The sequence below is a fragment of the Phaethon lepturus genome, unplaced genomic scaffold (assembly GCF_000687285.1).
Source record: "Phaethon lepturus isolate BGI_N335 unplaced genomic scaffold, ASM68728v1 scaffold46782, whole genome shotgun sequence".
In the NCBI taxonomy this organism is placed as follows: Eukaryota; Metazoa; Chordata; class Aves; order Phaethontiformes; family Phaethontidae; genus Phaethon; species Phaethon lepturus.
The window spans coordinates 9,114-72,775 of record NW_010522123.1 but is presented as its reverse complement, the minus strand read 5'-3'; the positions used below and the strand labels follow the sequence as shown (position 1 = coordinate 72,775).

The following is a 63,662-nucleotide window of genomic DNA, read 5'->3' as shown; positions in this document are numbered from 1 at the left end:
CTAGGTGAGGGGCCGCATAAAACGCCATGGTCAGAGCGAAGGCTATGAGGCAGAAGAGGATGAACACGGATAATCTTACGCCCCTGCAGAAGGTGGGAACCCCAGGCAGTATCGGACGGTGTGCAGCATGCTGTGCAGGTCCCATCAGTGGAGAAGTTACCCAACCCAGTGCTCTTTTGAGCTTTTATAGGCTTTTCCTACATGAAAACATTCCTATTCATCATTTCTACAGCCAAACAAAAAGGATGTTCACATGAGAACTCGTTGCTGCGCTCTCAGATAAAGGCAAGGCCACGCAGGTGGTGTAATCGCCGGCACCGAGTGGGAGCTGACGAGAGGCTCCCGGACCGCAGTTAGCTGGCTGAAGTTCGTCCTGTGGCCAAGGGCTGCGTGCCGCACAGCACGGCCCTGAAGGAAGGCCAGGCTGTACCCGCCCCGCAGTGCACGCCTGCGCCTGCCGTGCCAGCAGAGCTGCCCTGGGGAACCGCTAACTCCTTCGTGGACAAGGCTCTTCAGGCCAGCATCACCAGCTGGCTTGGAAACGCCTTTATAGGTTGCTTATATGCTTATGCATTCTATTGTCATTTCAGTGCATTCAAGCCCAGTAAGTTCTTAGCTGATTTTGGTGTGTTCTCTAACAAGATCTCCAGAGATTAATATGTTTTCTTTATTTCTGAAATTATTACTACTAGGGTTTTCTCTCAAGAAAAGTTTTCGTGCCAATTTTGACACATTGGTCTTAGAAATTAATAAATTAACGGATAATTAAATGTAAGATTAATGAATGTTTTGTGTTGTCATAATATTTGTATTAGTTGAAAGTACAGCAATTAGGAAAAAACATTCATAATCTTGCCAGTGAAAACATGTTGACTGGGTTCTGCTTTCATTTCTGTGAGTATGAGTAAACATTATTACCAGGGATCTCTGAGAGGTTTATTTTGATACGGCTGTTACTGGAACATTAATCTTTATGTTTTCCTTTGTTAGATGAAAGCAGAAAAGATGTGGGCCTCTACAGAGCACTTCAGTCATGAGTCATTAGCCACATCGGCTAACATGCCCTTCCAGGAGCCGGCCCAGTGTCACTGGCAGCGGTTACAGCATGGTGGGAAACGTGCTCAGCTGCTCAGCAGCAAGTACCGCACATGGGGTGTGCGTGATTACAGCTTGCTGCGCTGTGCACTGTGTGTGCAGGGCTAAAGGCAAACCCAGTGGGTGGGATTCTTCTGCTGAGCTGTGGGCTGGGTACAGATGCCAGTCAAGGTGTAAATGGATAGCTGCTCATTAATTCCTTAATTATGTACTATTTACATAATTTAGGAGGAGTTCTTGTCTCTGCTTGGCTCAGAGCATAACTAGAACTAGCTGGTGAGTTGGAGGTGTGTTGATAGCTGTGCTACACTCACGAGTGCCTGTGGGCCAAAGAAAACAGTGGAAAATACAGTGACTGCAAAGTGTTGACACTGCAGTGAGGGGCATGAGCTGGGAGAGCAGGAGCCTAAGTCCTTCACTTTTCATGAGTCTTGACGTGGCTGTGAGAACCTGTGATTCTGATGGTCTCTTTAGTTAATTCAGTCAGAAAATGCTTCAATTAGCCGTAACACCCTGGGGTTCGGAGAGAAGGGAAATTAGTAATGCCCTGAATATGTGTGCCATGTGAAGTGCTTTTAATGAATTGTTTATTTGTAAGGCACTTAGTATGTGAGTAGTTAATTTGGAGAAACACCATGCAAGTTGTTGTACCATTCTGCAACGCTTTCTCTTACAAGGGGACAATGTACTTATTTTTAACCCCCTGGTGTGAAGGCAATGCTAATCTGCATGGGCAATATTTTACCTCATTAATAGTATGATTTGTTCTGAGGTTGATGTATTTGCCAAATAAAATATTAATGTATGTGTATGACCAGGTTATTATTTCATTGGCTTGTGTAGGTGCTAGCTTTTAAAACCGAAATCTTGTCAGCTTCCCATTTCTTTGGGATGGGCTGGATAACAGAAAATACCTAAGCAAACTCAGAATTTATAGGCATGTGAGAATAGGCATATGAACAGTATAATTGGACCTACTGACTTCTAAAAGAAGCCAGCATACTTTCTTATAGTCTATCAAACATTCTGGAAACTTGCAATCTGTATAATGAAAATATATTAGGCTTGCTGCTGTATCATTTGTTGTCTTACCCCCTTATTGCCTTTTCTTGTACTTGTGATATGACACAATGGTTAAATCTTTGTCCCCCACAGTTTCTGGGTTGCCTGGTTCAAAGGAGTTCATCAGTTCTTAGACAGTGTGTGAATTCTGACAATGGAGGCTGGCATCCCCTAATTTCTGTCACTGCTTAATGAGGATAAAGAAGAGTTGCAAGAGATGTGTGAATATGCGTCTGCCTATATGTAGGCACCCTCACCTGTGCTTGGTCGAGTCTATGCTGTCTTGGGCCCTCTCCCCAGGGAGCAATTGTAACTCCTTAACAGGACATAAGCCCCGCTAGACATGTAATTTACCTTTCAATTGTGGGGCCTAACACATACCCTTTAGTTGTCACCAGTAGTTCATACATTTGGCTGTCCAGTCACCTGCAGAAAAGAAACATTCTTGGCTTGGCAGAGCAGGGAGGAGCTGCAGGTCTAGAAGCTTTGCTGATAGTCTGGATTGATCTGTTAAGCTACAAAATGGATATATAAATTGCTGTCCTTGCCTGGGGAATAGAAAGCAGACAGGAAACTGTGTACTAGAGACTTGAAAAACCCAGAAATGGGGAATTCCATGAATAACATTTGACTACCTGAGTCTTGTAGCTCCTAGCCACCCTGTAACGCACCCATTGTGAATCAGCTATGTGGAGAGCAAAATAATAGTTGGGATGGATATGTACCTAGATGCTGAGCAAAGCTTGTGGGCTCAGCCAGGATCCACCCAGGGAAATGAGTACAGAGATTTTCAGTGTGCACGATGAGGTGGTGTATAGGACGAATGCAAGCCCAAACATCTGCAATATAATGGTAACCTAATTACCTGATTTTTTTGTTGTTGTTGTTATGCTTGGGTATAATACCTTTTCATTCTCATTCCTTAATTTGTGTGTGAAAGCTTGCTTTTTACCTGAAACATCCTGAAGTAGAGATGACATCATTTGTCATTGCCCCGGGAAGCACTCTGACAGTTCTATTCTGCTACCTCATTATCAGATCACAGTTGTGTCACTTCCCATTAATTATGCCTGCCTGTGCCAGTCTGGATTAGTTCCGCCAGGGAAATTTACAGTATCTGGGGCCGTGACACGGCTCCCCAACCAGCCACCCGCTTCCCTTTGTCACCTGCACTGCCCCTGGACAGAGCGCCATTGATGAGGAGAAGCCTGGGTCCGGCTAGGTCAAGCACAGAGCCACCTCAGCAAATTGTCTGCCTCGTGATTCAGCTTTAGGAATTGATTTGCTTTCAGGATATAAAATTTATTTCTCTCCATAGCTTTATTTTTATATGTGTGTTAGTCCCTGCCTCCCCCGCTTTCTAGCATCGTCTAGGTGGCAAGCATCATTTTGTCTGGTTGTTTCCTGCTGTCCTGAACACTTAGAAATTATATTCTTGGAACAATACTTTCTCTGAACTATTAGAAAAAATACCTAGCCCTTTCAAAGCTGATAGAAACACTTTATTGGCAGAGCAGGAGTGAAGCATTGAACGAGACCTTGTGGGGAGAGCAGTCTTGCTTGCAGGGCAGCGGAGGACGCATGGTGTTTGGCAGGACTCAGCCCTGTGGCAGCCCGTGCTGTGAAGATACTTGAGCTAAATTACCAACAAAAGGATTTTTTTGTTCTCCTAACATTTCAAAATTTATAGATACTGTTTAAGAGACGTTTTACTGAACGTTGTGGAAATCAGGGTTGCTTTCCATGAAACTAACAGCAGAAATAGCTGCAGTTCATCTTTTCCTAAGTAAACCTGCCTTTGATTCTGAGCCTGGGTTTGGGATGAACTCACATTTCAAAAGCCTTTAAGAGCCAGATGAGTCAAAACCCCATTGTCCTGTAAGAAGCTTTGGTATTTCAACGCACATTAGGATCCTGAGCCACAGGCCTAAGGAGGATGCCTTACCCCCACAGCTGTAGCTGGAGGCAGGGAGAGCCTGGCCATCCGGGGCGTGGCGGGCAGGGAGCTGCCCCAGCACAGACCCCAGCAGCTTGGCAGGCCCCACGGGGCAGCCCTGAGCAGGGGACGGGCCCATCCAGGGAGGCTGCTGGGGAGCAGCAGGAGGCGGAATGATGGCGTAGGTCTGCAGTGTGTCCAGGAGGCAAGACAGAGATTAGGCTGGGCACAGGCACACCTACAGCATGGCGCAGGCAAGGCTGGAGGCCCCAGCCTGAGGTGAAGTGGGGCATCAGGACCCATGGGCCATTGAGGCCTCCTGGCACCCTCCCCAGCCTCCCCAGCCCTTGGGATGTGCTGGATCAGAGCCATGGAGCCAGGCCAAGGTCCCTGAAACCAGGCAGGGGGAGGCAACCGAGCCTTCCCTGAGGAGCCCTGGGGGGATACGTGGAACAGGAAAGCTGACCAAGGAGTCCGGGGTCCCTGAGAGCCAGGCCCATGGCCCTTGGGCTCTGGGGCAGGTCCTGCGCAGCCTGAGGGCCAGACACTCAGCTCCACCAGCTGGAGCGACCCATGAGGGAGCTGTGGGAGCAGAGCTGCCGCAGGGCGGGGACAAGCCTGGAGTCAGGGTGACGCACACGCAGGCTGTGCCCCTCACTCACCAGTACAGCCCCACAGGACTGAGCATGGAGGGCTGGTATGGCGTGTGATGAGCCAGGGTATGGCGTGTGATGAGCCAGGTCCATCCAGGGAATCCCACCAGGAAACACAATTACAGGGGAGCCCCTAGACCCACCCAGAGACAGGTGCGTGCACACCAAAGTCCAGCCAGAGCTTCAGCAGGGCTCCCAGCCAGAGGGAGTGCGATGTCCCAGGTAAGGCCAGTCGGGGAATTAAGGCCTGTTAATGCTTGACAGAAATGTTTTTATCTGCATGTTTTTGTTTGTTTCAGTTCTTTGCACCTTTTATCCATTTCCTGGTCCTCTGGTCGTACTTATTGTGTAGAAGTTAAGTTTGCTTCTGCGCTGCCTCCTGGAATTAGGCAACAAGTTCATGCTGAGTTCAAGCCCAGGTGCAATTCTGGGGGTAGTTTGCTGCAGGGACTGCTGCCAAAAGCCACCCTCCAAATGGTTTTGCTGCCTTCTCCAATGCAAGTTCTACTAGCATCAACCCAGGAGGCAACTGGTAGTTTAGATGTAGTCAGAGTTGTTGCTTGTCGCTCTGCTGGTGGACCAAGATTTTTACCCACTGCAGTCTGGAAGAAATGATAAATAACATGTAAGTTAATTTTGTGGGTAATACTAAACCAGGTGTTTCAAATATCTGATGTCTGCAGATCAGTTTTAGCTATCTGTCCTAGCAATATCTCCCCAGCTGCTCCTAGCAGTGGCCCTATGTTGATGTGGCCAGGCAGCTCAGCATATCCACAGATATATAGAAGATGTTCACTGGTGATTTGATGATGTACATGTAATTCTCCCCAGGGTCATTTTCATCTGCAATAAAGATTTAACCTTTAAATTTTTTTGAGGTTTTGTTTTGTTTCCTTGCTTGTCATGGTAGTACAAGCAAAGGGAAAAAACTTCTGTCCATGCTGTGTGTTAACTGTGTTTTTAAAAGAATAGTTCAAAACAATCAGCTTTTTGAGTCCCTCTTTCCAAGTCTGTGATGTTGGCAATGGTTCTGACAGTAATAAGTTTTGATAGGTAAAACAAATAACATTTGGTCACATTTAGCTTAATAGTTCCCTTAATGTAGTCTTGTCATGGAGCTAAATTTGTTTGTTGATAAATGAAACCATCAGAACCGAGACAGAAACTTCTTTTGTGAACTGCTTTGTATTTCTGTCATTTCTCCAGGGGCTTATGAGCAACTGTAGGGCACATTATACATTAAATTTATTTCCTGCTTTGCTGTCACAGATGCCTTGCCATTAAGAATTTCATTCAGTGCATGATTTCTATGTAGTATTTTAAAACTCTAAAATCTGAAGTTTGTTACATTACATGGCTTCTTACTACAATATAGAACACTATGCTCTGTGATGGTATCTGTAATGTATGTCAAAGTAGGATATATACAGATAATTCTATAAATGGTTAGAAAACTGACTGCAGTTTTTTTCCATAAAATAAAAAACTACAGTGCAACAGAAATTAAATACAGTATACTACTTCCATGTGTGCATAAGAACAGTCATACAGGGTTGGATCAAAGGCTCTTCCAGACTGCCATTTAGTTTCTGATGATTACATGAACTTAGAGAAAGGACGTGGAGTGACCTTCCTCTGGAATATTCTTGCAGGCTCTCACAGTCTTTGGTTAAGAAACTTCCAGAGTAACAGGTTGCAGTCTAAACCAGGGTTTTTAATAGCATCATGACTATAAAATAGATTTACCTTAAATGAATTTACTTAACCCATTTATTCTTCTGTTTTTTATAGTGTTCTGTGTCAGTTATTTCTATGGTGTGTTGAGGCCGCTTTCATCTCAGGGTCTCAAAATGCTTTACATGTTTTACAGGTAGGCAAGTGTTGGCAAGAAGTCGTACTATGATTTGTAGTTCTGGAAATGGAGCTTGATCATCCTTGATCATTCAGACTAAGGTGTGGAACAAAGACAATATCCTGTTATTTTTGTGTGTGACTTTCTTCTGTACAGAGGTGGTAAGCCTATCTCAACTTCCTGTAACTGAGGGCTTCATGAAATTGGTACCAGATGCTTCTGGCTGGTTGCAGAGATGATGGGGATGTTCTGTAGTGACTTCAGTTTTCTCAAAAGATTGTTATAGGCCAAATTATTCTTTACTTTATGGGCTCACCTCTTGAAGTCCACAAACCAAAATTATTGCTGGAATATTATCAAGTTTTGCATGGTCTGAGAGCTCTGCATGTCTTTATCAAACATATCTGTTTGCCAACATGTATCTCTGGATAAATACAAAGCTTGCACCTGAAAAAGCAGCACTGGCTGATGTGGAATTCAAAGAGGACCGAGTGAATGTTGCTAGGAACAGGAAAGTGCTGTTGTGCTCCTAAGTAGATACATAAGACTTTATTTTAATATCCAAAACTTCAATGACATTTGTTCTTCTCACCTGAAGGTTGATCTTTATCCTCTGACCATGATTTCCTACAGCAATGACAGTGTAAATACTGAGCAATAGAGAACTATTTTAACATAGAATATGAGAATTCTGTAAGTGATATGTGCAGCTCAAATCTTGTTCTTGCAGGACAACAGAATAATGCCAGAAGTAACTCCTCATGGAAATAAATCAAATAAGGTATATAATTACTGGGTTTTTTTTTACACGTGTAGACACAGAGATTACTCAGTAGACCTACTGAGCAAGAGAACTTTGCAGCTAGAGATAATTTCTGGTACAGCCATTACTTCTTTGGAACAGAGGGCTTAGAACATCTAGTGGTCTAACTACCAGTTATAGGAAATACCTGGTGGCTTACACGGTTTTGGAAGGGCTGTAAATTACTTCTGTCATCTTTGTCCTTAGAATAGAGATCCCAATAGACAAATTGTGTACTCTCACACACAAAGTGGGAAAAACAAAAAACAAGAAAACCCCACAACATTTATAGCTATTCTTTTAAAAATGTTTTAGTAAGTCTGACAGATTATAATTCCAACAAGACTGAGGCTGAAAGGAAAATTACACTTAACTTCATAAAAACCTATAGAAGTAATGTGTTTCATTTATTTACTAAAATGAGGCAGTTTCAGAATTTTGTACCCTAGAGTTGTCCGAGACTAGTGCATATTTCACTCAGCAAGTCAAGTATGTCCTCTTTCTGGTATTTTGCAGTTTCTGCTTTGAACTCTGAGATTCATTAAAAGTTAGACCTTGATGGCCAGATTCTGCTTCCCTTGCTCTTACTAGTTATTGTGTTATTGTAGGAGTGCCTTATTAATTCTGATATGAATAATGGCAGAGGAATGGTGATCGTTAACTGACACATTGAGGGCTGAATATTGCATGTCTTAAATCAGTCATTAAGCCAGCCTGATACAAAGGAAAATGGCAAGTGTTTCTTTGGTGTTTGTTTGTAGGAAGACTGTTTTAGAGGTCTGGCATCTTCGATGAGTTCTGCTTAGACTGACCTGTCAATAGTATTGAAGTGGAGGAAAAAATGGTGCATGACAAATGAATTTATCATAAAGCTCTGCAATAATCACCATAGTAAGCAATATTTCATTTTCTGAGCAGGCATAGCCAGTATACAGCTACCCATCAAAAAGTTAACAAACAGTGGTACTCAAAGGTAAACATACTTCTTGTCTTCTGGCCTCTTACTTTCCAACTGCACAACTTCCTACCTTTATTCTTTTTTTTTCTTTTCTTTCTTTCTTCCCTAAAATTAGATTCGTGAATCATTTGCAGAGGGAGAAACTCTTCTGCAATTTTTTTTTCATTAGTCCCTTTTGATGATTCATTTTAACACAGATGCTGTCATTTAACTCTGCTAGTGCATCAGAGGCTCAACTTGATTGGAAGTTTTTGGAACGTTAATTTTTTTTCTAATAGCAAGAAGCTATCAGAATTGGTTTCTCCTTTGTCATATAATTTCTCTGAAAAGGTCAGCATGGCCCTATCTTCTGGGCAGAATTCATAAAATTATAAATATGTCGGTCAACATTTAAAATCAAAACATTTTTTGACAGAATAACCATGACCTTAACAATCACCTTATTGGGATCAGAAAATGTGGCCTTGCGTAATTATGAATAATAAGGACATTACCTTTGAAAATCCACATTTTGAAAACATCTTTCAAGTTACAGCCTTTTTCCCGTTTGTTTTTAACAGTTTTGGAAAATATTCTTAAGTAAATACAGAATCCCTGTGAATTTACTGGTGACAAAAATAAGGACTAAGCCAGGAGTGTAAATCAGCACTGTTCTTTTGGCTGCAGTTTGCAAAGACAAGGAGCAGATTTTTTGTTTAAAATTATCTGTAGTTTTTCTTTTTTTTAATATATGATTTAAAAAATGCAAGAACATTAAATAACACATCTTTTGCAGCCTGATTCTGACAGTGTTTACCTACTTTAGGTACAGTACCCTTTAAAGTTACCACAAATAAAGCAGTGAGAAACTGGAGACTGTTCCTTGATCTTTTCTCTTCTTGTCCATAAACAAACCTTTCTCCTTAAAGGTATTTTTAGAAATAAATATGCTATTTCATATACTCCAGTATTTCCTGTTGGATGTTTGCTATGTTGACACAGAAAGCAGTGTCCTTTTTACTGTAGAGAATGATGAGAGAATTGTGTGCTTTAAATCAAGAGAAAGACTCTTGTTGACTTTGTTGGGCACCCTAAGACCCTTGCTAATATACACATTTTTCTGAAGAGGAATTAATCACATTTAGTAAAAGATATGTCACATTATACAAATATGTTAAATCTAGGTCAATTTAGAAATGTAATTTACCACAGCATACATTCATAGAAATATTTTTTAAACTAGTTTGTCTTAGAAAATAAGACATATAGGCAGATAATACTGTTGATAAATGAATAAATGAAAGATACTGATATTAGTTCTGAACATCTGAAGAGTATCAGAAAAAGCATACGAATCCAATGATTGTTTATTGCTGCCTGTATGGACTTGAGGGTTACAATTCCAGGTCTATCTCTGTGAAGAGAGGCCACTTAAAAATAACTGATCACCAAACAAACGGTATAATAAATTCAGTGATGGAAATTTGTTTCTTACTGTCCTGCAGCCTGTTTGGCCATATGAATCCTGCTAAAAATCTCAGGCAGGAAAGAGTATTTCTAGCCATAAGTGACACTAGAATGTCAGAATGACGGTTTGCGGGAGTGCTGATGTATCATGTAGCTCTCAGTTTTGTCAGGAGAAAAAGAGGAGGGAACACCTACTAAAGCAGAATTTACTGTCATTGACAGGAAGGGTTGAAGCAAAATGTCCTTAATTTTTTGTTGCTTTTAACTTTCCTTCATATTCTGTTCTTGTGTACCAAGAAAGCCCTCAGCCCTAATTTTTAAAGAAGCACTGTGAAGTTCATACCGATAACAATCATGTAGAGAGAAATCCATAGCAGGGGCAAAATTCAGCTGGATCTGCTGATATTTAGATGTGGTTAATAAGAGGGCAGGTATGTATTTATGTGAATGTTACACATCTTGGTTACTCAACTTACATTTCTCCAGCTTTCTTCAATTATAAGTATAAACCTCACTGTTGAAAGGATTCCCCAGGAATGATAGAATCGAGAATTGTTTAGGTGGGAAAAGACCTTTAAGCTCATTGAGTCCAACCATTAACCTAGCACTGCCAAGTCCACCACTAAACCACGTCTCTAAGCACCGCATCTACGCATCTTTTAAATACCTCCGGGATGGTGACTCCACCACTTCTCTGGGCAGCCTGTTCCAATGCTTGACAACCCTTTTGGTGAAGAAATTTTTCCTAATTCCCCATCTAAACCTCCCCTGGCACAACTTGAGGCCTATCGCTCGTTACTTGGGAGAAGAGACCGACACCCACACAGATAGGAAGAAAGCTTAGACATTCAGCTTAGCCCGGAACTATTGTAAGTACAAACAGAGAGGAATGAGCCTTTCGCTTCAGTGAATCGGGCCTCAGGTTTTGCTAGGTGGTTTAAGGGCTAGCTAATGCTGATGGTATTATTGCTAGATTTGTTTGGAGGTTGTATTAATATTCGTTGCATGGCTGTTCAGTTCCAGAATTTTGTTCTGACTAATATTTTCTTGTCTTTTCCAGCAAATTCAGTTAGTTAATGAGTTACAGAAATAACCTTAGAGGTGTTCTCAATCTTTGCATGTCTATATGTGTCTGTATGCACATATGAGTATGGAGAAAGCATATTCATACTCAGATGAGTCAGCAAAAGGTATCAAATATATGTTGCTTGAATGAAAGGCATTTTGTGTTTTTTAAAAAAAAGTCATTAATATATAATCTAAATTACACTGCCAGCTATCATGTATCTCATTTGACATACAAGTGTTTCAAATGTTCAGTGGCAATTTTTGGTCTCCATAGCATTTAATGAGATTCTTGATGGAAGGAGTAGTTCTTGCCTTCTCTTTTCCACCAGTTGACACAAAAGTTTGTTCAAGGTTGGAGCCAACCTGTAAGCAGGAAGGAAATTCCTGCCCGCTAATAAATTCTAAGCTGGTCTAAAGGTAACTCTTCAGTATTTGAAAACCGCCCCACTTTCTTCTCTCCTGGAGTAGAGAGGAGCCTAGAGGATTTCAACATGATGATGAAGGATTGTGCCATTATTCCTACCTCCCCCTAAAAAGGCTTCAGTCTAGAAAGGATGTGGAAGATAAAAATTAGCAGTTGTTCTGTATACCTTATCTCTTACTTGGCTAAAAATGAAAAGATGGAATCACATGCAGAATTCAACAAGTGTGGGAAAGGTGTGTGGAACACAGAGCAACATTAGGGTTGAGGAAGGACAAGGAGCATCAGTGAGAGCAGGGTTGTAACTGAGGCAGAACTGAATGCAGAATGAATAGGGGAGAAATACAGACTTCGCATCAGCAAAGTCTATAAGCACATGTTGACTTAGGTATTCAGCAGAGCTCTCTATGATCGCTTTGAATTCAATGATTTTTAAAATGTCTTTTTTATGCTTTAAGGATAAACAAGTTCCTGTGTCCTGTTTTAAATGGGGTGAATTCATTATTTCTAATGTGATATGCAAGCTTTAACAAATGACCCATTTTTGAGAGGTGCTAAGCACCTGTAGCTCCTGTGAATTTCAGTTCTGACTTCAGTGGTACCCAGAATTTTTCAGCTCAGTTTGTCCTTCTAGCAGGAAGCAAAGCCAATTAGGCTGTTGCTCACTTTTTCATTCAGTGCCGCAATAAAGCTGTCGTGAACACTGACACTTCAAATGTGGGTAGTTAATATTACTGCCAAGTAATTAAATGTACAGCCTCGGTGTCTATACTTTGGGGCAGGAGAAATTTCATTTTAAATTATCGGTCACAGTGACCATGGTCTGTTATTGTGTTTTATGGCGAGATTTAGAACATTTTTGATTTAGACGGAATAGAACAGAAGTTCGACATGTACTATGAATGTGTGAAGTTCATATGCAACTGGAAAGCCTAAGATGCATTAAGCATTGAAATAAACAGCTTTGAGAAAGTTTATTACCTGGCCATGGTTTATATTATCTCAAAAGTTAATTCACAACTTATGCATCCAGTGCAGTTAGCTCTATTTTCAGAGGCCTTTGCTTTTTGAAAGAGCTAGTTGTAGTAATACCAATAAATACTAATTGTTCAGTGTAATAAAAAGAGAATGATATTACAATGTCTTAACATCACTAACTATTAACTTTTAAAATTTACTTTTATTTGTGATGGAAATGGGCACCCATTGTTGCTTCTATCTGCATCCTAAGAGCACAGTATTATAGGGAAGTGTCACTCCATACAAAGAAAGATATATGACAGCAGCTTACTCCCCTATATTCTTGAATTTTACTGTTAAGATTCTGTTTTTAAGTAAACTCATTCCCAAGTAAATGGTAATCATAGCCTTTTAATGAAAATTTATGGCATTAATTACAGATACACAAACATGACTAAAATTGATAGAATTTCTCCTAAAGGACTTGCTGAACTAACTTAAGTCCTCCAAAAGATCTCAGAGTAGAACAGATGCTATTTTTTATCTGAAGTGGAGCACTAGGGTTTGGGAGAAAACCCTGAAGATTTTATCACTTAGTAAATGCTTCAATTTGAAAAAGAGAATTAATCTCCCAAAACAATGAATTTAACAGACACTATAATGAACTAGGAATAAAACTGCACAGTTTTAATTTTGTATTTCCTCTGAAAGTTAGTGTTGCTTGTTAAATCTGAACTAAATCAGTCCCTGAAACAAAAAAAGTATGAAGTTATTTCTATCAAGAATGAGTGACTAAATTTTCGCTCAAATGGCCTGAGTCATAAGTTGGCATTCGTGTAATATACATTTCTTTTTGCAGAAGATATACCTCAACATGTGGGATGTGATCCTTTTAGAATTAAGGAACAAGTGTGTTTCCTTCCAATTGCCTTTGGCACTTTTGTGGAGGAGCTTTTTGCCTTTATGATGTTCATTGGTTTCTTTTGTTATTTTCCCCTAACTGAAAAGCCATCATGTTCAGAACTGTATTCCTGATAGCATAGAGCTCTTTAGCTCCCATCATTACTATTTATGTTTGCAGAGGAATATGTACTCTGTGGCGTGGTAGAAATTATTTCAGAAACCTGCCTGGATGGAGTCCTACTTGTCCCATTTTTTTCTGGTTTCCAGAGCTTAGCATGGTCTACATGAGTGTATTTCTTTACTTAGTTAATTGCTCATAAGCTGTCTGATTAGCACTTTCTAAATCCTCTAAATGTCCCTTCCATTCTAACCTTTCTTACCTTTCCCCTGGGTATTCATGGTATAAACAGCTCTGGGGTATCTTTCTGTTCTCCAGACTGTGTGCTGAAAAAATATATAACAGTTCTCAATTTCAGCTTAATTTCTTTTTTCTTTTTTTTTCTACATTAATTTCTCTTTTGCCTAACTTACCTACTTTTCATATGATTGTTTTATTTTTTTTAAAAGCTATATGTAACTTCTATTAACATTTCATTGCCTAGTGCTTTTTTTTCTTCACCTTTTTTTGATGTCTAATGTAAGCTATGAACATAAATAGTATTAACAGTTATTTTCACTTCTCACATCCCACATAAATTATGCACACCACAGTATTGAGTTAATTCAGCACTTTACACTGTTCTTTTCCATTTGCTGAGACTTTTATTTTTGTTTTGCTACTTTTTAATGTATTTTACAAAACAATGGAGTGTCACTGCAGCGATTAGATTACTCAATGGCTAAAGACACTTTGCAACAGTAGCAATATTATTTCTTATCCTCTATCCCTGAGCTTGGCCTTCCCACTAATTGTGCTGGTTCATGTTCATGTGAAACCTGTAGCCATCAGATACAAACATCTGCAGAATTGTTGTTTATCCTGCATTTAGTACAGCTTGATTCTACTAATCAGTTATGTTGATTCTTGTTGCTTATATTTAATCTAGGGAGCCAGTTTGTCAATCTGTAGTAAATCTGTTATTGACCATATTCTTAGTTCAGTGAGAAAACCTTACTCAATGAATTGGTTCAATTGAACAAAAATGGAAGGCTTGAAGAGTATCTCTTTGAAGAACAGAGCCACAGTGGTAATAAAGAACTTCTCCACATTCACAACCGTCTTAGCAGTTCCCTACTAGGTAGCATAGCTTTCTTGATTGTCTGAGTGGGATTGGTTGATTGCTGAGATAGTGTATAATGGAGAAAATAGAAGTTCAGTGCAAGATCAGGGACTAATATAAAAAAGGAATAGGCTCATGTGTATATATGAGTCCACTAAATGCTTTCCATATACCTGTATTTGTTTGATCTTGTCAGCCTTGATTGTAGTAGTAGTGAACGATACAGACTTCAGGATGTGCTGGCAGCCAGAATATACGTCCAGGATCCCTGAGGTTGTCTTTCCCTTTTTTGTTACAAAGGTGCTGAGCGCGACACGTGCCAACCATGTACTGAAACCGGTGACCCCGTAGGGAGTGGTTCGCCACTCAGACCGAGAGGGTGAACCTCAGTCCTGCTGCCAGCACCCATGGCCTGTGTCTGTGGAAGCAGTGAGGACAGTTCCAGACTCTTCTCCTTGTGGAAGGAAGGAGACAAAAGAGAGTGGGGATTCTTGTACCCCGGCAGATGAACTTGCATGCATGCTGTGAATTAAAGCATGCTTTACTCTCTGCTTTGTCACCTGCCTGGAAGATTTTTCTGGCCAGAGAGTTCAAAGTGTGAAGGCGTTCCTGTCTTTCACTCTCTTTATAGCCTACATAACGCTGCCAGGTAAAATTTTGAAGTGAAAGTAGTGGGTAACCAGGCTTCTCTGACTCCATTTTCCGTACTTTAGGGGTGTCCTCAGGGAGAAAACATTTTTCCTGCACTCCAGGTATTCTGCTTTTGTCTTCTCCATTTCCCAAAGGTTTCATTCTGTGGAAATGTCCTTCTGCTGACTTGCGAGTCACCTATGGGTGTTACTGCAATTGGGCCAAATGTATACATATATGTATGTATGAACTCATTCATGATCTCAGTATCTGTCTCTGAAACTTACTTATTTTAAGCACAGATGTTTGCCCTCTGCTGACCTTGTTGATTATAGAAGTTACCACTATATTAATTCTGAGGGTATTTCTGGCACTAAGTAAAGGAACTACTTGACTCTTTTACACATTAGTGAGAGGAAGCCTCAACTCATCACTAAGGTGTTTCCTCCTTGGCAATGTGTATGTCCTTATGTTAGGGTTTCCTTTCTTTGTGTTGAAAAAGCACAAAAAATCTACCTCTGGATTGTGATTGAATGGTATCTTGCTGCTCAGATTGTGGAGTTTTTTACTAATGTGTAGAGGAGATACTAGGGTGAATATATTTCCTTAGGAGTTCTCTGCTCATTTTATCTTTCACAGAATGTGACCACCTCCTTTCAAGGGCAAACAAACTTGGCTGTCTTCCCGGGCTCACATCTGCTTTTATCTCTAAGTTTTCTTTGAAAGAGAGAAGAACAGCTTGAATGCTGAACTTGGATGTTGCTGCTTTACTGGAGAGAGTGGGTTTGGGCGTGGGAGGAGCGAAGTACTCTCTGGGCAGTGCTGGGGCTGTCAGAAATCAGTGTGGGGCTGCAGCTCTTAGACGGGCAGCTCTAGCTCATCTATCAGGTGCAGCCTGGAGCAAGGGTGAGTGTGGATGGTAATTAATACCCCTATAGCTTGCCAGTGAAGAACCAGCTCTGTGCTGATGATGTGGAGGTAGAAGGGAGGAAAAGATCAGTTCTGGTAGTCGGGATCTGATGAGGGCACAGGGTCCCTTCTGCCTTGCCGTCAGAAGTGACTTTCATGTTCTTGTCATAGTATAGACTTAGTGCAATCATCCCCTGTCTGATGATGACTAAATCTCATTTGTGGATATTGATACTGTTCTGTGCTTCACTAGAAAACTAGTAATTTTTTTTTTTTTCCTTTGGGGTATAACAGTTTTATTTGTGTATGTCTTCAGCTGTGTAGTGGTATTCAAGTGTCCAGTCAGTTTGGCCACTTTTGTTTTCTTTTGATTCCTTGGACAGTAGGAACTGATTGCAGCAGAATCCTATTCCAGGTGTCACTGGTTTATATTTTTCAAGTACCATATTTGTACCGAGACACAGCATAGCAGATAGCTGTCATCAGCCTCTAGAACGGCATGGGGGCCAAAAGACTGGGAGGGACAGGAGAGCAGGGGCTGTGCTAGTACTGGGGAACCAAAGGTTAGGAAGGATTTGGTACTGTGTAGATCTGGGCAGGCTGAGCAATAGCCATGAGAAGAGGTAGGACATGAGGGTGGCTAAGGACATGGGGAAGGGGTTTTCATAATAGAGCTGAAGGAGGAATCTTTTACCTGAAGAAAAGGTCCTGTGACCAGCCTGGATTTAATCTGCCATTGCCTCTTCCTCTCCCTCACTGAGTTCCTCTTCTGTGCTGTGAGTCCTCACTGACACCACTGGCTGGTGTCCTCTTGATAGGAATTTGTGCTGCGCTTCTTGGCTTCTGCCCCCTTCATTGCCTTACAACTTACAGCCATGTCCTTTTTGGTTGCGCTCAGATCTAGAGACAATACATGCAGTAAAACATGACTGGCCCTACTGTTGATTGAGAAATAACTTCCTCTGCTCCATAACACTTGGGGAAAAACAGGGGAGCTCAGACGGAGTAGAGCTGCTGCTGTGACCTACCCAAGTGTCTCATCTCAAGTGTGCTAAAATCCTACCCAAAAGGTGTACATCCCTGTTCTCAACTTTCTCCTGTATGTTTCTGTTCAGAATGATACTGCTCAAAAAAAAAAACCAGACATTGGGAGAGAACTTGCTGTTATTCTTTCTACCTTCAGAGAAGTTCTTCTTTTTCTGTTCCTTTTAGTACCTTTGGTACCAGGATGTGTCAGGTTATATAGTGTAAGAAGTCCTGTGTATGTGCAGGGATGTTGCTGAGACTAACCTTTTCCTAGGTTGTCTTTTCTGAGAAGAGAAAGGGGTGAGAGCACTGGTTAAAAGCAATTGAGCAGGGGAAGATAGATTGCAGAAAACTGAGGATGTGGAGATCAAATCTCCTGGAAAGCAAGGTTTAGAGGAAAAGTTGTGTGCAGGTGGGCAGAAAGGCTGTCTTAATAGTATTTGTTTCATTTCAGAGAAAGGTAAGTGCAGTAGGAGTGTTCTGTGGCTGCAATTATACCCTTTAATGCATTGAAAAGTGAAAGCGTTACATAGAAGGTGGGAAAAAAGTACACAGGCTTAAACAGATATATATAAGTGACTGACACAAGTAGATGCAATAAAAAATTAAACAGAAAATGGTATTGGGTGGTAATGAGTGATATATCTTTAGAAAAAATATTCATTTTATAACTTATGCTTGTGCAGTTGGGCTTTATTGGGATTTGTTTTGTATTTAAACTTCACTTGGTATGTGATGTACATGACTTTGGTAATCTGTTTTGGTTGGAAAAGTTGATCTGGACAACTGGTATCTCTGAAGACTCACATTAAACTTACTGTTTTGCAAAGGAGAATTCCACAGCACTCTGACAATCAAAGCTGCTAGTGATAGCAAAACATGTTGCCCAAAGGAAATGGCTTTATCAGCACACTGGCGGATCATCATTGTAATTTTTATGTCTACATCCTTGCCTGCTTACAGCCACAGTGAAATAGTTAACAGTGTTCATTTATAAGCAGTGTTTATTAGGTTTCAGAGTGAAACACAGTGGAAAACAATGAGACAGGTACACAGTTTCTTTAGACCTTGCCTCCAGCTTATCTTTGTCAGTTTGAAACATCAAGCATTTTTTGAAGAGATATTTCAATGAGAGATTGAGGCACAGAGTGGCACCCAGCATGTAAAATAACAAGCTAATGGTCTGTGCCAGCTCATTTGATGTATATTTTGATTTCAGTTATAATATGCAAGCTTTCAGGGGAAAAAAGATTCTATAGGATATGGAAAACACAAGGAAAACTGCTGTCACATTGGTTTGTGCTAGCTCTCTAGTTCTTCAATTCTCTAGTAATACAACCTGAAAAACTTAAGAATCTTTCTTTTGTCAGTGAATATGCATTGGATGCAGATATCTGGATTATAAAAAAGTTCAGATCACTTTTGATTAGAACTTCAAATTATTAGAATATGATGGATGTGTTTGGATGAGGAGGAAGTTCACAGTTGTGTTTAGATTTCTTCCCTGAGCAATTTATAACCTTAGCATTAGTCAGATAACCAATCTCCAGTCCCTTTCAGGATATATAAATAAATATAGTGTAATATGTGAGCAGTAAAATTTATGACCATTGATTGATGTCACTGGAGTGTCTTGATTGTGTTTCTGAATAGAGGGTAAAGAAAAGAATTTCTTAAAACATGCACAGTCTTTATTCTTTCTACAGACATGTAGTAGCAATAGGCTAAATAGTCTTTACTAAAACTCGTTACTTAATATGATGATTAAATGAAGAAACTGGGAATTTCATTTCTAGGATGAAACTAGCTCCTGTGTAGAAGAGCTGTCTTCTAATCTTTGGATTATGATTTTCTTTGAGTCCTGAGAGTCAGACAAAAGTGTTAAGTTCTTGTGCTGGTGTGAAACCTCGGGATGCATTTTGGTGTCAAAAGATGCAAAAGTTAGCACTACCACCTATAGCATCTCCTTTACCTTAGCTGTTCTCTATTTTCAATTATGTCTTAGATTTTTTCCAGGCTGATTAGTTTCATCATGCTATCCTTAATTTTTTCCTACTTTACCTGCAAGGCCAAGAAACACTATATTAATAGATTATGCTTCTTAACTCATTCTTCCCCATATCCCAGAGCATGTAATAACATGTGTACTGATTTCAAACTCTTTTGATATTTTTATCTTTTTGGCATTCATCAAAAAGAATTTTGACAAAAAGAATTTGTCAAAAAGATGAAATTTATTATTGATATTCATTCTGGCAATACTATTATAAATAATGAACAGTTGGATTAATTAGTTGAAGCTCAGCAGAAACTGAGAACTTCAGTGTGTTATCCCACAAATGAAAACCAAAGAGGAAGTTCCTATTTACCTAAAGATGTAGAATTTTGCCCTGTGCTGTTTGCACACACACATACACAGTGTCAATGTCTGTATATATATATACAGACCTATACAATGGTCTGTATGCCAAGGCTTGTTGCTGCTGCCTTGCTGCAGAACTTTCACAAAGTATCAGTTTTACTTTTATTAGTAATGTAAGTGGTCTGAAACCCCACTGTTTTGGGGTTTTGAAGTTGACTCAGAAGTTATTCCCTAGTTTACTAGTGTTTCTTATTCTAGCCAGGTTTTGTACTGCTTGACTTGGTAGTGATCTTTTCTGAAAAATCACATCAGAAATGAGATGTGCCCTCTAGTTTGCTAGATGTATTATGAAATAGCTACCTGAATACCTGGTGGAATATTTTTGAAGGAGAGTACATACAAATTGGTTAAAGTTGCTTTGTGAAGACTTTGATACAGGTGTCTCAAAGTGTGTGACTTTTGGGCAAAAATTTTTTTAAAGCAACAAAAATGTAACCACCATTTAGTTTCAAGGTTTTGTTTTTTTACCTTAGAGTTGGAAAATTCTTCCCCTGTCCCATGTTGCCTTGTGTGGCCATTAGATGAATCCACGTTATTTCTGCGTAGCTGCTTGTGTCATACATTCAAGTCAGCCTCTCTTTGTGACTGAGGGTCAGTTGCTTGTTTGAAGCTGTGTCTGTCTACAGCCTTGAAAAACATTCAGGTATCTTTTCCTCTGGCTGATTATGCTGACTTTGCTCTACTGTTTTCAAAGCAATGGTTAGTTTTTGCTTTGTTTTGTTTTTTTCCTTCCTTCCCCCTTCAAACTTTCCCAAGACAAGAAGAAGGGAAGAAAAAGCAAAACAAACCAACAACAAAAAAGATCAAAAGCCGGACTGGAAAGTAGCAGTGCCTTAGAAAGGAGGAGGTTTGCCTGTGATAGGACTGCTAATCCAAGCAGCAGTTCCTAGAGTCTGAGCCTGTAACCTCCAACAGGATGGAGAAAGACCTTTGCAGTCCAGGTTCTCCTGTGTTGTGCTCTGGAGTGAAAGGGGAAACCTCCCTTCTGGTGGGAGTGATCTTGCTGGAAAAACTGTTGGGAAGTTCTGTAGCACAAACCCCTGCTATGACCACCTGTGAGGCAGTATCTTTGCAGAGGATTCTGGGGTGCAAAAAAGGGGTGAAATTAGGGAAGTGCATGAAGATGACAAGCTGGGCCTCTGCATTTAGTTCAACATTTTGTGAGGGCCAGGAAGAATACAGTAGAATTAATGTGTCTGCCAGAATGAGACCTGAACATGTGTATACCCTTCTAGGGACAGTGATTTCTCTTGATTTTATGGAATCAGTTTTGCAGCATACTGTTCTGGAAAACCACTGTCTTAACTATCCTCCAGATTCCTCTTGAACTGGGCAATGGCTAGTTATGTGGGTAGCTTCCTTTCAGACATTAAGGCTGATTCAGCTGGAAGTAATAGTGAGGGTGATGGACATAATTTTGCGGAGTCATTCATCTCCAGTGCCAACAGAAAAAAGGTCTAAAGAGTTGGGTTTTTAATTACTTTCATTCACTGCTGTGAGTGTTGATTCACAGAAGTTACATTGCTAAGGTGTGGAATTAATAGGAAGAATATTAGGATGAAGCAGACTTCTGCAATTGTTCAACTCCAGATATCATGGTCTAGTAGCTTTACGCTGCGTTAGGCTCAATCAGTGTGTTCATGCTTATAGAACTCGTATTGATGCTGTCAGTGCTGTGCTTCATTTGCCTGGATTTGAGCTGGGAAAACACTGAATGAGTAATGAGAAAAACACAACCTTTTTCTCTGCCAGAAATAAATTGTAGAACCATCCTAGGTTTCTTTACTGTTTACATTCTCTGGGTTCATTTAACGACACTTTTATTAGGTCTTTTCCAAATATGCCTATATTTGATTTGGTTTTTTGTCCTCAGTGTGTAAGCTACATGTTAGCAAGTGGAGTGCGTGCAAATGGTCTTGAAAAAGTCCTACTGTAATATACTAGGAAGAAAATTGTAGGAAAAATTAGTGCCAACATTTGCTTTTTGATTTGGGAAAGGGTTTTCTTAAAAAAAAAAGTGAGTTAACAAGTAACTATGGATTCAGGAATGTTTTTAGGAAGCCTTTACTCAGTAAGTCTTTCTCAAAAAGGAAGGATATACAGGGATAACCTCAGAAAACTAAAGGAGAAGCTAGGAAAATGGAAAAAGGGATGACATGCCATGGCTTCCACTGACCACAGGCTCTGCTAGCCCTGTTGCGCACACTTAACAACTCCTCCTGCAGTAGCAAGCAGCATCGATGCCTCCTCCTGGAAATTTGCAGGATGTCTGAAGGCAGTTTAACAAAAACAGACTGAGGGGAAGTGCTGCACGCAGATGCCTGAAGCACTGAGTACGGGGGAGCCAGCCTGATTTTTGAGATCGGTTAAGAAGTCGCCAGCTCCCTAGACGCACAGGAGACAGCCGCTGGCTCCAACAGCATCTTTCAAGGCACTGCATCCAAAACAGGACCAGAAAGCACTGGTCTTGCTAATTTGCCCTGGGTGTTAAAATCTTTGTTATAGTGTAGGTAGCAACTTCTGATCTCTCTAATACCACTATGTGCTCATCCAGAAATCTGAAGCGGTGCTTGGTGCAGCACTGCAGTCTTTCCTCCCAAGTTCTACTTGAACATCTCCCACTCTCTTAGTTTGCTTCAAATCTGTATTTTCTCTGAAAGAAAGAATATACTGTCCCAGGATCTTATTTTCCTCTCTCTCCTTCCTGTATAGTAATACTGCAGACAATGTAGAAATAAAAAATGGCTACTGTTTGCTTACTGAACTTGGAAAAAGGATTGAAGTATTTTGCAACTTTGACATTATTTGTCTCCTCCTCCAGTTTTTATGGCCCCTTTCTTCCTTCCCCCTGTGGGGGGAAAAAAAAAAATTCCTCTATTATGTGGCTAGTTCCATACACAACAAATAATGAGCTCATCCAAGAATGGTGTTTAAAAATGACCCATATTCTAAGAGTTAAGTAACTTGGCTTCCTCAGTGCTGGACTGAAGGCTAATTACATTTTTACACAATTCTCTTAGTATTTTTTTTTTTTACACAATTCTCTTGGAGGCAAGTCCTACTTTGTTTGACCCCTTCCAAAGGGGCTGCTTATTGAATAAGGACTGATTCTGTTTGAATAAAGTGATCTACCTCTGTTGACAGTGTAAATAATGAACAGCCTCTGGTTTTAATCATATTGAGTAGCATTTCATTCCAAAATGATTCCAGCTATTTCAATACACACATGTAATGATCTATTTAATAAAACTCCAATTATTTTAATATATCTCAGTATTTTAATTCGTTTTGAAAAACAAAACAAAAAAAACAACCCACCTCATAAATGAGGCACTAATCAAAACTTGGGACTAAAGAAATGCAATTCAATCAGTTTCTATCAATCACCCTTGGTGTCACCAGTTGTTCTGCAGCAGATGTCAGGCTACCTGTGCATTAATTATTTATATTAAGGATATTGTAAAATAGCCTGTAAGAAACAGTTTCACTGTCTATAATTCTGGGTCAAAAAGTCTTTTAATGTAGAGGAAAAATGTTGTTAAAGTAGGGGCAGGTCTAAGATTCTTAATGTGAATAATTAAACTGATTTTTTGTTTATAAAAGTATTTCTAGGAAACAGTGACTTCATGGCATGATTGTTACTCAAATCAGCCCTATTGTTAGGGCTGTTAGGTCATTATGTTAAATGCATATGAGTGTGTTCTTTTTGTTCAGATGTTTTAACATTCAAGGAGAAAATTTGTTGCATAATGAACAGTAGTTTTAACTATTGTCTTATCACCATTGTCTCATTCTTTAGTGAGCTTCTGATGTCATGACTTTTAATTTTTGATGGCATATATGATTCCTAGCTTGAGAATTTTTTAAACATTTTTATATGAAGATAGGTTTTAGTTAGAGAAATACTTCTTAACTGTATCAAATTAAGGCTATATAGTTTTCATAGCAATTGAAGCTGGAAACCAATTTGTCTTAAGTTTTCAGAAAAACTGATCAGTAGAGAATTCAGATTTTGGGGAACTTTGTTCCTAATTTGAAGCTTAGTTTAAACAGTGGGTTTCAGGTCTGAGTTTGAGTCTGGTTATTGAACCTTACACAGCTCCACAAAAATATTTTTCAGTGTAGGATTTTTTCTGTGTGTGGGAAAAATAGAGGTAACTGAGATAATTGAAACAGAAGTTGTCACATCCTATAGAAAGATTCTATTTCATGTTACTTCAACCATTATTTTTATATTCTGTATAGAGCATGGAGATGTGTCATAACAAACCACAGCTTTTTGCTAGTTGCATTGCAAAAGCAATGTAGAGCAGTCCCTTTTCTATATGATAATGAAGCTAGACAACAAAATTACTTCACCTTGTAACTCTGAACAAAAAGAGTCTACCATAACTGTCAAACTATATTTGTAAGTGAGCTAATTGACTCAAACCCAGCATAATTCTAGAAAGCGAAGATGGCAGCTACTGAAGATATTCCATAGTGCATTACAGGAAATGGATTTTATTCATCGTATCAATGTATTAACTTTCAAATAGTTTTAGAAAACCATTCAGTAGAATCCAGACTTGCTAATAACATTATTCTGTTGAAAGTGAATGGAAGCTTTGCCAATGTGGTGTTTAAAGATCTCACCAAGGATCTTATTTATTTGAAAAATATTTATATTTTCATAACAGAAATTGAAACTATTAATTCAAATTTTATTATTCAATACAAGTGCATCTTCTGTTGCATGAATATTGTGTGCTTTCTTAGTTTTAGCCCAAGCTTTTAAAAGTGAAGTCAATTTCTTACCTCAACTCTATTAATCATGGAAAAATATAAATTCTGTCTTTTATGAAGCTGTCATAGTTCCTGAGAAATATTAGACCCTAGGGCCCACTACTCCATTTAAAACATTCTTCATGTTCATGTAATTTTTTTTAACATTCCTTTTACCTGTTTGATGACTTCTATTCTTCCCCCTCTCATTTAGTGAAATTCAATATTATGTCCCTCTTCTGTCCCTTTTAAAGAGAACTTACTTACTAGAAGACACTAAAAAAGCAGAAATTCAGTATTTTTATTTTTAAAGGGAATATAGCCGTGTTTATCACATTGTTTATATTCTTGTTTTTCCTCTCTTGTATTTTTAGTTTTCTTGCATATTCTCTGAAAGAGGTAGGGCATCCAGATGAATTGAAAGAGAACGAAAGCTATGTAAGACCTGATTCTCAAAAAATACTTATGTCCCTAAAGATGCAGATAAATATGGATTGGGATTTTTTAAAAAATGCATAGAGGCACTTAATTTTTGTTATTTAACTTGGCTTCACCTCTGAGTCTTCATATTCTGAAATGTCTGAAGCTGTGCTGTTTGAGGTTCTGATGAATTAATGTTTAAATGCTTTTTAAAATTTTTTTTGTTTTCCTTTTTAAATCCACTCTTTTCCTGGCTCATTCCCTCAGGATTGTGCTTGTATCCAGGCTTACCATGACTAGATTCTTCTTCTCTAAGAGGTCTAAGTGCAGTCAGTGGAGGGAAGGGTTCTTAAGGGTATGTACAGAGAAACAAGTCTCAGCATAGGCAGTTTCTCAAGATGCTCCGACTGATGAATTACCTAATGTAGTTCACAATATAAGAGTTGATCACTGTGGTGATTAGGCGCCCGAGGTGGTGGTTTTTGGTTTTTGTTTTTTGGGGGGTTTTTTGGTACCAAACTTTTTTTTTTAGGTTGAACAGTTCATACCAGCTGGGGGTGGGATTCGTGTCACCTAACTAATTTTAAAGTGCCCATTTTCAACTAATTGTCTAGACACTCTCTATTGTCAATGAAGAAATAAAGGCACTTCAAGAATGTGATTCATCTCATCCTAAAATAAATGTCTAAGCTGGGGTGAATTGGAAATAGCTGTCTTTCTCCACCAAATAGCAGGAGAGCACTGACAACCCATTAGACAAAAAGCAGCTAAAGACAGGTGAGATGGTCCCCCTCTAAGCTATAGATGTATCTCTTATCCCTATCTGTTGTTTCTCTGATTTGGCAGATCAGTAACATTTTTCAGTGTTTGCCAGGTAGGGCAAACATGTTAAATGTTAGCATCAAATCCACCAGGTTTAGGAGTACATAAGGCAGGAAATAATGTATACAGCTCCACTCAGCCTGTGTGTAGACAGCCTGTGCTTTGTTTTGATTGTCAAATGGTAGATTAAAGAGCAAAAGCTGATGCGTAATGCACTTGTACGTATTTCAGGTTGGGATCAGCCTAGAAATCAGCATCCACCTACAGTGAAGACTCCACCTTGTTACTCCTCTGTACAAACAACGTCACAGTGACACTTCAGAGCTATCCTGTCACTTTCTCGTTTCTTTTCTGAAAATTTGTTTTTCAGATAGAATATTTACTTAAGCCCACAAATGGTTGTATAATATATCTCAAAAGTAACTTGAATGGAAAGCATTTCAAGCTGGCAGGAATATTAGACAAGTTTAATACCATCTGAACGGTTTTCTCAATAACTTTTAGAATAAATATCCATTAGAACATCAATGAAGATTGAAACTTCTCTCAACAGAGTAATCAGTAACACTTTTACAGCAAAAACTGTGGAGTAATTTTTATTCAGATGAATTATTTCTGAAATAAATGTGCCATTTAACATTAAATTTAGCAAAAATGTTTATTTTTTGAGGTATTCTTTATAACTGAAATAAATTAACCAGAGACAAATTAAGATTTCATTTCCTTCTCCCTCACTAGGCTTCCGCTGAATGTTTTTCGTAATTGAACAGTCAAGTTTTTCAGATGATAGTGAACACTTCACTGAGAAAATGATGACCGAAAAAACCATTGCTGTGATATAGGATGTCACCTCTGTAAAAGTTTGCTTAACAATTTAAAGGAACAAGTATGCGTTTATTAAGCCTGCACTGAAACAGGACTGAGGTAGGAGAAAATAACCCTGTCAAATTTCCATTAAGGTCTGCCCATTGCTAAACTACTTTTCTTGGATTTTTGTAGCAATGTAAGTATGCCAGCAGGCAAATTTACCCTGTTTCTATGATAAATTTTGATGCCTGAACTGCTCATTGGTTTCATCTCTTCCCTTTGTTACTTTAGTTCAAGGAAAGGAATACCCAAGGTTTTTCTGCTAGCTTGTTAACTGGGTTTTCTTGTGTTCATATTTAAAAGCAGTTATGCTCATTATGCCTACATTTTACTGATACCATCTTAAAGTAAGAATTGTTGATTCTTAAAATCTCATGCTCAGTATGTACGGAAATCTGTGCCCCAAGACCACTTCTACTTGATTTATGCACAGTAGGGTGGAAAGAGACCAGTCAGTTAACTGGTATAATCATATGCACAATACAGCCATATTGTCTCATCTAGTTACTCTTTCAATTGTGTAAAACAAGATGCTGTAAATGTTTCAAAACCAGAAGATTCTTCTGTTTTACTTTTATTAGGACATAACTTCTGTTAGCATTCTGATTTTTGTTGGTCTTAGTTAAGATGATTTTTTTCTCTTACTGAACTGTGACTATAAAGACATACACATCATGGATATCTTTTTCATCCTTTTAATAATAATGATAATAAAAAACCCTGTTGCAATTACTTTTCCATTTATTATGATATATATATTTAATTTTTCAAAAAGGAATTTGACAAGCGGATTTCTGGAGTTCTTAATGGAGTTAAAACAATAGCCTATGCATGTTATTGTAAATGCATAGTGAAATGACTAACACAAATCACATACCCACACACATGCACAGACAAAAACCAAGGCACTGTTAAGACTGTACAAGTAATAAATGACCAAGACGTTATTGATACATTAAAAACTGAGCTCCCAATGAAAACTATATCATAGTCAGTTTAACACGCTAAAGCTGTGCATTGTTTTGGGGTTCTCTGCTTAAAAGCCCAACTGTGTCCCTCTTTCCGTATGTGTTGGACCCCACATTTGTAGGTGAATAAACTGCTCCAATGTTGTTGCTGGAACGAACTAAAAAGTCAGCCAAGCGTTGCGTCACACATGTAGCGGTGTTGCATTTCCGTTTCTCCAGGTGGTGACTACTAAGGTAAAACAAAAAGAACCAAGATTAAGTCAAATGATGAGCAATATCAAGTGTGCTACTTCTAATAGGCATTTGAGCTGTTCTACTGTGGGAGTTCTTTTAATATGTGCACAAATAAAGGAACATTACAATCTTCCTACCACCTACTTTGTGCCTGAAAAAAAATCTTGTGCTGTATGCTATTATCAGTTTTAATGATGGGGATTATTTAAATGCAAAGACCTTAACAGTCATACGTCCTTTCTATTGATATTCCACATAGCAGTTTATGACATCTAGAAAACCTGTAATGCTAGTATAGTTAAGATGGTAAGTGAAAACAATGACTAAATGTTTAACTTTAAGCTGAACTTCTAAATCTATTTAGAGCTCTTGCTGATATCATGAGGATTACTAACATAATGACAATCACTTACGTTTATTTAGTTCTTTTGTTCCCACAGAGTCATATCCTGCTCTCACTGAAATGAACAGTAATCTTCCAGTCCACATCAAGTGGATGGAGCCCAGAGACTTTCTCCCAACTACGCCACATATCATGAGACGTGGCAGGCATTGCCAACTTCTGCTGACTTCAGTACCACTTAAGATTTTTCTCTGTCTAAGCAGTGATTGCTTCACTAATGAAAAGCAGCCACATCTTTGTTGAAACACCTGCAACTTGAAATTGCTGTTGTGGTAGGAGATAATAATTTGCTGGATGAGGCTTTAAAAAGTGTCCATGGAAGAATCCATATCTAAAAATAACATTTTATGGTCTGAACCAACAGACCACTTGCAGAAGTCTGTGTAGAACTTATGTAGCATGAGAGTTATTTACTTTTTTTTAATTACAGTACAGCAGTTAGCTTGAGAGAGCTTGGGTTTTCAAACTTGATTCTTAGACCACTATGTTCCTTCAGATAGAAATACTTGCTTGCTAAGATTGCTTCTTGGGTTTCTTCATGCTGATGTGGCATGAGGTAGACAACAGTTTACAGCAAAAATTTACGGTGAAGAGTGACAAATTCCAAGTTTCAGACTCTGAGCAATTACCATTGAGTACACTTTCCTATTGATTGACTAAATCTGTTATCTAAAATGTCATCTATTCTTTTAGAGTTATTTGTATTAATCTAAGAATCCAAACAGAATAGCAATTGTGAAGGAAGTGTCTGTATTGTATTGGTTCTTCATCAGCAAATAGGTAGCAATTTCTAAGCAATTAAGATTTGAAATACGTATTTGTATTCAAAGGAAATGGTTGGATAGGTCTTGGTATAGCTTCTCTTAAGTTTCCATGGGTATTTCTATTGATTTTAAAAAGCATTTAATCAAGCCCTTAACACATGAGGCTCAAACAGCAACTGGTTCTCATAGAAATCCTGTTTTGTTTGTGGAGGCAGAATTCTCTTTTTCGTTAAAGGTACAAAATCAGGCCCTGACACTCCAAGTTTAAAACTCCAGTCCTCACAGGAAGCTACTAGATTTCTAGCTGATGTCTAGCTTGACTGAACCCATTATACCTGTTAGCTCTCTTATCTGTAGCCTTTGATTGAATATGTGTTTCAATGAGACAGTTCACCCAGTAAGAAGTTGTAAGCCGAGGACCCAGAAAAGCAGATAAGGCATACCACACTCATAAAGGTGATACCTTGTGTTTAAGTATTACAATTATTAGTCTTTTTTTAAAGTAATAGCTGTAAAAATGTGGGAACTTAGTCTCTATTATTAAAATATTTTGGAAGATAAACAAATTGTCATATAATAATGACTTCTTTTTTATAAGTTCAGAGAGAAAGGAACAGGCAACTATACAGGCATGTGTATTTACTGAATCTATCTGTAACAGAATTTAAAAGAAATTAACAGTCTTTAAAAGAAATTCACTCAAAAGCCTGAGGAAGAGTTAGAATAGTTCAGTGCTGTTTATCTTTTAGTACAAATTGCAAATACTTTTTGAAATGCTATTTTATTCATAAAAAAGTTACCTGAAATTGGATTTATGCTTTATAAACATGAATGTATTTCAGACTAGTTAAATTCTATCATAGCTAATTGCTTCTTTTCCTTGTTTCCATGATTAAATTGATATTTAACTCTGTAATGAAATACTACTTACTTACAGGAAATAGTTATGTTATAAAATAATTCCATTCTAGCAGAGCATTAGTGTTACTAAGAAGGGTATATTTTTTTTTTTTCCCTTCAAGCTTGGAAATGTGACAAACTTAAATAAGAAAAACTTTTCAAAATACACCTTTCTTCTCAAGGTATATGTAATATTTGTAGCCTTTTTCATTTATGAAAGCATTGTAATTGTAAAGTGGTTAAATGAACTGCAACATTTGTCTCTGGATTTCAATTTCTGCCCTGAATTCTTTGATGTTTATGCTTACAGAATGTCTCTATTTACAAGAAGGGTATTTTAAGCTCTTTTTGAGAATAAACAACAGGCACAAAGAGTCTCAAGTAACACATGAAGTTTACTTCATAATTTAATCCTAACTGATAGGACTAGAAGAAACAATGAAAATCAATACCTTTTTGTCTTTGCTGCTGGTTGTTCTGGCATTTCCTCACTAAGTCCTGAGAGCGTACTCTGTGACATTACTGGCAATATCCATCCTTGTCTCTTGGAAGTACCACCAGATAGGTCATCAGCCACAGATAGTAATCTTTAAACAACAATAACATAACCTGTGAAATTGAAAAGCTCTATTTTTGCTCATATTATTTGAGATATGAAAGCAAATGCAATTCATGCAATAATCGGAACAATTTTTCTCCTAAAAAGAAATAAATATGATTATTCGTTACTCACTTCTTGATAGGTGTAGCTTCCAAACAGCTCAGAGTGACAGAAAGTGCGATGAAGAAAACTGACAGCTTTAGGTTGCACATCTTTGCTTCCAAACTTTCTGAAAAGAATAATGATTCAAAACTGAAAGCAAACCCAAATACTCTTCAGCATATCCTATTACTGATGGCCATTCTGTCCTAAATCAACAGCGGCTAGTCTTTTTCACAGGCTAGAGTAAAAAAATGATCCCCCTAAGTTTAGTGACACAACGCAGTTTCAGACAGATAGCTCTCAACAGTAAATGTTCATTTTCCATCTAGTAGTTTCAATCATTTCCCTTATCTCCAGTTTGCATTTCTTGACATGTCCCAGTCTCAAATTCTGGTCCCAGGTGCAATTTACTTGGAAATTATCATTGTCTTTTCCTGAAAAATGCTGGTTTTAATAATTTTAATAATGAGAAACATTGTGCTTTCCTGAAAGCACATCTGTTGCACTGCATCTTAAATAAGAAAAAAAGGGAAATTGTTTACCTTTTAGTGGTCAGGGAGCTAACTGAAGCACGCCTGTGTTAGCAAGAAGGATGCAAGCAACAATTCCACGCTTGCATCTGGCTCTGGAGTATCCCTTTTCCCCCTTCCTTGCTGGCAAGTAATACGGCTCTTATATACCCTTCACACCTTTCTCAGCTCTGACATCAGGCAGCACAGAGAGACTGTCATTAATTCCCATCCCTACAGACAGAAAATACCCCAGAGAGGAGCAGAGGCAGATAGGTCATTATTACATTAGCACATCAGTAAATATTAACCTGGTATATGCAGGTTGCCCTCGTGAAGATACTGTAATAGCATATTGCACATCAGAACTGTAGCCTCAATTTTACAGTTCTGATAAGATGCTGAGGTAATATTCCCTGTGGGTGTTTTCAAGGGCTAAATAAGGTAATGAAAGTTACAAAGAAAGCCAGACTAAATGAAACACCAGATTGCCAGTAATCGAAACATAAGAAAAAAAGGTATCTTTCTTAGAGAAGATAGAATAGTTAAAGTTGTGGAGGTTTGTTGTAGAAGTAAATAATGATCAATACATAGAAAATGTTTGAAGGGATAAAAGCTGTATGAGGACTAAGAAAAGAAAGAGTGAAAATAATTTAAATTGACAGAGTGGATCATTCAGGGTAACAAGGTAGAAATTATGTACTTTTTTCAGTAAAGTATAAATATGAATGAAGATTCTGTCATTATTGATGTAAAATCTTATGTTTTACTAACACTGGTAGATTCTTTATGCTATGCATGAAAATTGTGTCAATTAATAGTCTTATATTAGGAGGTGAAGACTAGAATTAAAAAACTAGGAAATGCCAGAATAAAGGCTGCCTGTGCAAATTTATTTCTCTAATGTGCACAGAGTATGGTTCAGGGAAAAATACACAGCTTTTAATAGACTAAATCCAGTATTAATAAATTACTTGATTGCAGATTTCCAAGGATACATATTAGAACCATTTTTCCTGATTTCAGTGGGAGTTGGGCAAATTACTTTTTTTCTGTCTCATTAGTTGCCTTTAGGTGCCCAAATGCCTTTGGAAAAAAGGTCTTTCAATTATTTACGGAGGTTAAGATGCTGGCACAAAAGCTCAGGCAAAGTTCTGTGATGAGAAGTTATCATATGCATCTTCCATATACCCACAGAACATGAATTAATTCATAACTGCTTCAATGCCAGGTACACTGCCTTAACTGGAAGCCTCCTTCTCTGTCGGTTTAGTCTGTAACACCAGATTTTCACTGAGATGGCTAAAAGTTCCGGTGTTGGCTCTCCTCAAGCATCTGTGCTGCTTGAGTTGAATACAGAAGGAATATTTAGCTGGGATAGTAGCCTTTTAACCTGATACAACAGCTAGTCTGCAAATAAGATGCTAGCAAGTGGCAAAATGTTTGGGTTTTTTTTTGGTTTAATTTTATTTTTAAAGGGACGCTGCTTCTGGATATTTTGTTCTCTGTTTTTAGTGATACAGTCATATACTTCTTTTTCCCCAGGCTTCTGTCATCCTCACCTGGATGGACAGTCCCAGTGTAAGAGAAGTAAGTATGGTGGTGTTTTATCTTCACCATGACAATGTGTTCCGTGCAACATCATGTCTTCAAAGAGTCTTCTGTTATTATTTTCACTGTAGCATTGGACCACAATGAAATAACATTCTGGTGTTATTTTCATGGTAACAATTTCACTCCTCTGAAATGAAGGCATGGTTAGACCCATTTTACAGAGACTGAATTGTGCTAAAAAAACAATTATGCAAATAATCTCACTCATTACTGACACCAGCCAATATTCACTGCATGAATATTGAACTTGAAAATGTCTTGGTGCACTTCTTCCAGGATGGGAAGAGATCTGGGCCCCACTGACACTCAGTAATGGCGTGTATGCTTGGCTCTTGTGAAAAGGAAAGCTTGTGTTCTTTCAACTTCTGAAAAGCAATGGGTAGATCACATGCAGTTTGCATCTAAGATTTTAAAGATTGGACTAAATATTCAGAATCTGGTATGTTTTAAGGCATCTAAGTGAATCGTTTTGTTAAGCTTGAATCAAGTTATGGGTTGACATAAGAAAAGTGAAACAGGCTTCTCAAACAAATATTGGTCCAAATCCTAGTTCTAGCTGTGCTGCAAGTGACCTTGGGGAGCTTTAAGGGAAGAAGAGAAAGTCTGATTATTGAGTGCATGTAGAAATGAAACTGGACTCATGATGACCCAGGACCATTGCCTGCCTCCTGGGTCGCATAGCATTTTGGCAGAGTCGGCAAGAAGTCTATCCAGCTATTAGTCAAATGAAATGTTTACAAAATTAAGGTATTATGGCTTCTGTTACAAGTTATCTTGAGCAGGAGTAGTGTTTTCCCACACAAACAAGAATGGAATATGAAATTGTTGAATCTCTGACAGCAGAACTATTCATAACTCAAATTTCAAGAACCTGGCACTAAGTACTGTGCAGTTAGTACCATTCAGTGAAGTGTTTAGTTATTTTTAGTGGTAAGTTATTTTTATCACTGACAAAGTTCCTTAACCTTAATCTTAGAAAAAACCCTTTATTACTGTGCATAACAAATGTTATTAGCCTAAGGAAAAAATCAAGTATTCTCAGTAAAGAAACCCATGACCAATTCTATCCTGAGTAATGGATTACATGGTAATTTTGCATATTTATACTGGTGTTTAAGTCTGTATGAAAAGATTTGTCTAAAGTATTATGCCTGTATGAGGCTTAGGGGACACCAGAGCTGAGGTTCATAAAGAATACAGAAGATATGGTATGCCAATAACCCGGTTCCTTCTGGAAACTACCTACATAAATGTCTTGAGTTGTAGAGCATGTTCATCATCTTGCACTGTAGTGTACTGGCAGCAGCAGAACAGGGAATCAACCTTATCTCAAATGTCTGCTGCTTTTATATACTGGGGAGTGGGATTTATCTGACTAAATGTGAGATGAATAGAGAGACCATTCTAGTCCCTGTTCCTAATGAAGAAGTCTAAAATAGCTCAGATGATTTGTGCCTGTTTCTCCTTTTTGACTATAAAAACAGCCTTGGGTGACTTGCTCAGATATAGGTGTTTACACTGCAGGTGTCTAAATGAATGTGAAATGAATTCCATCAGGGGTTCTTTAACTCTTATGTGCTCAGTTCCTAACATTTAAGGTTGTCTCCCTGTTTTTCTCATATTTACCTTTTTCTTAGGCTATTCTTGACACCTGCTGGAGAGCTGCTTCCCACTTTTAATGGCTGCTTTTCAATTTCTGAGTTCCACATTTGCTTAATAACGTTAATAACATACATTAAGACTTTTGGTAATGGATGTCTCTCTCCCATTTGCGAGAGTGACAAAAAGCCATATTACCTGTTGCATGTACTTTACCAGATGCTGTTCTGCTGTGCAAGGTAGATGTCTCTAGTAAATGACATTGTTGCTCAGTTACCAGGAACTAGAAATGCATGAACAACTCAGTTTAGTTTTCCTGTTGTATCGAAACAGAAAAGGAAAAGCTTTAAGCATTAACCTGAAATGAGCTTATTTCAGTTTTTCAAATAAACCAGAAATCGTTAACAGCAGCATTAATATGCATTGGTGTAAGTATTACCAGTAATGAAACAGAATGGTGCATGTGTCATTGCTTGTAGCTGTTATGAGTTGAGCACAATGTTTCATGTGATCTGACAAAATCGTTTCATTTTTATAACAATTTTATTAGCCTTTGATTCCTTCAAGTCTGAATCAAGCTTCAAAACAAAAGTAAAGTATAAAGAAAAGGTTTCATTGACAGTGTCAGCACCTCTGAAAAAGTCTAAATGGCTTGTGTTCAAATGGCCAAATCTGAAATTAGAGGAGTAAATCAGGTGCCTAAACATAGTTTTCTGCTATCATTTTAAATGTCCTAGGATATCCAGGACTGACATTCATGAACTGGGCTAGTAGGACACCGTCATAGCAACTGCAGACTAGGGGGAACATCAGAGTGAGTTCAAAATTACACTAGACACCTATGATTAGGAACCTGGGTTGTTCCCTACATGTTTACATTTGGATGACAAAGTCTGAAAATTTTGGCTATAATACTCTCTTCTCAGTATTTCTTGCTTGGTACTATGTTGATGAATAGTACAATACTACAATGTTTGTACTTTCTGGTGTGTGGAGTTGTACTGTTAGCACTTAAGCTATCTGCTTTGTTCAAATATTGTTTTATTAAATATGCTTTTGCTAGCACAACTTATTGTTACTCCTATTTGGTGTGGGCCATTTCAGCACTGGTAAAAACTCAGAGCTCTTCTTGTTGCTCTTGTTGGAATCTTGTTGATCCCAAAACCAATGTTAAACTTGTGGAAGAAATATGGGAGAAGCAACAGAAGAGGTAATAGGAGCAAAGTTAATAATTTGTCTGCCAGTGGACAAAACGTGATTCAGAAATGAATGGTGGTCATCCATGGAGCTGAGTAGCAAATGGAAATAAGTTATTTGGATAGTTAACAATATCTTAAATCCAGCTATTATGATGTGTTATACTACTCAGCTCACACAATTGACAGAACAATGATGTAGCCTCAAAGGGCTATTGCTAATGATTGCTCCAAGAACAAGCTCATCAGAGTTTGTGTTGAATCAGTTCCTACAGCTGAGAATCTCCCAAGCAAGAGGAATAAACCCCATGGTTAGATCAGAAAAGTAAAAATTGACAGCACAATGCTTGATGAGTTACAGTTCCTAATGCCATTCCTGTTTACAGTTTATAGAGTTTTAATTGCATAGCTTCTACTGGCTAACATCCAACAATTTACCTTTGAATACAACAGAAGGTTTAAATTCTCGATTTTCTGTTCCCCTGTCTCTTCTGCAGCCTGCTTCCAGAAGTCTGTCTGCTTCTGCAACTGAAAGCAGAACTCTCCCTTGGTTATCAATGTCACTTACAGGGTCTCTAGGCAGTGCTAAAGCTAAGTAATAATACGAAATAGTACTACTATTCTTCCTTTCTGGTAACCTGAGCCATGCATTGCTTCCTCCTATGATAATTGTCTAAAGTCACTGTCTATAAGAATTAATCTATAAAAAGGTATTCAGCTTTCAAATACATTGCTGTAATGTATACATACCACTACTACAATAGTACATGGAGTCCTATAACATGTGGACTCATATGCGTGCTTCAAAGAAGAACAAATGATTTTGCTGAAAGGAAGGCTATGGCGCTTACTTGGAGTACATCCTTACAGATTCAGCGCATTGTAAATCACATCCTGGCTCACTGCATAGGTCTCTCCTTACAGAAGAGTCCAGAGTGACTATATTCCTACTGAATGTGTAGAATGGGGTCTTCCTGAATGCTTCTGTAAGGGAAAAAAGAGATTAAAGAATTAGGTATGTTTCTGACTTAGTAAGTGTAACTGTGAGAACTCTCCACCCCTTCTTCCCTACCCCAGCATCTTATAATGAGCACAGACATCTGTAGAAGATACAGTGAGACCAGGAACCACCCTCCATGCTCCCCAGACTTATTTCAGTGGAGGTGAATCACTAGTAAATGCAGAGCAAATAGAACCATTCACCAGTAAGAGAAATTGCTGGTTTTCAAAACAAATCTACACAGAATCATGTCAGCCCTTCCTACATGATCCAGTGCATAAGTTTTAACTAAGTTTTCTTTTAAACTATCTCACTTTCAATAATCAGACTTTTTTTTTCCCCCCTCTGCAAACTGCAGCAAGAGAATGACAATCTGGCTTTGTCTTGAAACACTCTGAGTCTTTTAGATGATGCTGTCTTGACAGCTCTGCTATTAATAGTGGCATTTTCTCTGCTGTTTAAAAAGGAGAGTTGTGCTGAACTAAGAATCAGTCATGTTAGTAATAATTTTTCACTAAGGAAAAATGCAGTGTACTAGCTTACGTAGGAGGATTTACGTTGACAGTACCACGAAATATAAATCAACTTATTTATGGTATGTCAGCACATGTGACTGCAAAATAAGATAGCCTTTCTTCAAAGAGAAGTGCAGTAGCTGTGCATTTACTCTATGCTTGGTTTACTGTGTGTGTGAGTGCAAGACCTGACCTTTTCACTCTACTTGGAGATGGGAAAAGATTTTGATAAGCATGGAGAGCACAAATCAATACATGAAATAGTATCTCTACTCTAAGAAGTAATTAAAAATTGATGAGGACTTCAGCATATGTATGTGGAAAAATTTAGTGGATTTTTGCTCTGTTATGGTAGTATCTTTTACATCAAATATTGCTGTTTCTATCCATTTAGCAACAACTTCACTTTTGACTGAGATTGTCCCTGATAACAGAAAACATGAATAGTATGGAAAAGTCAGTATTTAAATGTGAGCTCTCACAAACACTTTAGGAGCTACATGTGACATGGCTGATTCAAAAGGTCATGTTTTTTGCAATAAACTGTCATTGAACCAAATACCCAGTGGAAAATTGAAGGCACTGTATTATTGTATGATAAAAAAATCTGAGGCTCTGGAAACTTGCAGTCATTAACATATTAAAATAATTTCATATTAGCATATATTCTGCCAATGAATGCTACAGTTTCAATGGGACAAAGCTGAAAAGTCATCTTATCGTAGCATGTGATTCAGAAAAGAACCTTGTGCAGAGCAGAAGAGAAGCACATAACTTCAGGACAAGGGTCTTTAAAATCCGTGGTTGTTGAGTGTTTATTTACAATGGCTATCTTGAGCTCTGCTTTAGGGTTCAGGGTATTTTCTATTGCATAAACTGTTGTCTAGATTGGTGGTTGTATTTTTTTTTTTCCCCTTTGATTTACAGTATTCCTACACATTTCCAGCTAGAGGGGTAGACCTCTGGCTTTTGACTATGATTCTAGTGACTGCAGGCTTGATTTTGTTACTCTTACAGAGGCCCTGTACCCCTTCCTGATGCATTCCCATGGGCTGTAAATAGTAAGTTTAATTTTACAGAACTATTGCATTTCCACACTGTTGATATTTATTGTTACTGTGTTAAAAAATGAAGAATATTGGCAATGTCATATCTAATTTCACATCAACATAACATTTCATATAATTTCATGTCAATGAAGGGTTAACACTGTCTTAAATTATTTTATAAGCAGTTGTCATAAACAGTCAGAGTCTTCTCCATGGTGTTACGGATCATTACAGCCCACTGCCCTAGGTCATATATCATCCTGTTGCCTTTTATAATACTCATAATAATCTGTAGCAGTTGAATAAACTACTGTTAAAAGCACCATAAAAATTGTCACCATAGAGGTGAGATTTTTTTATTAGAAAGTTTTAAATGTACACTGTTACTTGAAGTTAGTTCTTTAATTTCTGTTGTCAAAAGAGGACGTATATTTCATGCAACTTAAACCTTTCTGAGCAAAGATGCCTGTTTTGGGGGAACCTATGAAAATTTCTCATGTTTTAAAAATGAGGTGTTTGTAGTTAGAAAGCCGTGCTCACAGGTAGATGCATAGATATATGCCTGATTCCCAGAAGTTCGCCCATGTTCCTGGAGCTTCCATATGGATGTTTCATACCTTTTAGGATTGAGGTCCCTATGTAAAGTGTACCTAGAAAAGCCAGGAGTATCACCTTTAAGCATTTTCTAGTAACTCGTACCTAGCCTGATGATATCTCTGCAGACAAAGCATATTATCACACACCAAAAAACTTGGGGACTTGATGGATAGTGAAAGTGAAATGCTATCAGATTACATAAACCACTGATTGATGAATCATAGTTAATGTCACTTTTTTAGAGGAAAAGAATCCAGCGAGACTTTGAAGCCTTTGAACTGCCAGTCAACCTACAGTACATTTTTTTCCTTTAACTTTTCTTGAGGTATGTTCATGAGACAATATGCCTTGTTAGTGGAAAGCTGACGACCTGAGCACACAACAAATCCCTTTGTACTTTAAAAAGGAGGTACTGCCCAAAAGTATATAGTGTTTTTTTTTACATAGTAATTTATTCTGAAAAGCTATTTTGACAATTGGAACATTCATGTTTTCTAACATTTAAAAATGGAAGCTTGTGTAACAATGTCTTCCCGACTTGTGGCAAATTTTACGAAGAATGAAGAATTTTTTGTCTTTGTAAAGTTTTCCACAAGGCTGGAAGACATGAACCTGTTTTGCTAAAACAAAAGCAAAGCCTGCAAATCCATACAAGTAGAAATCAATGTGCTAAACTGCTTTCTTAAGAGAGAAACTACTATGACAGTATCACTAGTTTAAATAAGTATATAGTTATGAAAATAATTAACATTTTGAACATAGACAATATTACCTCTGACGCATGGATCTGAATGCTTGCTATAAATGACTATTTATTGTTCCTGTGTTATAGTGGAAAAACTTGAGATGATGATGAGTTAAGGGGGATGCACAGAGTCGATGGCAGAGTTGAAGTTCTGCTTTGTGTTCACAGAAGACAGTACAATGAAAAAGCAATAGTCAGAGGTAGCAAATGGCTGAGTATAAAGCTGCCTTGACTCCATGCTGCCATCTTTGCTTCCTTTAAAAAAACAGCTAAAGGTGATGAGGGAAGAGAATACTGCCCACCAAGATGACAGTTGTTCAACAGTGTATGTCAACAGCAATGGAGCATTCATTCAGCTGTAAAGTGACTTCTCTCCTCTACCCATACGATGTGGAACAGCCCTCCCTATATGACTAAGCCATGCTCTGTGTAGGAGAGAAGTCTGTGTCATTAGAGCATTACCTTTGCTTTTGCATTAAAAGCATCTTAACTTCAGTAAAAGTTAGCTATGGAAGTCTGACTGCAAACACCTAATCACGAGACTTGGCTAAGAGAATGCACAGGGAATTTGATATGTGCTTTTGTTCTCTTCTTTATTGGTTAGCTAAGGTTCTATGTGGCAGAACTCGGGCCACTGTCTTTATATTTTCTTCTTATTTTGTCAGAGGATTTTTTAAATTTTCAAAAGTAGCAATGGATAAGTGGAGAAAATATAAAATGCAAGAAAACTCTCAAAATATCATAGTGGGAAATAAGACTTTATCAGATTTTAGTTAAAGGAAATCAAAGGTGGAAACAGAATTACTATTTCTACTTAAACTGTATGAGCAAAATCCCAGTACAGGCAGCCATCAGGTGTGATTTAGAGACCATCATGAAGCGAGAACAGAAAGCAGCACTATAGCTCTTATGAAAAATACATTTTCTCAGGGAGATAAAGCTTTTCACATGTTGGAAGAACATTAATAGATTTTTTAATTGAGAAATTTTCTAGTGTTTTAGAACTGAGAAGACATGCTCTCAGAAATCTACAATAGTGAACTTTAAAAGAAATAACAGGGAAAAATGCCTTACCTCATGCCCTGGTGCAGCACCGAGGAGGCCAGGATCCTCAGCCATGGTCTGTAAGGCATCAGCAGGGGGTCTACAAAATGCTTTTCAGTACAGCAGCAGAGTTGTATGTTTGAGACAAAAACATAGTATGTAATAAAAATACTAAGTGTCTTGCCAGTCTGTCATTTCCCACTCCCAGCAGCTTAACCGCACAGAGCATGGGATAGTCCAGGGAGATTTTTCAGGCAGGCTGGGTGCTGCCTGAGACAGCAGAGAAACAGCGTCCTGGAGGCTGTGCCCAAAGCCAGGCTTTCATTAATCCCAACCCCTCACCTTTACCACACTTTGTAGATGTTGCATTTAGGCTTTTTGTGTACATTAGTAACTATTTCTGTGAGTTTGTTTCATCAAGAGACTTAAGGTCACAGATGAAGCCTGCTTCAGCACCGGTACTTGAAGGTGGATCTACCGATTCTTAGATCTGATGTCTACCTGACTTGATCAAAGTCACATAATGTTTTCTTGTCACATTAGCTGGAACTATTTACACTTGGTCAAACCACTCTCTGATTTTGTAACACCGGTAATCAGTAACTAGCAGCACCCTAGCCTGTTAACTCTGCCCACTTTTTTGGTGGGGAAGAGAAAGAGATGGGCTTAACTTTTTTCTAATGAAGAATTCAGCCTGTCTTTCACATATGAGTACTCTAAAATGCACAGCTGAAACAGTTTGGCAAAAACACAAATTCTGTTGTAAGTATACTTGGGTTAATTTTTAACAATTTAGAATAAAGGTCAGAGTTTAAGTCTATAATATCAGTCATTTCTTCTGAAAACCTTTTGAAAACTGTAAGTACCTAATTGTTTTGCCATGAGAATATTTTCCTTTGTCTCAGTTGAACATCAGTGTAATTGCATTTGAGTAACAGTTTGAACTGTGCCTTGTAAAACAAGATTCAAAATGCTTTTTGCAACTGGAAAAATAAATTACTTAAAAATTCTGACACTATAATTGCCCTCTGCTTGGTTATCTCCTGTGATTTTTAATCCTGTTTGTAAACAAAACAAGGACTTATCAGTTTGTCCATATGACCAAGGTGAGCCAAATGGAAGATGCATTTTACATTGAAAATAGGATGCCCCTTTGGGACTCAGGCAAGGCAACTTGCAGAATATTGCTTCCTAGACATTTAAATCCAGATATTTGTGTGCTTTTGTTCTGTTCTTTATTGGTTAGCTAAGGTGCTATGTGGTTTAAAATGAGAAAAATGTATTTGTGGGTTTGTGTAGGTCAAACGGGTCCAAACTCATGTCTCTCAATGCTAGCCTGCCTGCTGTTGTCAGCCACGCTGAATATGCGTGCTTTGATCCACACAGGATGTTCCTGCTTTGTTTTTAAGCCAACCTTGTTCAGCCAAAGTCACATCAGTTGTACTTCATGCATCTGCTTCGTACCTGTAACCTGTACTAAAACTGTCCACACTGTGCACCTTAGTTCTTTGTGCACTGTGTAAAGTGGTTGTCTTCTAGTAACAAGTCTTCTGATCACTTGTCTGTCTTTCTGGTTGCCCGTGGAAATTTAGTGGAGATGACTGGAAGAGGCAGTTGTGATGTTACTGCTAACCAACTTCTTAGCCTGCCATAAATATGTTTCAAACTCAGTGCAGAAGTGGAAGAAGTAAGATCCTGTAAGGAGGGATTTTATTGACCTCTTCCCTGAAATTTCAATGGAAGTTGGAGGTTTATGATTAGGATTCAAGTGTAGATGTTTACATGAGAGCTGGCAGGTCAATCACAACCCGAGGGCAAACTTTTGCATAAATGTATAGTCTCACCGGGCCTGCGCAAATTCCTCAGGTGGTGTGTTACAAAACTTAGTCACAATGTGAATGTGCCGGTAGCGTAAGCTGCCTCTCCTCTTGCTGTTGGCTGAAGAGATACTGGTCAGTGTTGACTGAAGGAGAGGATTTCCTTACAGCTGTGCTATCCTAGGAGGCCAGCTGTGCTCAGGGCTGGCCTGGGCAACTTAGATTAGTGCTCGAGACCATAGTTCTACAAATATTTGAGGTGACATAACACATCACTTGTGCTCAGATGGGCAGGTTTCACTCTCCATCATTTCCTACTCTGCTTTCACCCCCACTTTCTCCTCTCTTATGATCTTGGCTCCACTTCCCTTCCCTTTTGCTTATGTGGGTCTGACACTTGTTGAACCATTCTGTGGGCCAAATCATTTCACTACTTGGAAAGCAATCTTTTTAAGCTGCATTAAATTTCTGCCTGTTTAATGAGTTAAAAAGATTTACAGAAGAGCCTGGAAAGCCCAAGCGTGGAAGAAAGATAAAGCAACAGGAACGCACAACGGAGAACAGGGAGGTGGGAGAAGAGAGCGGGAACACTATTGGTTCACCTTTAGGCACAGAAAAGGTGGTCTAAATTCTAACCTGGATTTAAATGTGGTGTAAAGGCATCTGAGCTGAGTTACACACCTCTGATAATATAGGGTGTTAGTCTGTGTTAGCTTCAGTTCCATTTGACCAAGTGTGACCACAAAAATGTTTTAAAGCTGGGGAAAGCAACCTCAGGAATATAGCTGGAAATAATAATTCTATTTTGTTATTCAGTTAATAATCTTAATAATCCTCCCAGTAAAAATTGGATTGAAATGAATTTTTTCTACCATAATTTATGATTTGAGGGAAGGTAATAACAAGTAAAGGCAAACATTGCCATTTTGTCTTTTGTAATTTTAAGAGGGGCAGTGTGATGTTTCTGATGTCCCAAGAGAAACTTGCACAGAGTTTGCTGGCTGTCTTCTTTTTAGTACCAGAGGAGAAGACCTGTAATTAGCCAGATGATGTTTCCTGCGTATGTTAGTGAAATGCAGGGACTGGTATAGTAAGGGACAGAATCCCATTGCCAACTCCTACGAGCAGAAGAGGACGGACACAGGGGACTGCAATCTTTGTTCTGTTGCTCACCTTTTGCCATCGCAGGTGGGATAGAGTTTGGATAAAGCAGAAATGATTCCCCATAAAATTTTATGCCAAATTGCAAAGGAAGTGCAAAGCTGTATGAGCACAGTTTAGTACTGGTGATTGAACACTGCCTGTATAAACATCTTTAAGCAAAGCAGAAATGCAAACTATTTATATATCATAGTTGATTGACTGAGTTGCTGACCACCTACACTGAATTGTAAAGTATTTCCAGGAGTGCTATAATAATGCATTACACTTCTAGAAACTGAAAATGAGGAGGTAGCTGTAGAAGGAGTTAACACTCATGAATTTGCTAAGAATCAAGTTAGCTAAGAAACACATTTGAGAGGATTAACATTGCTGTAGAAAGTAGTGTTTGAAGAGATTGACTGGGGGGGGTGGGTTGAAGAATGTGAAAGAAAATTCAGTCCTGTTGGTGGGCTTGTCAAGGACAACTTACTTTCCAGCTGTGGCTCCATGAAATGGAAAACATAGAAAAGAGCAGGTGCCACAAGATCACAGCTTGAAAAATGTATCTGAGAGATGAAAAAAGAAGCAGTTAACCTATATCCATCCTGCCTCTAAGGTAGGGTTCTGACTTGCCTTGGTTTTCTTCTGCTTAGCCTGTCAGGCAGAGGGAACTGTATTGAATAACTTGATTTAATGAAGCCTTTGTGGCAATCCTTAGAGAGAAGTCTTCATTAACCTGGTGTTCTCCCTGGTTAACTCATCGTGCTAACCCTCAGATGCGTAGGGGCTTTGACAGGTAAGTATATTCCAAGTTCCCGGAATATATTCATATATATGAATATATATATATTAGGGAAATATGTAAAACATGTAAGAAAGCAGGTGGTTTAGTGCTACCAGAAGCTCTAACCATCAAGTCGAGATGGAGATGACTGAAAGTAGGCAGACAAATAAAGAGGGACGCTTTTGCAAATCTTAGGAGGGGAAGAGGAATGGAGTCTGGTTTGTTTTTATTTAGAACTTAAGTTGATCTGGTGGTTTTGGTGTTATTTTTTCTCCTTCTAATTTTAATGCCAACGTATTAGTCTCCAATACAGTTTCTATTAAAATCAACAGAATTATATTGATGCCAGTAGAATTGGGGAGGGCTCAACAGAACACGTAGGGCAGAACTAAATGTCTTTTTTATGGCTAGTAAGGACAGGCATAGTAGATAAAGACCACAGAGACAGATATGTCAGTCAAAGGTATAGGTCTTCATAGTCCTGTCTCCCACAGTGGTCAGTACCAAATGCTTGTGAAGAAGGCTGAAAAGCTTTATTACAGACAAACTAGCTTGCCCTCAGAACATCTATTGTCACTGTTCTCTGCCTGCTGGTTTTATGCTGCTGACAGCATTCAGTATTTGATGAGAAATCGCTAGCTGTTACATTGTTGACATTCACACCTCAAATTTTCTTGACTAGAATAAAGTTTCTAGGCTTGTAACTTTTGTTGGAATCCAGTTTACATTTATTTAAGGAAGATGCTCAAACATCAAGTATCTTAGAAGGAATCTGATATTTTGCAAACATGGGACAAAAATATTTCTTTTTTTCTTGCGTCTTCTTCAACACTGTAATAGGATCATTGGACAGACTCAGAAACAGACATTGGGATCAATTAAAAAAGGCAATATGAAAAAAGCTGAGAAGCCACATGCAGAGGACAAATTCTGCTGCATTTCCAAGCTGAAGGTACAGAAATATTTTAGCAATCTTTTATGAATATACAACTGTAATTGCTTGTACTTACAGTGGTTTGGTAGAAGTTACAATCTAGACTAAATGAATCAGTAAGTTCTGTTTCTTTCCTTATCTTTAATGCCTTAACCACAGTCAAGCAAGTTTGTAAGCAATCGTGTGTTGCTTTTTATGTCCCTGACCTTTACACTTTGATGTATTGGATTGCTCCTTTGAAGCTCCACTGCTGAATTTGTGTAATCCCTCTATTCTGGCATGTTTACCATTCCGTCTTAAACCTGTGAAATAAGCCTTACTGATTGTGACATGGCAGTAAAAATTGGCTGTTGATGTACCCTAGACTATTCAAGTTGTCAAGAAGCTCTATAAAAGGTTGTAAAATAGCTTGGTTTTAATAGTAATTCAAAGCCCAAATACATTACTTATGCTTTTCAGCATTTGCAGCAGATATATTTAAAAATGCTATTGGTTTTATTTCATAAATTCTGTTTAAGAACCCTAAAGTTAAAAGGATTTAAATAGCACTGCATATATTCATATTTACTTTTTACCGTCAATTGCTACTAGATTCTTGTAAAAAAGACACACTGTTCACTACTTCTGTCTGAAATAACTTGTTCTGGGCTCATGACGTCTACTGAGGTGGGAGAGCAGATATTCGATCAAAGAAAACGGTCTTAGTTCTGCAAGTAATTTATCATTCAGATGAGCAAAGGGTGCGAAGGTCTTTGCAACCTGATCTGGCTGCAGACGTTCTGAGTCCTGCAGATGGCAATCCTGCAGCAGAGGCACGGTGGGAGAGGCTGTGCTGCGGCTGTCTTGGCTGGGGAAATGGGGCTTAAGGTTTCTAAAGACAGTCTTGGTCAATGGGAGCAGGTGAAGAACAAAATCTTTCTTCATTTTTTTTGGTGTAGTGAAGCCATAACTCTGTGGACAAGGATAGATGATGAGATTTGAACTTGTATTTAAACACATACCAGTGGATCAGGACTGTTCACTTGTTTTATCTGAAAGCACATCTTTGGTGGGGAAAATAGCTGTGGAATATTCCTAAATATATAACTTCGAAGTCTTGATGCATTCTCCTCTTTTCTCCTAGGTATTTCTGCTGGCACTATCACTTGCATTTGTTGGTAAAACGATGTCTGGTGCTTACATGAACAGCATGTACACACAGATAGAGAGGCAATTTAATATTCCGGCTTCTTTAGTGGGGATCATTAATGGAAGCTTTGAAATTGGTAATCATGCATTTTAATATTTCTTATTCTTTGAAAATATAATATGTTGTCTGAGCATGTATAAGTGACTCATGTCCACAGCAATCTGTCGATTGCTGTATGGGACAATAGTGACCAAATCTATGCTACCATTTACTGTCTTGGAAAGTAACAGGACAACTTAAATGAGGAATTCAGGATTAAAAGCTGGTTCAGCTAATTTCTGCACTATTGTAAGATATGACAGAGCAACTAACATAATAGAACTACTTTATGAACTTTGTACTGAATCAACTAACAAACCAGAAAGATTTTATAAATGTTTTTTGAAATTAAGGTCATATTTAACATTTTGCAGTTCTTTTAATCAGTGACCTCAAAGTTGGTTGGAGTGGATTGTCTCCTTACTCAAACTCAATAATATTTCAAGGTTTCGTACCTGTACAACTGTAAAGAAAGTTTCCAGTTCTTCTGTTAGTGACCCTTACCTCACCTATCAGTGGGTTTTATTGCCGGTGACAGCCTTCTGTCTTGTCATTGCCACAAAAGCCAAACAAAGGTCTTGATAGCTTCAAACCCATCTCAACAGAGTTCCTCAGAGGATGTGTTTTATACCCTTAAAGTCACAATGTGGATCTTTATTATCCCTGGCTCAGCTGAGGAAATGGTCTGCACAGGCTTATATACACTGGTGGGGAGGGGAGACAAGGCTCCTTGACCTCTTTTCCTGGTCTCTCATATCTGCATGTGCAAGAAGAAGAAACTGTTGGCAATACCGTGCTTGCTGCCTGCAAAGCAGTCTGATGGGGCAGTGCAAAGTCATGATAGGGAGGGAATACCCAGGATATAGTCTTGCTTTTGATAAGGAGGAGACTTTAAGCAATATGAAATGGCCAAGATTAATGAAGTAGTATGAAAAACGCTTACTATTTTAAATAAATTATCCTCTCACATGCACCTTTGTATAACAAGTTGTGGCATTCTTATCTCCAAGGATGTAAAATAACTGTGAATAATCATATTAATATTTGAAATGATTAAGAGTGAGTGTATGTGGCAGACATAAGGAACCTGTTAGGACTGTGTAAGTGTACATCTTTAAGTGTCATTCAAACCACGGGTTCAATACAGTCTGTCTAGCAATCATACATAAAAACGATGTTACCTTCTTTCAGAGCATGATGCTCATCACTCAGAGACATGGTTTTGTTCTCTTGATGAAAAGATCACAAAATTATTAGGTGTATGATTACTAAATTGTTATTTTTATGGGACCTGATTCATAACATGAAGCTTGATGATTTTCTTAGTTGCATAGCAATAAATGAAAAGTATAGAAAATCAACTGATTCTGAAGTGAAAGTAGAGGAGAAGAGAATGAAGATTTTTAACCCATTTGTATTTTTAAATGGTATTAGGTACAAAAATCTGTATTTTTTTCTTCCCCTTAAATTAATATTATTTTCAGTAATACTTTATTACTCCTTTTTTCTCTCTATGTCATCTTATGTTTATTATTTTCAGTACAAAACCGCTTGCATGTATACTTTTGTATTTTCTCACATATTGTAAATTCGAGTATCCTAGGAGAATAACTTCCTAAAACAACTATTATTCTGCAGCCCCTGGGCCTGGTCTCTATGTAAAGTAGTGGGAAATATCTTCTTTACAGAGGTGCAGTCAAAAATCTCTTTCACCATGATCTCTTTTCCATTCTGCCTTCTATTCTCATGTTTTTTCCATGTGGTATAACTCTCCCAGAAAAAGATCATAGATCGGAGGGAATTACCGCATCGTTTAGGCAATTTCCTGTCTAGTCACAGTTTTTACAAGACAAGAAGTAATAGATGTTGAGATAACAAGGTATACTCAAATTTCTGTTGCACTTGAAAAGATATAAAGATGTCTTGGTTTTTAAATAAGGCTGAGGTTCTTTTTGCAGGCAACTTGCTGCTAATAGCATTTGTGAGTTACTTTGGAGCAAAGCTTCACAGACCCAGAATAATTGCTTTGGGCTGCACAATTCTGTCGTTCGGATGTCTTTTGATATCACTTCCTCATTTATTATTTGGAAGGTAAGTATTTTGCTTAGCTCACAGCAGCTTCTGTGATCCTTACTTGCCTCAATCCATAACTTCTCCCACTGAAATAACATTGCTTATTGAGAGAGACATTGCTGAGCATGGGTACGATATGATAATTGTAGAGCAGCTTTGGGTTTTTTGCTTCTGAGATGGCTTCAAAAGTCAGTCATCACTTCCTGAGGAGAGTCACCCCTCTGCTGGGCACCTTGCCCTTGCCTTGCCTTGATCTTTGTGCTACACCTTGTGTGGACTCTCTGTACAAACAGTGGCCTGTGATACTGTCACATTACGCTACTAGCTCTTAACTGCTTGCATGGACAACTCAAGATGATTTTTACAGATGTCTTTGGTCTGGAGCTTGGATGACAGATCATACCTGATTGCTGTGTTGGCAAGGCCTTTACAGACCATAATGATTCTTTAACCACTTTTTCACTATTTTTGCTTGGCTTAAAAATATAATAATTTAGGCTTGTTTATATGTTAATCAGTGAGATATCTTTTGAGAAAAGAAAATCCACTAATCTTGTTATGTTCCAATGTGGTATGGTTCTGATAGCCTTGGTGGCATCCTCTGCTTAGGGGGTAAATTGGATTAAAATGTAAGAAGAGTAGGAAAGAAAATGATACAAGGGATTTCATTAGGGTGTTTCATTGATTTCTCCTGAAGCATCTGTTACAAGATTATGTTAGAGGCTATATAACAGTCTGGATAAAACACTGAGCTGATTCCCTGCTACAGTTCTTTTGTTCCTAGCCTGATTTGTTACTGAGGCTCGGTTAAGTTTTGATGTGGGTTTCCTTCTTCCTATAGCTACATACTCTTCTTATAGGTAGCTTCGTTACAGAAGTACAGATTTATGAGGCGGTTCTGATGTATTTCTTGTTAACTTATACATGCTTTCCTTTGATTCAAACAGGTATCGTATTGAAAGCAGTATTTCACCATGGGCAAATTTTTCAGTCATGCCTCTATGCCTTGTTAATCAAAGCTTGTTCTCTTTACCTACAGAGGAACCATCAATAGGTATGGCTCTTCCTATGTCTACTGATACTTTTTCCTCAGTTTTTATAGTGTTTAACTAAATAGGATTTTATTTTTATTAAAAATTATTTCAGGGTCCTGCTTTTGATCAGATATAAAAACTAGAGGACAATAAACTTCCTAGCCTTCTTGTTTCTTTAGTCTGTGACTCCAGAGTGTACCTTTTTTTCATGCAGTTTTCACAGTATCCAAACAGCTCAGTTAACATGCCTGTCAGTCCGCTTTGGGGAAATATAACACCAGGTTGTTCTCACAAATATTCCTCTTTTTGACTTGAAATGCTATGATACTGTGAGGAGGTGGGAAACATATTTGGACCAAGGGTAAAAGGCATCAGATGCTTTTTTGTTGTACCGCACATGAAAGAGAAGAATGAGAGAGATAGAACAAAAAGTAGACCGCACTTCTTTTTAGAGAAAAGAGAAAATAATTTAAACTAGGCTGAAACTTAACTAGGAGACTGAAACATGTATATGCACTAGCAATATGCATATAAAGTAACTACTATGAAGTCAAAAGGCTCAGAGGCAACTATTAAATGATCACATACAAAATCCTCACACTGAGGATGGGATTAATCTCCTGAGCCTTTAGCTACCTGAAAGGGAAGCATGTAGTCTGAACCATCTCTTTAGGCTCCCTTGGTAGTTGGTCAAAAGAGACTACAGAACTCTCGCAGAGCGTGTCCCTTGCAAGGGACATTCATGCTCTTTACTTTAGGGTGGGTCGGCTTACCTCCCGGATGCGCCTACCAGCCATTGGAAATGTAGATGATTGGTGGATGGCAAAAGTTAGGTGAGAGTAATCACACAGTTAATTGTTATATTTTGTGGTGGTGTTCCATCGATGTGTACTAAAGCTGAATCACACTGCTGTAATATTGTATGTACACAGTGACATCAAACCATAGTGTTGTACTGTAGTTTTCTGTGTCTTCATTTAGTAACGGATGTGGCTTCCAAGCTTTCCAAGACTGTATGTTACTTACGGCATTAATTTTTCCATCTTCACAATGAAAAGTTGAGAAAAACGTATACTTAATAGTACTTAGTATTAATCTTTCATTTGAAGATTTCAGATACTGTTTTTCTTCATTTTATAAATGCACAAATTAAGGTACAGATAGGTAAAGCATTTTCTTCTAAATTATACAGCTATTCAATGTACACACTAGAACCCATAGGTCCTCAAGCCTATGACTATACTTGGGTAAGGTGATTGTTTCTCTGTTAGTTTATGGACAAGCAAAACTGTGATGTTCACACATATGAGTCTGTCTCCTGTGTGATGCAAAACTGGTTTGAATTTGACCACATCTGAGTGCTGAGATGACAGCAATCTGACACTGATACAGGAGATCCTGACTTGATCTCTGAACAGTAATGCTTTCATTTAGAAAGTTGTCAGTTGCTGCTAACAAAGCTGGTTTTTATTTGCCAACAAATTGGCACTGAGAAGTCTCAGCATGACAAAGTGGGCCATAGAGAACGGTGGAATCTGAAGCAGACTGTATGGCATGAAGAAATCCAAGGTCAGGGAGAGAAAGAAGGTACTAAAGGTCATCATAATTCCTGATATAACTCTCCTGATGTGGGACAAACAGGATTGTGCTGCAGCACAGTATTCTTCTGTTGAGTTATGCAAGAGGACAGATGTGAATAAATGAGTGCTAGATCCCCAGATAGATTCAGCAGGTTGCCCAGATATATTGTTATGGATCTTGATTTCGACTGAGAGTTGTATAAAGGTCACAGTGAGTCAAAAACTTCCCAGAGTAGCGCCCAGATGGGCAGATTGCGGGCTGTGTTACAGTGGACGCATGCTCAGGGAAGCACTGACCTTCTGAATTACAAAGGTATGATGGAGGTAGAAAACCTTTTGTAACATTCGGTGATATGCACCAATTATGGTAGAATTTGTATATTATTTGCTAAATCAAAACTTGCATTGTCCTCAAGATGTCCCCAATCTGAAATTGAATACCTGAACAGATAACATCAAGACAGATGAAATTTCTGGATAGGGAGGTCATTGATGTGCAAGGCAAAAATCTAAGGCTAGAACAGAGCTTTGAGGTAAGAGTCTAAGCTGGGGTTTCCAGGTAAAGAGGACTGTTGTACAGAGCACTGGCTGAACCAGATGATGATTTAGACATGGATGAATTTACTCTCCATGTGCATTTCTGGGGGCTTATGAATATTAGCAAACTAGAAGCTAGTAGTCTGTATCAAGGCAAAGAAATTGGAAAACTCAGAAATCTCATTCCATGCAAAGGTAGAACAGCTCCATTTCTTCTGCACTAGCATGCTTTTCTTGGAAGCAAATGGTGGCACCTCACTGTGAAACGAGGAAGTCTTCTGGTTTATTTCAGACAATGTTCTTATAATCAAATTAAAATGTACAGGCTTTATGCAACAATTACCTGAATCATTGCAAAAGACTCCTAAATTTCAGAGAAATGGTCATGCTGTTCTTCCCAGCCCACTCTTCCACACTGCCCAGGTCTCTCTGTAAGATAGCTCTCCCTCCTGATGTGTCCACCTCACCCACTCAGTTTGGTATCATCAGCAAACGTGGTGAGAGTGCTTTCACTTCCACCATCCAGATCATTTAGGAAGATGTTGCATAGCATGGGGACCAGTATCGGTCCCTTGGGGACCCCACTTGTGACAGGCTGTCAGCCTGAGTAAAAGCCATTGATCGCCACCCTCCAAATGTGACCCATGTGTCTATTTCCCACCCATTTCGAAAACTGTCCTTCCAGTCTGTATCTTGCCAGTTTGTCCAGGAGGAGGCGGCTGTGGGAAACAGTGGTAAATGCTTTGCTGAAATCCAGATAGACAACATCCCCTGCCCTCCCCATTTCCACAGAAAGTATTACTTTGTTGTAGAAGGCCATCAGGTTAGTCAGGCATGATTTTTCATCCCTTCATCACTGATGTTTGGGCACTGTTTTCTCTCCACTGACATGAAAATGGCAGTTTTGCTGAGGAAAATGAATAAAGCAGGGAGGGCCTGGGTTATGCCGTGGTTGGACTGCCAGGTGAATGGACAAGCTATGGCATGGAGAGGGATGGGATTTAAACTCTACTCCAGCAACTGCAACATCTTCTTCCAGTTCTGGAGCCTTTCAAGTATCACGACTACTTATTTCCCTCTTCTACAGGACAGACCTACCCATCGAAGTGTTAGCTGTTAGTCAATTCTTCATCTCTAGAATTTAATTAATAGTTGGAATTTAAAACATTAATTCTGGCTTCTAATTTTATTCACAGAATGTGTAAAAGAGCCTGGGTCCTTGCTGTGGATATTTGTGATGGCTGGAAACATAGTACGAGGAATAGGTGAAACTCCTATCATGCCTTTAGGCATTTCATATTTGGAGGATTTTGCCAAAGCAGAGAATTCACCTTTCTACCTGGGTAAATCTACGTATTGTTATAACTCCCCTACCCCAAACACACACACACACACACATAAACAAAAGCAAAAGAGAGGGTTATTATGACTCTCTTAAGTCCAATAAAGGGAGAGAGAAGACAGACATTACTGCCGTGTCAAAATAGTAATACTGTACAACTTGTAATTTAACTAGAGATGAACTTGTTGAAATGAGGCTATGTTTAGGTGCAAAAATCTATTCAGTAGGGCTGTCCTAAACATATATAATAATTCCAAGGAAATAATTGTGTTCAGGTTCTAATTTAGTATGTTTTCTCCTTTTCATACTTTAGGATGTCTACATACAGCAACTGTAATTGGCCCCTTCCTTGGTTTCTTATTGGCATCATTCTGTGCAGAACTGTTTGTTGATCTGGGATCAGTAGATCCAGGTAATGATTGAATATACAAAATCTTACATATAAATTAGTAGGCATGATGGTGTATTTATCAACACTAAAAGATGTTTCTTGCTAATATTAGCTGTCTTCATTTTATCCAAGTTTGCTGGTGTTTCTTTTAGAATGGAAAATCTGTGTATAATATTCAATTCAATGAAAGGCCTGAATTCACACATACACAAATTAATCTACATATAAATTATTTGATGAACAATTGTGTCATCTGGCTTAACATAGGAAAGGGTTAGAATTAATTTAATACAGCACACTGAAATTTGCCAGAAAATTAGCAACATAAGAAAAGAAAATTGGAGACTATTCTCTTTCATCAGCCTCATTTTAAGAACCTTTAAAAAGCTTTAAATATATCACATCAGAGGTGACTAGAAAAACACACAATAACAGCAAAGAATGTTTCTGAACTAATATAAGATGTGTGGTTTTGTGGTTTTTTGTTTTTGTTTTTCTTAATAGAGGACATAACTATAACAGCTACTGATGCCCGCTGGGTTGGAGCATGGTGGCTGGGCATTTTGATTTGCGCATCACTGAATCTTCTCGCAGGAATACCTTTTTGGTTTTTGCCCAAGTCACTTGTGAAGGAAGGAGAAACCAATGAACCTGAGGAGATGAGTAAAAAAAGTGTAGTGTTATTGCAAGAAAATGATAAAAATGAAGCCAAACAGACCATGTATGAAATTGCTAAAGGCAAGTTATATTGTATTTTATTTCCTTCCTAATTTAGTTGTTACAGTGAACTATGTCTGTGTATTTTTGTGAGGAAAGATAGGTCCAAGGTATGAAATGCATACTCTGTTTTTTATCTCTCGGTAGCACAAAGTATTTGCACAGGGATTTGGAATGGTTTCTTACAGAGGAAGAAACCTAATTTCATAGATCCAGGTTCTGAATTCACTTCTTTCCCTCTCTTGCATTTCAGATGGATGTAGATCTGCAGCTTTTCTTTTGTGGTAGAGGATTAATACACTGAAATCTGGTTAAGAATATTACACCTCAGTGAGCTGTGGACAAGTTGCAGATATTAGTTGCTTGTGCCTCACATTCACTGTGCAGAAAAGCAGAAAACCAGCACAAGTCTTGTGTATTTCTTGAGTCCAATTTAAAGCCATAAAAGGGAATTGACAGGTGCTTAAGTGTCTCATAAACATTTAATGGCTGTTGAACAAGGATCTATTTAACTTACATGTATTCATGTTGTCGTTGGCAACATTCACATCCGTGGTCTTTCAGATCTATGTATCTGTAGGAAGCTATTTTTTTCCTTCCATTTTTTGTGCTAGTTGGAAACATAAGTGAATAAAATATGTCAAAGGCTATGATCTTCAGAGTAGTCTCATGATTCTGTATACCCAGCTCAGGGCCCTTTGACAGGATCTTCATTTTCTGAAAGTAAGTGCCAAGTGCCAGCTACCTCTCCATGGTGTTTCAATCTGAGTCCTGCAAATTCACCAGACTCAGAGTGAGTACTCAGATCTTCAACTTCATTTGATACTCAACTTCATTTTGATAAATGCAGCATCTTTCTCTACTGTCATGTAGCCTTAAATGAGTCCATGAATAAAGTACTGCTCTAGTGAGGAAAGGTCCCTAGCTCAGACTGTGGGTCCTAGTACTCGAGAGTCCTTTTAGAGCTTATGTTTTCATCACCATTCCCTCCTTGGGTTGGTGCAAATATCTTGAATTAAGAATCTTTTCATTTCACAGAATGGTTGAGGTTGGAAGGGACCTCTGGAGATCACCTGGTTCAACCCCCTGCTCAAGCAGGACGACTTAGAGCCAGTTGACCAGGACATGTTCAGACAGCTTTTTAATATTCCCAAGGATTTCAAGTTGAATATTGAAGTATTTATAGTTAAAATTAATCACTTCCTCAGAAATCTCTGATTATAAACTGCATGGCATATATAAACAATACAGCCTATTTATAGTGCTTAGGATATTTGACTTATTTTTGCAAGACTTTCATACAGATCCTCTTCTAGTAAGATACTTGCCTACCTCTGAAAGATATATATCCTTCCTGGGTGGTGCCCACTTTCAATGAAGCACGGTCATTTTTTTACAGATACTTACATTTTTCTGCAGAGTTTCTTGACAATAGCTCAGGATATTAATTAATAGAGAACGTTAGACAAAGAGGAATTGTGGGGGTTTTTTTTATGATTCAGATCCTGACTTAACAGGCATTACGCGGAGAAAAGACCTGTGTAAATTAGTTTCTCTGCTTACTTGGCTGAAGGCTGGTGGATCCAGACTTTGAGACTGCGGTGGGAATAACTGTGGTCATCTCCCTCTTCAGGCCTCTTCTGCCGTATCACTGACAGTAGCAATAGCTAAAATCACTAATCAGGTCTCTAGGGGACACTGTCACAGCTGTCTAATTCATTTGCACCCCGTCCTCCTTGTACTCCCTTTGCATGCCAGGTGCAGGATGCTCTGAGGGCATGGGATGAGGCAAAAAGGAGTATGAATGGTGGGAGTGTAGCTGCTGCTGCAAATCTGTACGTAGAAACTTCAGTCATTATACAGCTAAAAAGTTTCAGGAAACTTTTACAATAAGATTATTACTGTGAATTTTTTTTTTTTAATAAGCAACAGCATGCGCGAGTGTGCGTGAGCGTGTGCAGTTATCTTTGTCTAGAAGAGACACATTGGTGTAGCTTGGGCTAAACATGAAATCTTTGGCCTGTGGTGTCTGGCAAAGCACAAGAATTAACCTGATCCGGTTAAGGACCACTTCTGTTTCCCTCTTCCCCCCACAGCCACATTGAGCAATAGCTGATTAATTTCATAAAGCATCACACTAAGTCATCACATTATTTCATTCTAGATTTCATCCCGTTCCTCAAATCTCTGTTTCGCAACCCAGTTTATATGTTATTTATATGCATAACTGTGTTACAATTCAGCGCCTTTGATGGCATGATATCCTTCATGCCCAAGTATTTGGAACAGCAGTTTGGAAAATCTGCATCGGATGCCATCTTTTTAATTGGTACGTTTGCATTTTACTTTGCTGTGTTCTACCAAGTGATGTTGCTATGCAAATTCTCTCTATTCTTATACATAATTTTTTATATATATATATATTCATGTTTCCTTGTATACATGTATATATTAAGGTCAAATGCTTCTACAAATGAGAGATTCCACACTACAAAGCATTTCTAAATGATCATGCATTTTCTGCTAAGCATCTCCTGATTTTCTGTGCAGAATTTAATAATATACTTCCCATGTTTTGAATTGGCCCAGAAAGTTCAGCTGATGTAAAACTTGCACCACTGATCTCAAAGACAGTATGCTAATTTGCATGAGGAGAGCATGGACTCAATTATCTTGATTATATTGATTTAAAAGTGTACCGTAACGTAGAAGGTAGATTTCATGTTAATGAAAATGACATAGCTAGAACTCTTAAGACGTAGATGGGTTGAACCTATGCACAGCTAAAATTGCCAGTGATCTTCCCCGCTTTCCGTCCTCTCCACTCTACAGGTGTTGTCTTGGGCCTTCTTAAAGCCTCAGATCCTCTTTCATATGCAGAACTCTGTGGAAGGAAAGCACTGACCAAATAGCTGTCTATTTTGTCTCTTCTTTATCAGCTTGTCTTTTTTCATGAATGAGGACAAGAAGGTGTCATGCATTGGGAAATGGTAATGGCAAGTAGTTGTAGCACAAAGCACATATCCTGAAACTGTAGGAGCCTTTCTATGGTTCCAGTTTATCATGTCTTAAATTCTCAGTTCCCTTGTTTAACAGCGATGACTTAATTAGACTAGAATTTATCCAATCATTACAGAAGAAACATCTTAAAATATGTCTAGCCCTACCCTGTTCCTTAACTCAGTGCTCATCTTTCACAGTAGCTGCACCATTTTCTTTAAAACCTGCCACACAGAATGTCCCAGACATTATGAGTATTACTGTCGCCCTCTCTTACCTGTGTTTTGAAGCTGTGCATCCAAAGGCATGTAACTGTAATACATCTTATTTGCGTTGACATTGCATTGCTGGGGTGTTTTTAGACAGCTACTTCCTAAATGTCTTTCAGTCAGTCTTTGTTTCATTAAAGTATCAAACAGCAAAGCATGAGAGCATATTCAGAATTCTCATATCAAAACTGGAAGTCTTCTGTGATGCTCAGTGTGCACCAAGATGTGTTCCACTAGCTTATCTTCCTGTTGAGCTGCTCACTTGGGTAGGGAGGCTGTATTGAAACCCTAACTTTTGTTTGGTTGGTTGGTTTTGGTTTGTTTTTCTTTTTGTTTTGTTTTGGAACTAGATTGCAACTCCAGATTGCAATTTTCCAATGAATCATTTCAGTCTTACCCTCTAGCTTGTTCTCCAAGCAGTTCGCAACTGCTATTGACTTTGGCAGATATTTTGGGTGTGCAAGGGAACTAACAGAGACCCATTTCTGACTGTAGAGAAAATATTCATTCACAGGCACTATATGAGTCTTGCCAAACTCAGTCTTCCCTTATAAGTAGCTTTAATGGTCTCCTCCTTTATTTTAACATGGAAGTTTCACTTGTTTAAATAGGTGTTTACAACTTACCAGTTATATGCGTTGGGTATTTTTTTGGAGGCTTATTCATGAAGAAATTCAAGATAAATATCTATCAGGCTGCGAACATAGCGTTTTGGGTATCTTTACTGGAATACCTTCTCTACTTTGCTGCCTATTGGACTGTCTGTGATACTTCACCAGTAGCTGGCCTAACAGTTTCCTATGAAGGGTATGTTCTTTAAGACACAAGACGACTTAAATCTTAAGACACTGAAATGATTTTGTCAAGAATCAGCCAGGGACTCCATGGTTTTACAACGTTTTAGTTTAATGATCTAAATTATCAAGGCTTTTACTTGCATGAAAAAATAGGTCTATCTGTTATCAGGGTTTTAGACAATAAAGTGTTTTTAAAAAGATATCCACATCAAGACTCATGCAATTGCATGTTCACATTAATTCTATTACTAATATAATTATACATTCAAGTCATGTAACTGCAGGTAAAAATAAGTTGTTGATGGAATTAGGCATGTATGAATGCAATTTCAGAATTACAGAGGGGCAAACCCCTTTATCTTACACTGGTTTACTGGAATTTCATTGCTATTGAGTTATCAGAAGATATTTTATCTAGAGTTTATTGATTTGAAGCCTGCCATTAATCGTTGGGAGGGGTTGTGTGTCTGTAAAATGCACATGTAGGTATATGTAATGCTTATAGACCATCAAGAACATACATGCCACAGATGAGAAGAATGCTGTAGGTTATGCATACTTATCCATGATTTGATAATACTAATATAATGTAACATAACATCCTCTAGAAAGATGGAAAGGCATGACTCCAGGATAGGAGCATCTAGGATTGTGTCCTGGATCAACACTTGAGTTAGAATAGAATCTTAACCATTACAAAGGGTTATTGTAGGTATTTCATTACTGAAATATTTACTAATCTTCTAAATGTATTTCAGAATAGAACAAGTTTCATATGCAGAAAATACTCTGCTTGCTGGCTGCAACAGAGATTGTGATTGCCCACTTAAAATATGGGACCCTGTTTGTGGGAACAATGGAATCACTTATGTGTCACCATGTCTTGCTGGGTGTAAAGCCTCAAGAGGAACTGGAAGAAATGTGGTAAAGCATACATTTTATTGTGCTGTAACTATGAAATATAGCAGATGAGAGATATCTGTATCAATACAGGATGGGAAATATCCACGCGTGTACATTTAATTGGATATAGAAGGTGATAAATAGAGTTGGATAAATTCATTGAGTGGTAACAGAAATTCTAAACTGAACATGAAAATTAGTTTAATTTTAAATTAAAGAACATGATGAAGAAGCCTCCTTTTATTCTAATAATCTAAGCAATCTTAAATGCTCAAAATGGAGTGAGAAATTGTTCTCAGGGTATGACCAGTTGGAAAACTCAGTGCAGAAGGACATTTCAGCCAAAATGAAATTCTACAGCATGCACTTGATAATCTCTTTTACTGTGTAGATTTGAACAAGTAACCAGGTATTATAGAACTTTATTATCTTAATTAATAAGACATTTTCCATTAAAAATTATAAGTTCTAATTAGATTGAAAACAATCAAAAATGAGTTCAATGAAACCCAAAATCATAGAGATTTTAGAAAGGCTCTGTACTTTACAAATATTTTAGAGAAGTATTAGATGATAGTAAGGGCCAGACACTGATGCCCCCACTCACCCTGGCTGACATTTAGGAGCCCTTATTCTGGCAATAGTCTCAATTATTTCAGTAGAAGCAAGTGTTTGAGAGAGAATATTGCAACCCAGCCTCAATCAAACATCTCTGGTTTCTTCTCTTCCGGCATATGAAAGACCACAGACTAGCTTATGGAAAAGAGGGTCAGATCTGTTGGCACTGGAAGGACCTCATAACCAGGCTGTGCTGGGAAATATGAGGGCTCTTTTGATCACGGCCTCCTTGAGGAAGCATAGTCCCAGCTGCATAAGAAGACCATAGCTCCCTCCCACTCCCTAACCCCATACGCCACATACAGATGATGGTTGGACCTCTGCCTGGCAGAGGGAGAGAGGCCGCAGTGCTCATGTGTAAAATACTCGAGTGAGCTGGGTGCCAACTGTGCAAGTTTCACACTTGGTCTGTGAGTTTTGACAAGTCTGTGTGATTAAAACACTCTTTTGACAGGTATTTGAAAACTGCACTTGTGTTGCAACCTCAGGGTTTTCATCTCAAAATGTCTCTGCAATTCTGGGCCAGTGTGATGGAGAAGAAAACTGTGACAAGATGCTTCATTATTTTTTAATATTGTCATTAGTCTGCAGCTTCATTTTTTCTTTAGCTGCCATGCCTGGGTACATGGTCTTAATAAGGTACAGTAAAATGTCCTTATCTTAAGAAACCTGCTGGAGATTTTATTCTGAGGTCAAACACTCTCGGGAATTAAAAGTGTGTTAGTTTGTGTATGGGGAGATGAAGAATAGAAAGATCTTACGTCATTTCCGTGCTGTGTTAAGGTTTAGTGTCATGTCAGCTTTCTAACTTATTGCTGCTTCTGGCTATCACCTGTATCCTGAATTAATGTTGGACCACCGAGTCAGTGCACTGAAATCTTGAGCTGTGCTATACCCAGGTGTTTACTGATCACATCAACATGGTGTTGATTAAGGCACAGCTATCTTGCACTTTGTGTTGTCCTCTGTCTACATGGATGATACCAGGACAATAATGCTTCCTTTTGTGATTTGTCACTCCTAGTTAAGAAATTTCAGTAAACATCACCTAATGAGGATGAGAGCACACTTTCAACCAGTGCTCTAATCAGAACAGTTTGGACCTAATGTGATGAAGAGTTTGATTGAAAAAAAACAGAGGTAAGCATTTCTTATTAATGTCACCTCCACTAATTGATGTACAATGTAATTATCATACAGGTCTCTAAAGCCTGAAGAAAAGTCATTTGGAGTGGGTATCCATGGACTAGCTTCAAGAGTATTTGGTAAGAAAAGCTCTAACACGCTTCAGAAGCACAGTTAGGTCTGATCTAGAATTAGACAAGGATCACATCAGGGCTATGGGCATGACACATGAATCTACTTCTATGGAATGCCTTTGTCAGGAAGAATTTGGGATTTTTTACAGATCTAAGCAGCACGGCAAATTAGAACAGCTTTCAGTTTGCATTTATTTATATGGGGTAGTAGGCTAACTACATCTGCTGCTCATCTGAAAGCCATTTTACATTCCTTTGCTTTTGTTACACGTTTATTGAACACAACACTCACTGACGAGAGAAAATGTTGAGTTTTGAATAGGACGCACAGCCCATTTATAGGATGTATATATTGTTAAACAGTCAACAGGAAAGAAAATCTTTGGTTCAGGGCAGGTGGCTAAGGAAGAGAGAGAACATAAGAAATACAGAGAACATGGTTCATGCTGCAAGAGGACAGGACAGATGGAGTAGGTGAGAAGCAGCGTAGGTTCTATAGTATATATGCTAATCGGAAGAAATATGCTGTTCACAAAAACATTGCTAATATTCTTTTTAGCTGGAATTCCAGCTCCCATTTATTTTGGAGCTTTGATAGATACCACTTGCTTGAAGTGGGGTACTATGACTTGTGGTGGAGAAGGAGCATGTAGGATGTACGACATTGTCACGTACAGGTATATTTTCTACTTTATTTTGATTTCTCCTTCTTGATGAATTATTATACGCATAGAGATACAATTTTACGCTCTTTATCTTTTCCTAGTAGACAAACTGCTCCTGTGTTAGAGGTTTGACACAACACTTTTCTTTGGCATTGGCTTTATTTGTCAAGTGCAAACTTTGCCACAGATGTTGGAACACCCTTTGAACAGAAATGTTCTGGTGCCGTAATTACATTCACTAATGGCCTTTCACGAGAACAGACCTTAAAAAAATGAATTCTGATAACAAAGTTAAAAGCAGTGAGACTTTGTGGGAAAATTATTGTTGGTTGTTTAATGACTGACTATACAATATCTTTGAAATGGTTGAAATAGTATTTGAATTAAAGTAGAGGAGAAATTTATAGAGAAGATACTGTTACCCAAGTTGGAAATTGGCCCAGGATACTATGCCTCATGCTTTTGTAGTCCTTTAAGGAGCACTGTGGGAATTTTGAAGAGTCGTCTTCTTGAACTAATGGACTCAGGCTGATTCCTTTTACTACTGTGGTGAGGTTGATTTGGAAGAAGAATACTAGCTCATGAATACCCAGAAGTTTTACTCAGGTGGTCTGAGCTGCCCTTTTCAGGGCTTTCTCTTTTCCCTGTGGAGAAAGCCATAAGGGTACCAGGTAGCTAACTTTGCTGGCTAAATTAGTTGCCTGAAGTTGGGTAATGTAAATAGCCATTTCACTGACGCTGACATATTCACTGATTTATCTTCTCTGAGATCCAAAAGGATCAGGGCACAAGCTTTAGAGCAGCTGGGCAACTGTCGCAAAACAATGTATGCTGAATAGTTTTGCTATTTTTACATGAAGGCATATATTTAATGAAGCTCATCCTTTATTTCAGGTGGCTCTATCTTGGCCTGCCAGCAATATTACGTGGAGTGTCCTATATCCCAAGTGCACTAATTCTCCTTATTTTAAAGAAGAAACTTAAATCTGAAAGCCAAGTCTTATTAAATGCACCAGTAGAAATGCAGGATAAAGAACAAGAAGCATTGAAATAGCATTTTGAAACAGGACATATTGTGACAAATCCTTGAAGTGTAAATTTTGGATATATCCTTGTGAAAGATTTCATACTTTAACTAGTGAACACTTGGAAAGAGATTAATAGTATTACACATAGTTGTATCATAATTGTATTATAAAACTATCAATTCATAAACAGAAGTTACAGGAAAAATGTGTTTGGTGCAAAAGAACAAAATGTGTTTGGTGCAAAAGAACAAGGAGTAGAAATCAGAAATGCAAGGTTTGAGTTACCTGAGCAAAGGGCTATGATGCAGAAACATATGTTTTCAGTCCTTGTTTCAGTAAAGATAGTGAGAATTTTGCAACTGACTCCAGTGATGCCAGATTTCATCCTGGAATCTCCAATGGCTTCTGCCACAGCCTCTCTCATTGACTGTAGACAGGATTTGTAGGTTCTTTGGACCTGAGTTTTCCATAAATTTATTTAATTTTACTGTTAGTTCTTTCAGGCCAGGACTGTTTGTTATTCTGCATAGTGTAGGTGGTGAATATATTGGGAACCTGGTTTATGACATGGCCTGGGTGCTGTGGTAATAATAACAAATAAAAAAAAAAGACATTAAAAAAATGCAGTGTTATGGTGATGTTTTAAGGTTTGCACAGACCATGGACAAGGAAAAGTTCTGAAGATTCGTAACTTCAGTTGCATTCACTCTAGAGGCGAATAACTCATACATTAAGCATGATAGAATGATACTTGTGAGTATTTTGCGCATCATATTGCTGTCTGCTAAACCCTATGCCTTCTTGTGTCTTGTCAAATTATTCTTTGAGTGATACTGTCATGGTTTAACCCCAGCTGGCAACCAAGCACCACCCAGCTGCTCGCTCACTCCCCCCTGGTGGGATGGGGAAGAGAATCAGAAGGATAAAAGTGAGAAAAATCATGGGTTGAGATTAAGACAGTTTAATAGGTAAAGCAAAAGCCACGCACACAAGTAGGGCAAAACAAGGAATTCGTTCACCACTTCCCATGGGCAGGCAGGGGTTCAGCCATCTCCAGGAAAGCAGGGCTCCATCATGTGTAACAGTTACTTGGTAAGACAAAACGCTGTAACTCTGGACATCTCCCCCTTCCTTCTTCTTCCCACAGCTTTATATATGCTGAGCATGACATCATATGGTATGGGATATCCCTGTGGTCAGTTGGGGTCAGCTGTCCCAGCTGTGTCCCCTCCCAACTTCTTGTGCACCCCCAGCCTCCTCGCTGCTGGGGTGGGGTGAGAAACAGAAAAGGCCTTGACTCTGTGTGAGCACTGCTCAGCAGTAACGAAAACATCCCTGACTTATCAATACTGCTTTTAGCACAAACCCAAAACATAGCCCCATACTAGCTACTGTGAAGAAAATTAACTCTATCCCAGGCAAAACCAGAATAGGTACATAACTGTAGTCATCCATGTTCTCTTCTTG

At 38.4% G+C, this 63,662-nt stretch overlaps 2 protein-coding genes across 2 annotated transcripts; one reads left to right on the top strand and one right to left on the bottom strand.

Moving 5' to 3' along the window:
* Nucleotides 1-27,053: 27,053 nt before the first annotated feature.
* On the bottom strand, nucleotides 27,054-31,059 carry IAPP (islet amyloid polypeptide). The gene is made up of 4 exons (XM_010281718.1): nucleotides 30,751-31,059; nucleotides 30,239-30,335; nucleotides 29,958-30,092; nucleotides 27,054-27,433 (listed from the first exon to the last, which is right to left on the bottom strand). The coding sequence occupies exons 2-4, from the start codon at nucleotides 30,316-30,318 to the stop codon at nucleotides 27,241-27,243; spliced, it is 408 nt and encodes a 135-aa protein (XP_010280020.1). The 5' UTR covers nucleotides 30,319-30,335; nucleotides 30,751-31,059; the 3' UTR covers nucleotides 27,054-27,240.
* A 13,653-nt stretch (nucleotides 31,060-44,712) lies between these two features.
* On the top strand, nucleotides 44,713-62,388 carry SLCO1A2 (solute carrier organic anion transporter family, member 1A2). The gene is made up of 14 exons (XM_010281717.1): nucleotides 44,713-44,772; nucleotides 45,878-46,019; nucleotides 47,941-48,073; nucleotides 49,003-49,109; nucleotides 52,403-52,549; nucleotides 52,862-52,960; nucleotides 53,444-53,677; nucleotides 55,821-55,985; nucleotides 57,537-57,732; nucleotides 58,481-58,646; nucleotides 59,698-59,882; nucleotides 60,444-60,508; nucleotides 61,062-61,179; nucleotides 62,062-62,388. The coding sequence occupies exons 1-14, from the start codon at nucleotides 44,713-44,715 to the stop codon at nucleotides 62,219-62,221; spliced, it is 1,977 nt and encodes a 658-aa protein (XP_010280019.1). The 3' UTR covers nucleotides 62,222-62,388.
* The last annotated feature ends 1,274 nt before the right edge of the window (nucleotides 62,389-63,662 follow it).

Bases quoted from the DNA above. Each gene is read 5' to 3' on its own strand.
- IAPP (XM_010281718.1), bottom strand. From the start codon at position 30,318: ATGTGCAACCTAAAGCTGTCAGTTTTCTTCATCGCACTTTCTGTCACT. The intron at 30,093-30,238 runs GTGAGTAACGAA...TGTTGTTTAAAG, and splicing joins GAAGCTACACCTATCAAGAA to ATTACTATCTGTGGCTGATG. The intron at 27,434-29,957 runs GTATTGATTTTC...GTTTTACCTTAG, and splicing joins CCAGCAGCAAAGACAAAAAG to TAGTCACCACCTGGAGAAAC.
- SLCO1A2 (XM_010281717.1), top strand. From the start codon at position 44,713: ATGAAAAAAGCTGAGAAGCCACATGCAGAGGACAAATTCTGCTGCATT. The intron at 49,110-52,402 runs GTATGGCTCTTC...TTTTATTCACAG, and splicing joins TACAGAGGAACCATCAATAG to AATGTGTAAAAGAGCCTGGG. The intron at 55,986-57,536 runs GTACGTTTGCAT...TTGTTTAAATAG, and splicing joins GGATGCCATCTTTTTAATTG to GTGTTTACAACTTACCAGTT.